The 72,089-nt window shown below is 41.2% G+C and overlaps 2 pseudogenes; both read left to right on the top strand.

Annotated features, from left to right (window-relative positions):
* The first annotated feature begins 39,392 nt into the window (after positions 1-39,392).
* LOC149262576 (elongation factor G, chloroplastic pseudogene) lies at positions 39,393-50,014 on the top strand (annotated as a pseudogene).
* A 1,868-nt stretch (positions 50,015-51,882) lies between these two features.
* Positions 51,883-54,777, top strand: LOC149262575 (elongation factor G, chloroplastic pseudogene; annotated as a pseudogene).
* The last annotated feature ends 17,312 nt before the right edge of the window (positions 54,778-72,089 follow it).

Raw genomic sequence — 72,089 nt, 5'->3', positions numbered from 1 at the left:
TTGAAGAAGATAGATTTTTAGCTAGATTCCATCAACAAGTTCAAAAGGAGCGCAAAAAGGCATGGCACGATTGGCACATAAAACTGTGCACCTTCAAGGTAAATGATTTAGTTTTATTATATGACAGGAAGTTGTATAAATTCCCAAGAAAATTTTGGATGCATTGGCTAGGACCATATGTCATCAAGGAGATTACTAATGGTGGAGCAGTTTAGTTGGTGAAGTTGAATGGAGAACCATTCCTAGGGTGAGTTAATGGCAGATGATTAAAGCCATACACTAACAATTCGGCTAGAGGACTACATGATGGAAACACAGTCTTAGCACTCCAGGTAGCTGAAAGGAGGCATGAGACTATAAACTACATTGCCTGGGTTGGGGAGCTATGCAATTGGGGAACTGCACGGAATGGAGAAATGTCACAGTGTTATTAGAAAAGTGTAGGGAGTTGCGCTATCTAAGAAGAGACCGTGCAGGGAAGACGGAAAGTGACCTTTATGGTCACTATTCATGACTTGATAGTGGGAAAATGACTAAATGGAGTGGGGTGGGGGGGGGGGGGGGGTTGGGGGGCATTTAAGTTGGAATTTAAGGGAAAAATTTGTACAAATCTGCCGCCAATCCAGCATTTATGGATGAATTTTGGGGGGAACGGTCAGATTTGAATTTGAAAATGCCTATAAATTACAGGTGGTTACCCAGCGAAAAACACTTGGCATTTTGAGAATTGAGGTGTTGAGCTCTCAGGCACGTATGAACCGTGAGTACTTTGAAGCTTTGATAGTGAGTTCAACGTTTGAGAAGTTGCCAAAGGAAACACAGGAGTTGTTGTCTAGTATCATGTCAGTGCCCACAAAAACCGTGATCACTGGAGAAGCAATGGCAGCTGAGGGAACTACCCCAGAAGTAGCAATGGAAGCTGAGGGAGTTGCCCCGGAGGTTGCGAGCATCGAAGTACTGGAAAAAGTGCCTAAATCACCGAGGTCACCCTGGCTGAGGCCTATGCTGACCAAAGAGGGTCCAAAAACAAAGAAAGATAAGAAAAAAGCACCACAGCTAGTGCATGCACCACCCTGAAAGTACCCATAGAAGGAAAAGCCCATTGTGTAGAAGAAGGGCAAGCTAATTGTCTTGGAGCCTAAAGAGGATGTTGAAGAAATCCATATGGACGAGGAAGAAATTGACATGGGGGTGGAGGACATGATGTTTAGGGGTTTGACCCTATCTCTAAGCTGCTTGAGTACATTCCTCCGCGCAGAGGCAAGACAAAGGTTCCGAAGGACATTAATGAAAGCGAGGTCATGCTGCATACACCCTCACTGCTAGACAAAATCGTCTTTGAAGGAATGTAATTGGGGCACATCCCCCATTTAAAATTGGAGGATTGGGATTTGGCTGATACGGATCGATTCCCCACATAGCGACAGATCAACTCATGCATCACATCTTTTATAAAGTCTCTGGTGTGATCATGCTGGAGCCAAGAAAGTGGGTAAAAGGAGTGGATAAGGATGGTCTGTTAAACATGCTATGGGTATCGCATTACAACTGCACACCCATAACCATGATAATGACCAAGTAGCTATTGTGCTTGGTGCTTGATGGGTTCCTATGGCTAGAGGATTCGATACCGATAACTGACATGCTGATCTGTAGGATCACTTGGCTGCCGCATGCGGGAGAAAATTTTACCATGGCATTTGGTAGAAAGACAGGTGAGCACGACCTTGACGAAGCAATGAAGGATAAATTTAAGCTCGCTAAGAAGCTACACAACTACTCTATCACTAGCATAACCAATCCCACGGTCAAGGTAGCTGCTAAGATCATGGCCAGAAAGATTATGAGGAAGTGTTGTGGTGATGAAGTGTCAGCACTAGTAGTGTCATCAGTGGCCCAATGCGTAGAGGGTGTACAGTTCAACTGGGCGTGCTACCTATGCAACCAGTTCCTCGCGAATTGCAGAGAGGCATAGGATCAAAGGAAAATGTTTCACTATGCATTGCTCCTACTATCCATAGTGTTGGTCATGTGGAGTTACCATATGATAGTTAGTTTCCCTCGGTCATGTAGGAACTACCGAAAGCGGAAAATTTTGCTTCACTCTGGGCTACAAAGGACCCCCAAAGGGTCAAGGACAAGAAGGTCTTCTGGATCTTGATGGAGATGAATGTCCACATGGCCATCAACCGCAAGCCACGGTTGTCGCTGATAGTTTATGATCTTCTGACAGAATATGTGGAGTGCAAGGCGGATTTCCACTAGGTCTCCATGTGCACACTAAAGGATCCTGAAAAAAAGTGGTATGACCTTCCATAACTAGAACCAGACGATGTGATTACATCATCCTTGACCACTGGCCAACACATTGGTGCACTACTGGGTCTAGCAAGTCTACACCGAAGCAAAAAAAGGAAGAGGCCAGGCTGATGATGGAACAATTGACCAAGAAAAGGAGGAAGGAGGCTGAGGATAAAACCAAGGTAGAGAGCACTACTGCGAAGAAAACAAGAGGAGAGGAAGAAGAGGAGGAGAGTGCCTCTGACAGGAGTCAGAAGTTGCCTTCCCTAGAGATAGAGGAGGAAGAACAGTAGTCAGAGCAAGGAGGAGTGAAACTAGAGACTACTCCATTCCGGATTAAGCACATCATGGAATAGGAGAGAGTAGGGCCATGGAAGAAGTCCAAGGCCAGCAAGACTTCCTTCGATCCAATCACCTTGACTGAAGGTGATTTGAATGAAATTGGTGATGTAGTGAGGGATGCGACATCAGAACTGTTGCAACAGTTTGAGCAGTAGCAGAAACAGGCCTTAGGTGCCATTAAGACGTGTCTGCATGAGCTGCAGATCCAAGCATCACAAGTACAGACCGGTGTGGGACGAAGTAGTGTGGTGTCAACTAGTTTGGCGCCTGGCACCTTAGAAGTAGTAGGGATGGTGTTCACACTGGATCCCCGGGGAATAGTGCTTCAGGATAGAATGCTGACTATAGAAGAAGAATTTAACAAGGCCACTATCAGTGCCCTCAAGGGGGTTGGACTCAATCTAGCTGCACTTCCAAGTGAAGCCCTTCATACTTTGTAGGATGGTGTGATCGCAAAACTTCAAGCTCGTGAAGAGCACGCACTACACATTATTGGTGAGGAGAGGGTGAACAATTCTCAAATGGTTGCACATAAGAACTTTGCTATTAATCTCTTTAAGGCCATCACAAACAAGAATGAGTTCATGACCAAGGTAGTGGCTGAGGCATGCAGGTCTATCCCATAACTAGAAATTCTCGAAGATGAGCAAGTGGATATGTGAATTCTGAAGCTCGCCACTGGAGTGTGTAACGTGAGAACAAAGTTGGAAAAGGTTCAGTTTGAACTGAACCTTAATATTGTAGAACTTGAGTTGAAGGCCCAGCCTTCAACTCTGCCAGAAGTCAGAGAGCAGCACGAGGCAACTGTTAAGGACACAGTTGCAACCATAGATAATGCAGTAAAGGATTGCACTATGCTCTTCGAGCAGCCACTCGAAGTAGTCACCAACTTACAAGAGGATCCCAACGTGTAGAGGCTATAAACAGAGGCATGGGAGCTGTAGTAGCAATATGATGAGATTAAAGTGATGACACACACTATCTCCATTACCCAAAGGCTAGCAAATCTGCAGGAAGCAAATGCGCTCAAAGAGCAGGTGGACACAACACAGCACAGGGAAGCATTATTGAAGGCTTGATTGAAGACTTGGCTAGACAAAGCATATGTTCTCATGACCACCATTGAAGGAAAATTGGATAGTCTATAGGAAACACAACATAAGGTACAGGTAGATGGTGCAGGGCCAATGACGGAGTAGCTCGTCGAGCAAAAGAAGCAGGTGGCAACGCAGTGCACCGCTGAAGTCGCAGTGGTACAAGTGGAGTTGGGAGGTCTTCACGATAATATCTCTGTACCAGAAGAGTGACTCGAGGGTGAGTCACCATATTTTTTTTGGGGGCCTTTTGGGAATGGGTCACCTGGGGTCAATTTTGGGGTTAAAATTCCAAGTTTTGGGGCTAAAGGCTGAAATTTTGTAGTAAAGAATGTAAAGTCTCTGCATTCTGTGATTACGGAGCATGAAGATGTAAGCAGTCAAAAAGGGTTTTCCGCCCTTAGTTTAGATAGTTGTGTTAGGTTGATGAGATCTGCCCTTGGTCTGTGGGTCATGGGCTTGTATAAAAAGGAAGTCTTAGAAGAGTCTAAGGAAATTCAGTTCAGGAAGTCTTATTATGTTTTTATGCATGGCTCTGTTAGAGCTAAGAGAAAAGAGTCTTAGTGTAGGAAGAGGCTCTGCAACTGAGTGTGTAGAGGCCTAGGGTAGAAGTCCGTAGCTGAGTGCACAGACCCCTGCAGTTGTGGTGCAAAGTAGTCAGAGTCTGTATTGGGAATCTGGATTATCAATAAAGAGAAGTATTTTGGAATTATCTATGTATGCATTATTTTACTTCTGTTATGAATGTTCAATTATGTTATGTTGAATATTGGGGTTATGGATTAATGCTATATTGATCCGTGAATCCATGTATTTTACTTTGTCATACGAACGCAAGTAAGAATATCTGTTTACGTGAATATAACCGTAATGCATGTTAAAGTTAATGAATACTTAAGTGAATCTAAGCAAGTATAGAAGTAAGAGTACTTATAGAGGTGCATAAGTGCAAGATCTATCTATTTAGGGTCCACGAAGGATGATCAGAGACTTTCACAGAGGCTTCAAGAACAAATAAGAGAAGTACTTTGATAAGCCCTAAAGGGCTTATCAGTCTGCGCGAAGGAAGGTTAGGGCATATAACCAACATCACAACCATCTCAAGGTGCAGAAACTTGGTTCCTGCATCCCACTATACTGCTTCGGGTGAGACTTCAGTCGCCGCTACGTGGATTGATGCCAAAAGGTCCATTGGTGTAGGAATTTTCTTGGCTACTTAACACTGAACTTGGGTCAAGGCCCATCAAGCGAACAACATGATATTGTTGGAGTAGTCTCTTCTAGCACTAGATCTTGTGTTGGTTCCAATTCTTGATCTTATTCCTCTTCAAAGCCAATATAGAATAATATATTCTTTCCACATTTATGTCCTTTACTATACTTGTTGTGATAATTGAAACATAATTTTCTTTCTCTTCTTTAATCCATATGCCGGATGCCATGGAGGCAAGAGTTCGATTTTAGCAAGACAACATCAATAATTTTAGGGACACCACAACACAGTATCAAGCTTGGCATCAATACATGACCAAGAAGCATCAAGTGGGCGTTGCGTGTTGGTATTTCCCCAAACCTCATAGTCATAGTGTTTTGTCTTGTTAGGCTATCTATAGCCTATTTTTTCTCACATGGATACATGTGGTAAATGTATTATTGTAAACATTTTGTAAGTGAAATTCCAAGTGTCACTAGTGGAATGTGAATAACCACTATGTAATATGAAGAGTCATGAGGATAGTCCAAGAGTAAAAAATGGGAATGTGAAGGGTCACCCCACCCTTTTTTATAAATAAAACCTCATAACTCATAGAACAAGTTTTTGGGAGCCAAGCTTTTGGGTAGGTGTTGCGTAGAGAAGGCTTGGAGAGTATTGTGATGAGCTTTGTCTTCTCCATAGCGTAGAGTGAGTACATCTCTTTGGAAGAGTAGGAGATTTTGATTGTAATGTTCCACTATTGGGGCTAGTGGCTATTAATAGTGTATGTATGGATGGAACCTTCACTTAATAATATCACTAAGAAAGCACATTTTCATGCATATGTTGTTATTGTAGTTCGACTATTTTGGTTACTTTAGAAATGTATGTTATTTCACATACTTTTTTTTATGAACTATTTTGTATATGATTGTATGAATCTTGTTGAAGATGTGTCATTGTATTAACCCATTACTTTGGATTGTGGCCTATTCCACTTCCAACCTGTGATGTCATTCTGCTCGTGTGTTCTTTCTAGGCTTCATACTATTACAACCTTCTAAGGGACACACTTCCTTTTCCCTTCTATGTGTTCTAACCCACATGTATGTCACTTGGCTCATTGCAAGGTCACACACTTGCTTCTGGAAAAGTTATCATACATACCTATGTGCGCTACTGCAGTCAAGGAACTATTGTACTAACAACTATTGGGACTCCTACTCCAAACGGTCTGAGGTCTAGTTGGGAATTCCTACCGACGAGCTACCTTGACATGTCGGTGATTCCAACACCATCAACAGAACTATAAAATTCACTTGAGTACAAAGTCGACAAAAACCTCAATATTAAAAATAAATTTTGGCTGAATTTATGTTAATTTATGATAAAAAATGTGTTGAAGGGTCAAATTAGGTGGCTATTAAGTTTTTCTAGGATAAATCTATCTAGGGGAAGATAATCACAAAATTTCCATGGTGGATTGGTTGAAATTTTGAAAAATGGGCATAATTGAAAATTTTGGGGAAAATTGACAATTTGATGCCCTGGATATAGATGTTGGGATCTATGAAGTGAAGTCTCCAACATTGATGTCAATGTCATAGAGAGAGAGAGAGAACAACATTGAAGTCAATTCCATAGCAAGAGAGAGAGAGAGAGAGAGAGAGAGAGAGAGAGAGAGAGAGAGAGAGAGAGAGAGAGAGAGAGAGAGAGAGAGAGAGAGAGAGAGAGAGAGAGAGAGAGAGAGAGAGAGAGAGAGAGAGAGAGAGAGAGATTGATTTATGGAGATCCCTAGACGTAGATGATACTAACATTTGAATGTTTAGTGAACACGATTGTGAAATTACACCCCGATTCTGTTTTTTAATATCCTAGACGTAGATGATACTAACATTTGAATGTTTAGTGAACACGATTGTGAAATTACACCCCGATTCTCTTTTTTAATATCACTTTAGCATGCTTCCCTTGGATACCTATAAAATCAATTTCCTTGACTTATGTGGTAAATATTATGAAGGGATATGGAAAATCAAAGGTCATGATTGCAACCATTGGACCCATAATACAACATTAGCACCAACTAGTTGTAGTAAATACTCCTCCATGTTGAGTGAAACTTTGGTGTTTGATATGAGAAACAATTGAGCAGTTTTGGTAATATGTAATTGATAAAGTTATGAGTACTTCTAGAATCAATCAACATTATTACATTTTTATTTTTTATATATCCTTCTATGTTGAGGGTTTGTGGATTATTGATACCAACCAATGCATGACATGATATTGTTGGAGTCTCTTCTAGCTCTAGATCTTGTGATGGTTCCAATTCTTGATATTATTCCTATTCAAAGCCAATGCAGAATAATATCTTATTTCCACATTTATGTCCTTTACTATACTTGTTGTGACAATTGGAAAAAAATTTCTTTCTCTTCTTCAATCCATTTACTGAGGTGCCAACCTTTTTTATTGAGCAAGGTAGGAGAGGGAGCATGTTGTTCTCTATAATTATTGGTAACCAATCTTCTAGTAGGCATATTTTTTCTTTCAACTTTCCTCGTTAGACTAAAAACATGCTCCAGGGATTTAGGTTCAAATATATGCACCTCATGTTGGAATATTTCCTTAAATTCCCATGAATAGGTCTAACACATTATTCTCTAAAATATTCTTGATACTAAGAATCAAATTTTGGATTTCTTGAATGTGCCCTATAATTGAAACTTTTTGTCAAAGGTTTAAAAATTTATTAAAGAATGTATTTCCCTTGATATCCCCATCATGTTAAATCAATTCCTCTATAAAACTGGACTAAGATATAACATAATCCATTTTCCTTTAACAAATCCATTGCTACCATACATGTTGTTCATGTTGTAAAAACATGGATGCAATATTTACTTTTTGCAAAGATGCCACTTGGTGTAGATCAATGTATAGTTCTATTTGAAATATCCATGTTATATAATCATTACCATCAAACTTCCTCATATTGATCCTCAAAATTTTGTTGTTCCTTGGTATTTAATTGAAGCCTTAATGATGTGGATAGTCAATTGAAAATTCATGATCATTGTTTTGTGATTTGATACTTTTTCTCTCCAATTGTGGTAAAATACTCCCCATATGTGATTGAGTCTCAATACTATGCTTCTCCTTATGTTCAAGATTTCCCTGGATCTCCATATCCTATTTTGGGAGATCCTTTAATATAATGGGTTGTAATTATTTTATCTGTTTTTGTATTTCTTCCTTATTTCATTCATCTTATTTTCCATTTTATCCATCATTTTTATTTTAAATTTTTCTTGAGAACATGATAAATGCACATTTTTTAGCATACAACCATTCATTTCATTAACTCTCTACTCTAATTAGAAGAACATAAATTCTAAGTCTCCACTTTCTTTGTAAGTCTAGGATGATCCCTTAAAAGGCTCAATTGTTGTAGTAGCTTTTGGATCTTTCTTTGAGTCATGTTGAGAAAATAATAACAATAATCCTCTTTATCACTTGTAAGTTACGTACCTTTAGAACCTTAATTTGGAGAATATTTGAATGTCGAACTTTCGCTTGCTATATCTACGAGATTTGAGCCCTTATGAATCTAAAAATTTGGTCTTTAATACTCTGATATGTCTTCTTTGCATTTTTGTGGGTTTGAACAAACTTTGATGTGCCAAGTGAAATTTACAATAACTTTCCCAAAACTTCTTGTTTTTGGCTTCTTCCCAAGAGAAAACTTGTATAACATACCACATGTCCAATTATTTAAATATAATTGTAAAAATTTTATATGAGGTACCTCTACATGTCTCCTATGATCTTTGAAAATTCCACATTTTGAAAACTCCCAAAAAAATGGCATAGAAAAAGTACTAAGATGACTTGTTAAGCATTGATTTTAGGACCATTCAGAGACCCTCACTTCCACAGGGCATATAGATGAAAGAATATAAAACAAAAGTCTAAAATATGACAAAAAATACCTAGAGATATCTACTTTTTCTCCTCAAAATTTTGAAACTGATTTCAGGAGCATTCGAAAATCCTAAATTCCTCATAGAATATCTCCAGAAGAATGTTGAACCAAAGTAAATTTTTTTTTTTTATCACATATACCTATTTCTAATGCCTCTATCCCCTCACAATTTCATCCCCTGAAAAATTCATGAAAGAAACATATAGTGAATATGCCAAAATTACCTATTTGAAACTTATTTTAGGAGCATTTAAGAATCCTAGCTTCCTTAGAGCATCTATCAAAAAGTACAGTGAAACAAGATTAGGAATTTTAACTAGATGTTCCTTAAAATCTCTCCTCAATATTCTCCAAAATTATCCATCTTAAGGATCATAACAACCCTTTTTGGTTGCCCCCTCTTGTAAATATTTTTATGTATAATTCTAATAACTATGAAAAATATAGAAATGATTGGATTAGAGGAGGACATAGATTCAAAGTTTGTGGAGGATAATTTTCATGGGAATTTCTTGGGGAAATAGCTAAACTCATAAGCGACATTTAATTTTCCACCCATATCCTTGTTGAATTAAAGAAAAATCTGGTATAGGCATTAAAATACATATGGGAAAGAGGAAAAAATAACTCTTTCTCTGGTGGGATGTGTTTCCTCTAGTCAATATGCAACAAGAAATCGAGAAAATAAAAAGGGGAGACACTCTTGCAAGAGTGGGGGGGGGGGGGGGGGGCAGATCTATGGGGTGGAAACATATATCACACAATGGAGAGAAAGGAAATCTAGTGCGTATGCACACTTAGAAATGCACAACATGACCCAATCATAGTGATAATACTATAACACGAAAAATTATGGATTATCAATGCACGTGAAGCATTAGAAAAATCCCAGTGTAAGCTCAAGTTTGGAAAATAGCTGAAGGATGTTAAAGAAAGGTGAAGTTACGATGTTGAGAATATAGAGCAACAATTGACTCTAAACTCCTACTTAGTAGGTGGAGACAATGTGGACTTTGGAACTTCTCTTGGTGTTTAATAGGAAGATACCAAGTTCTCTGGATTTGATTGGTGAATATCAGGTATTCCTTAAGGGTGAAGTGGTTGGAGATACTTTGGTCTCTAGATTCCTGTAGTGATTATTGGGTGTAACATTGTGTGCTCTAGATTTCATGAAGTGTGGTTTGGGTGGAGAAATTTTCCATTCTAGGCTCCTAGGTGTCAGGTGGAGGCATTGTGTACTCTGGCTTCCCATGTGTTCATAACTTAACTGGTGTGAATTTCAATTGAGCATTTCACTCCTCATGCTATTAATATGGATTGAGGTGGTTGACTGCAAGAAAGAATAATAATGTAGTTGGCCTATGGTTGGGAGGAGAGTTGAAGTCCCACACTCAGTTGGCACTCTCAATTATCTATGCATATTTGTGTAATGTCAATGATAAACAATGTTATTATATGACAATAGGTATATCAACAATGACTATGGATGAATATGTATTCTTGTGTAATTGCAATGAGATGGTTTTTGTGATTATTTTCATGGTGTGAGGGACTTACAGATCCATGTAGTTGATGATATACCTATTTATTTGCAAATTTACATGCATGATTATTGACGAGTTACAAAGAATCCAATTAAAATGCTATGGTGTGTGAAATTCCATGGTTTGAGATCCATAACTATTAAAGGGTATATGTGTTTTAGAATTAAAGAGTTTTACTATTTAAAGTGTTTTATATGGCTTGCTAATAATTATCATGGATTCTTGTTGTGCATGGTTAATTATTGCTTTCTTTAGTCATGGAGAAATAAATGAAATAATGCATCGTGTGTGTGTGTTTGTGTTATATATATATATATATATATATATATAATATATATATATATATATATATATATATATATATATATGGCTTGCTAAGAATTATCATGGATTCTTGTTGTGCATGGCTAATTATTGCTTTCTTTAGTCATGGAGAAATAAATGAAATAATGCATCGTGTGTGTGTGTGTGTGTGTGTGTAGATATATGTATGGGGATCTGGTAGAAATGCTTAGATTCATTTTACAAAAGGGTCTAGTATTGTTTTGGCTAAAATTGTAGAGCACTATTAGCCATGGAATGGATTTTTATAATGTATATTAATAGTTGGATTCATATCTCTGTGAAATATGATCCACCATTGGTTAGCACTTGAAGTAGGTTGTCCTCAACTTAAGGATGAATTCTTGTGATTATGCATGTTTTGGGTAGAGATGGGCTCCTAGGAGAACCTTAGTTAAATCCCTGAAGCACTTGAAGCAAATCCAAGAAATAATTATTAGTTGATATGGTAGAAATCACCTTTGTATTTGGGCTAGATTTGATCTATTTGGATGTATATGGGAATACAAATATCTAGGAGAAATGACAAGTGATATGTTAGATAGAATTAAAAAAGGGATGAGTTGGATATATTTTTGGTGAGGCCTAGTTTGGGTAACCCGACAAAGCCAAATGAGTGGGCCAATATGGATATATGGGTAGTCGCATATATGGTTTTGTATCGGATGGACTCGATTATAAATAAATTTGGATATTTGGGGGTGGTAGAAATAGTTAGAGAACTAGATGTATCATGTATGATATATTTGGGTAATCATTGGTGAAAGATATACATATGGGAGCCGATAAATTATGCCAAGTGAAAAATTATGGGAACACTATATTTCTTTATGATCAGATATAACATAAAGCAAACGATTTACATGAGAAGTTCAAAATTGGTGGGGTTTGTAGGATAGTTGACATGGTAGGGATGATGTGGACTTAGCCATGTCCACATGGGCATCCAAGATGATGTACAACCACTTGGGTGAGGTGGTGGAGCTATGTGGGTGCCATGTGGTAGAGATTTGGTTATGTGGCAAGGATTAAATGACTAAAATGTAAATGAGCATAAAATTTAATGTTGGTATCAGTTTGAGATAATATTTATATCACTCAAAATCTCTTGATGAGTTGAATGTGATGGTGTTACCCAAAGTTGATTTCGCTAACTTTGGGAAAGAAGGATTTTTATAACCCCATCTTCATAATGATAGCATGGAGGTCAGGTTAATTGAAAGTAACACCTCCCATTTAGCCTGTAGGACTCTAGTGGGGTGGTAGGGAGTGTTAAAGTGTGGTATTAGAGCATCCAAGTTCAACACTTAGATTGGATGGGTTTAAGAACAGATGAATTGAAAAGTGAAGTTTCTACATTTTATCTTTGGAGATAAGATTTCGAGTTCTTACACAATGTATCAGAGTCCTCAAGTTCAACACTTGGACTAGATGTGCTTATGAGGGTAAGCTTAAGACCTTTATTACAATGTGGAATACCACACTCTATTTTTTTTAAATGATTGTTTGTTGTATAATTCGATTAGTGATTATGTGTTGCATGCATACATACGTGAAATATTTTGTTGTATATATGAATAATGATCTTGCTTAAAGGATGATTTGAGTTTGGTGTAACAAGATAAACATGCAGGATGTTGACTAGATTCCCTAGAGAAGTCCAACAACATTGAAAATTTTATGGCTAAGTCATGCAATCTTAAGTATGAGGGATAATCTCTTAACTCATCTCTTATTAGTTTATACTTTTCTTTAATGTTTTGAGATGTTGTCATAAGTTGGTGGATATTAGTATAGGCATGATAAAAATGCAAGAGATGAAATAATCTAGAGATGCATTTCCATTGAATAATGATTTTCTAGATGCATACAATAATGGATTTGCATGTATAAAGACTTTGAGTATTCTACCATCATAACATAATTTTTATGACTAGTAATGGTTAATGATAAACATGTAACTAGGCATGGGTTGACAACATGATTGTGAAGCCAATGAAAGTGTTTCATGTAGCCTTGAGGAACCAAGGTTATGGAAAAAAGGTGTTGATGAGATTAGCACCAGTGACACTATGCCTATTTATATGCATGTTATGACAATGTTGTGACTACATTAATAGATGTTTTCTACTAGCTATTGGTTTTCTCTTGATAATTGTTTGTCCTCATTATACTATTTGTTATAAAAGTTAGTATATTTTAAACTTTCATATGTCATGGTTGCTAGTTTTTGTGAAATGTTGATTTCAAATCTGCTAATTGGTATGGGCATAAACATGATGATATGTCCTTTTGATATATGTGACTAACATGGGTTTTAGATATGAGAATATCAACAAAAAACCTGCTTCATATTAGCTTACTTAGCATGGGCATGAGAAGGTAACAAGTCAATTTGTTTATGATAATATAACTATGTGTGTGTGATAACACATAAGAAGACATAATTGCAATAAGAAAATAAAAGGATGGAAAATAGTATGGTAAAACACAACATAGACCAAGTTCATCATAAAAAATGAGGCAAAATTTCCCTTGATACAGCATAAACCTTTAGGAGATTGGAGTTTGAGTTGAAGAGATGCAAAGTAGAGAATGAAAGGCTCATTAGAAAAAAAAAAGAGTATGAAAAAATAAACGAAATGTTGCTACAATGCATGTGCTTCAATTTTCATCAACCTATGATGATTTAGAGAAATATCATGCTTACAAGGCCAATGAGTAACATCATAAGGTTGGAGAGAATAGAAAACTAGTTTGATGTTGGAACTATGGAGAGGCACATTTGAAGAAGGACTACCCTGGAAGAAAACAAAAGAAGAAGAAGAGTTCATGTGAATTCAATAAGTTAAGGGACTAAGATGCTGTGAGATAATGAATGACGGGATTTTTTTTTTTTTTTCACATGTATTTGTTGTTATTGTTGGATTCATATTTTGTTGTTTTATATGTTGAATTTAAGAATGACCATGCTGCTTTGTGTAGTTGCCTTGTGTTGTTGTTATATGGTATTTTCATTACTTTCATTTTCTTCTTGCTTCAGCCTTTGGTTTGGCCTTGATTTGATTGTTGGGTGTGGGAAGAAAAGGGAAGGAAACAAGTTCTAGAAGGAGAGCTACATAAAATCCAACCAAAAGTACAAGACCTTTGTTAAATCCTATGCACTAGATAAAAGGCTATTAGGGGATAGAAGAAAATGAAAATACAACTAATTTGGACTTGGTTGAGTCCACTTGAATGAAATATAAAACAATGTAATACCCATAAAAATGGAATAAAAGTAAGTTTTCCTTAACTTGAATAATGCATGGTTGATTTTATATTGTATGAATATATGAGTGATGAAAAAAAAAGATAAGGGTATGATGATGCCCTTTCATTTGAAAGGTCATTTGTTGAGAACCATCATAATAGGGAGATAAATCATTTAATATTTAAAATATTATAACTAGATAAAGGACATGAGAATAAAAATTGTTCTTTCCATGTTTTTGGTAATAATACAGTTATGTTATCCAGTGGATCCCAAGCCACATTGGATATCCATTGGGTGAGCATACAAAATGACCTATTGTTGTTAATTACCATTTTTTTGTGCTCATGATTATTCATTTGACATTCGTGGCATGCATGAATAAATAATGATAAAGGATCGAAATTGAAAGAACATGGACAACACGAATGAGGACATGTTAGGAATGCATACAAACAAATTGTTGAGTGTTGCAATAGCTGAAATGTTACCAACTAGCTGCACCGAAAAGAATAAGAAGAAGACTTCAACTGAAAGTGCTAGTGATGACAACCAAACAAGTAAGACAATACACCAAAGGAATTAGGTAAGAATTTCTTCAGTTGAATTTGAAAATTGTTGTTTGAAATTAATACATGCTTTTCATGAATACCAAGAAGTGGTATGGTGAAGGAAGGGAGCCTTTGTTATGAGATATTTCAATAACAATTGTACACCTTGATTGTTGAGAAGTGTAGCAAGAAAGTCTCAATTTGATTTTGCCTTGGTTAAATTGACAAAATTCAAATTTCCACATCAAATGACAACTTGGAGGTAATTAACTTGTGCGACATGGCTCTTGTCACTCAGTTAGCTCAGTAAATTAGAGTTAAAGGGCTTGGAGTTTAGTTAAGTATGTGTGATTGCTAAATTTTAGTAATCTAGTTCAATTTTATCCAGTTGTTTTCAATTAAACTAGTTCTAACAGATAATGGAACTAGTGGAAGGTCAGTTGTGCAATGGGACAATAGTCTAACTCAATGATCATCCATTTAACTGAACAATCATCTCAAAATAGCTAGTGTATGCAAGGAATTCAAGTTCCTCAGTTGTGGTGGATATTCCAAGCTAGTGTACCAAGAAGTTGTGAAGTAGTTTGAACGTACATGTGTTGCATGTAGTCAGATGATCAATCCTTGGATATTTCATAATCAATTGGAGGAAAATTCCTAAAAAAATATGGGCTAATTATTCAAGAATTATGCAAGGAAATAGTGGTTCAAGTTGAAGCAAAAATTGACTACATTTAAGTCAGAGCTTCTCAATTAAAAGAGAAATAGGTTATTCACTTTCAGGTTATGCTCAGAGTGGGAAATAAATTGTATTACATATCTATTCATATAATTAATGAAAAGAGGCTTGAGGGGATTTTCCCAGTTGGGTTCCCCTAGAAAATATACTGTGCATGTGTGGTTTTTCTTATTGTATGTTTGTGAATGTTGTTCTAAATTGTGAATTAAATTTCACAGATGAGTAGAGTAGAATTATGTATCTTGATTTTATGTTAAATTTCTTGAGTAGTTGCAATTCTATCAACATATTTCTACATGGTATCAAAGCATGATTCACATTAGAACGTGAATTTAGAAGTTATTTCTCAGGAGGTTCAAATTTGAGGCTTTAGTGTAGCAGGATCTCTTTAGAGTTAGGTGAATGGCCTTCAAAGGATCGAGATTAAAGTATGCATTAAAAGGAAGCTCAAATTTTAGTGCATCGAAGGATCACATGGAGGTGGTGCTTGATGACAATGGCTTGCTAGAATACATCAAGAAAGATGTTGCAAAACCAACAAAATTTGATGCCCATAACCTAGCCCAATGGAAGAAAGATGTAGCCAAGGTGAGGAGAATAATATTGGAGGGAGTACGAGACCACATAGTTTCAAAACTCCATGGGAAATAAAATCCTTTCACAATGTGGAAGGAAATGAAATAATTGTTTGAGAATAACAATGATCATAAAAAACTCGTCCTCAAAGACAAACTTGGAAACATTAAGATGTAAAAGATTGACACTATTCCGCAATATCTCACCAATTTTACACAAGTTCAAGATTAGATTGGAGGGGTTGGTGTGAATGTTGGAGAATATGACCTGGTGAGCCTAGCTCTTCTAGGCCTTCCCAAAAGCTAGCATAGCTACCAAGTCTCAATGAACGCGAGGGGGAAATTACCGAATTGGGAACAGTTATGGCCTGATTTGGTACAAGAAGAGATTGGGTGAAATACTAGTGATGGAAGTTCATCCAAGGGAGGGGATGAAGAAAATTTTTCATTGGTTGGAAAGGGAAAGAAGGAAAAAGGAAATAAATATCAAAATAAACTAGAATCTAGCCAAGGGGGTAAGAAGAAAGACTTGTCCAAAATAGAATTCTCCAATTGTCATGAATTCAGGAACTATGCTACAAAGTGTCCACACAAAAATTATAGCAAGAAGAACTCAAAAGGACTAGCAGGTGAAGCATTGGCTTAACAATTTGAGTTATACTTCACCATAATTACATGCATGGCCAACACTATGATGGGGAGTGTGTGATACCTGGTCTTAGGTGACTAATTTCACATGACAGGGTGTAGAGAGGTTTTTAGTGACTTGGAGGAGAAATATATCTCGATGCATATTGATCTTGGGGATGATGGAAGGTAAAATGTTATTGAGATGAGTATGGTAAGCTTTAATAGGGAGTCAAAATACCCTCTTCACCTCAAATATGTCATGTTTGTTCCAGGCCTAAAAAAGAATTTCATCTCTATAGCAGTTTTGGAAGACCGTTGTTATGATGTGATCTTCAGCAAAGGGAAAGCATTGCTCAGACACACAACCACTGGAAAAGTGAAGAAGGACGAGGTTCGTGTGAAGAACCTGTACAAACTTCATGTCAAAGATTGTGTTGGATTAAGAATTAAGTTAGAGAAAGTGCGAAGTTGCGATGTCGACGAGATTTGGCACAAGAGATTAGGCTATTTACATCATGACACCTGAAAAGTTATGCTACAAATAACCACTGGCCTCCCTAAAGGATCACTTGAGTAGCAGGACATCTGCGATGGTTGTACCTTGGGGAATTATCTGAAATCCACATTCCATGAAGAAGATAATAAAGCACATGCAATATTAGAAGGAGTCCGCTCATATGTTTGTGGACCTTTCTCAACAACCTCCACTGCCACACATAAATATTTTGTTATTTTTATTGATGATTTACCAATTAAGTGCTTGATATTCTTCATGTAGAAGAAGGATGAGACATTCTCAAAGCTTATAAAATTCAAGGAACTAGTTGAGAAAGATATTGACAAGAAGGTTAAGGCTCTCAGGAGTGATAATGGAGGTGATTATGTTTTGAATGACTTCAAGGATTTCTGTACGAAATAAGGCATTCGAAGAGAGATAACATTACCCCACAAACCAGAGCATAATAGAAAGAAGTAGAGCATTGTTGGAGTTGTGAGAGATATGCTACATGACCAAGGCCTACCACTGCATTTGTGGGTAGAGGCATGTAGTACAACAATCTACTTGCAAAATTGGAGTCCTCATAGAATTCTTGGTATGATTACACTAGAGGAGGCTTTCTCGGGGAGAAAGCTAGATGTGTCTCACTTCAAAATTTTTGGAGCCTTTATTTACTGCTACATCTCCAAATATTCAAGGAAGAAGCTTGAGCCCACAATAGAGTTACGAGTTTTTGTGGGTTACACCAAAACCCCACACAATTACCGTGTGTACTTACCTTCCCTCAAACATACAATTGTGTGAAGGGATGTAAAGTTTGATGAGGAGAAAGCGATGTGATGTTCTGTTGAGAGGGAGCTTCAGATCCCACTGGGAGAGGATATTTTAGCTCCAAAGGGGGGACCTCAGGAAGTTGTGGAGCAACAAAAAATGGAAGATCAAAGAGGAGGTAAATTGGAGATATCCACTTAAGCAAAAAAATCTAGAGAAGAGAGAAAAAGAATGAGGGAATATTATAGATTAGTATAGGATGCGAGGGAGAATGTGGGAGCTCCTTCAAATTTTCATAGGAAACCGAGGTCACCAAATAGGTGGACTGAATACATGGCTCTAATGACCAAGCTTGTAGATACTGAGCCATCCTCTTTTGAGGAAGGAGTAGAGAAACTTGTTTTGGTTTATAAAATGGTGGAATAATATGAATCCATCATGAAGAACAATGTTTGGGAAGTGGTCCCAGGGCTAGCAGATAAATCAGTTGTGGATTTGAGATGGATATTAAAGCTATTGATGATGTTGGACTTGCCAACATGTTAGGGGATCAACCCGGTAAGAAGTCCCAACTAGACCTCAAAATGTTTGGTGTAGGAGTCCCAGCAGTGGGTCGTACGGTATCTCGTTGACTTTGGTTGCGCATAGAGGCAAGTAATATTTCCTTGTTGGTAGCAAGGGTGTGACATGCGCAACAATCCAAGGAAGGTGCATGAATGCTTCTAACATACGGAAGGTGGAGTGAGTGCACCCCTTGGAAAATTGTGTAAACACACATCATGGAAGGGAACACACGAGCAAAGGTGCATCACAAGCTGGAAGGAAGGTGAACCAACAATCCAAAGTGATGGTTAAACCAACAACACATTTCAGTAAGATTCATACATACATATATAGAAAGAGTCTATACATACATGCATAAGAAAAAAGATACATCTATCATTAGAGTAAACAAGTTAACTGAAATACAATAAAAACATAGGCATGAAATGTGCTAGCTCTGTTATATTAAGAAGTGAAAGTTCCAATCATACAGTAAAACCATGACCAACCACTACTACCAATAACATAATGTTACAGTCACTGACGCCTGTTCCTCCAAAGAGATGTACTAGCTCTACACTACGGAGAATCCAACTCTCATTACAATACTCTCCAAGCTTTCTCTAAGATGCTCCTATCGGAAGTTTGGATGACCAAAAAGGCCTTACAATGAGTTATGAGGTACTGTACATAGAAAAGGGTGGGGTGACCCTTGACATTCACCTTTGTGACTTTTCACCTACCCTCATGACTCTTCAACTACTTTATGACTGTTACATTCCACTATCGACACTTTGACTTCCACTTTACAAGATGTTACATACAATCTTCTCATGTACCCATGTGAGACAAAATGGCTTGAGTAAGCCATGCAAGACATCATGAAGACTTGGACAACTATGGGAAGACCAACTCTTCAAGATCCTCATGATGATCGATGGTGGTGAACTGATGCGAAGCTTGGTCGTCCATGATGGTGTTTTTGCTCTCAATGGTGACATCCTACTGAAAGAGAACTCTTTCTTCTATTGCATCTGGGTACAATAATATGGATCCTTTGTCCAAATTCTCTGATAACATGTGCATGATCATCTTGAGTGCAGCTGGACTAACAACATACTGATGCATAGTGTCTATGCTGATCTCCAAGCATGTGCTGGTGACCATGCGTACCAACTTGTCAAAATACATGTTCAACTCCATTCATAATTTATTCTTGTCTTTGCCTCGGTGAGTATGCTAGTGGGTGGGATCACATGCATGCTCATAATGACATCCACGCTCCTAAACACCCCTGCACTTCTCACCCTGTCTGCTCCATGCTAGCTGCTGGGCTGGATCTATAACCTATATGGGTGCAGTTTCATCAGTCTGTGGATGTTGCGCCTCCCGATGTACCTGTTGCTGTTGTAGCTTGATCTCTCATCTGTGCAACTCCTGTTCTTCCTTGAGTTGCTGCTTCATCACCTGAAACTCCTTCTCTATTTCTCTCACTGCCTTCGCATGATCCTCTTGTCACACCTTTCATCTCATAGGCTCCGTCTCCGAAGATGCTTTCATCACAAGTGGATATGCTTGAACTTGCAACTTTGTTCCGCCTCTACACTGTCAACAACCTTCCTCTTACATTTGTCACATGCAGGTCTGCTGCCTTCTACTGTTGCCGATGGTGTTGCTTGCTATGATGCCACTTCCATTTCATCTTGATATCCTTATCTATGAAAAACTTGATGTCTTCATAGATAGGAAAGTTCATAGACACTTAATCAACTGCATCCCCAGTTGTGCTCTCAATGGTGTCTTTGACTCTGTTCTCCTGGAAGCCATTGTACTTGTGATGCTGAGAGGCAAACGAACACCCATGATACCTAGACACATAAAAATAATCATGGAAAGCAATATGTAAATTGAAAACCAAAACAAACTGAAGCATTGACATGCAACATACCTGTGTGACTGTGTGAAGATTGCACAATTTTCGTCGAGAGGCTGGGAGACTAACTGCCAAAACTGCACAAGGCATAGCTCGGGCTGTCGGGAGGCTAACTGACTGCTGGAACTGTGCAATGCATAGTAGAATAGCCTGTTGAGGACTAAAAATGTGCAATACGCAATTTCAGTCAGTAGTGACACGCAAACCAGCTAACTACATTGCGTAGTTTTTGGGGACAACAAGGCACTGCCTCCCAGAATTGCGCAAAGCAAGCTTGAAGGTCAGTGCTAGGCTAGATTTGCATAATTTATGGAGGGAAGGTAGAGCCTTCACTTCCAGAAAGGCACAATGCTAGCCGAGCAAGGAAAGGTCCGGGCCAAGGCATCCTAGACTCGGCGACAAGCGACTGAAAACATGAGAAATCTGAATGCATGGTGATACTGAGTGTTGGCCTAGTGGGGCCTGACCCAGGTTTAGAGGTGATTTATCCAAGTGAATCCTAGTACTACTGGCCCTTTTAGCAACAGTTTGCGGAGCGCGGACTGAGGTCTCACCGGAAGTAGTATGGGAGGGTGTTAGAACCAGGTTTCTGCACCCTGGGGATGTCTGATATGTGGTGATTGGTACGCAGTCTAACCTTCACACTTACTGCACTACACGCACCTGCGGGCACCCCGTGCCCTGTGATACTGTCTTCACACAGTTCTAGTCATAGCGCGACCCATGTTGTTTACCCAAATCTTCCTTAATTAGTCTCTGTTAGCTGATTACTTAGATTAAATTTACATACAAGCATTCATATGAGTATTCATCCAGTGCGCGCAGTAAATAAATAGAGTAACAACAATGTATAACATGAAAATAAGGATTCAAGAACAGATGCACAGTATAGTCTTCTTCATTAACTTTCAATTCCAAATACAAACCCAACTCCACCCTGCGCACTCAGCTACGGACTCTACTATGCCTCTGAGCACTCAGTTGCAGAGCCTCTTCCTACTACTGTGACCCAATACACTTCAACTTTCTCCCATGCTCTAACAATGCCTTCGCGTCTATCTATTACTTGCTTGCCAAAAAATTTCTTTACACTTAGAGCCTCACTCTATTTATACAATCCCATGGTCTGCAGACCATGGGTAGGCTGACACAACTTTACATTATTTTACAATTCTTAGGGTGGACAACCCTATGACTCATCCTAGACTTTCACGCTTTGTGCCCGCACTTCATGGAGTCTTACAATACAATTGACCAAAACTCGGGCTTTAATCCCCAAAACCTGCTACAGGGATCCCATGCCCAATAGGCCCCCAACACGATCATCGTGACTCATCCTGAGTCACTCTGCTGGTGTGGCGATCTTAGCATGGAGGCCCTCCAGCAGGTCTCAGTGTAGCTTGGGTGTCTACGGCACACTGTTCTGCTGTCTGCTGTATTTGCTACACGCGTATCTCTAAACCTTCATGAGAAGGGTCACATTCCTGTTTAACCACATAAAGTCCCTACATTTGTGCCAGCTTTCCTTCAATGGTAGCTGTAATTGTGAAAGATTCATCGATCCATGGCTGGATGTGCACTTTAAGCAAGGCTTCTTTTTTTCATGTGACATCTAACTGGTCCTTTAGTGCCCTTTCCTGCTGCAGTTTGGTGAGTCATTGATTAAGGACGACTGTCTGCACGGTCCCCGAGACACTGTCATACTCCTACTGTAACTCACGCGCCTCTATCTCTAGGCGCTATAGGTTTGGATCTTCTTGCAGGTATGTAAACATTGTAAGTGCTTGATCCAACATCCTGGTGCAGTCCTATACCGCTTGGCCAATTTGCTCCAAGCCCATTTACATAGTGTGGGTGCGTTGCTCTTTGAATTTGGGGGTGTGGAGGGCTATGCCTTCAACCGTAGCTCGGCGATCTGTAGGTTCAGCTCCAACTGAACTTTCATCATTTCCTCCCTGGCCTCATGGACTTCGGCTGCCAATCGGTGGACCCACTCTGCTGCTGGTAGTTCTATCGGTATGGCCAACTCTGGGATGCTCCTACACGCGTCCTCTACCACCTGCTATAGTCTGCGAGCCTGTGCAACCAGTGCATCACGCTAGAGGCTGAGCTGATCCATGTTGACTCTCTGCACGTTCAAGACTTAGATCGCACAGCCTTCCCTCTTGTGGAGCTCTGCGATGAACCAATCCTGTAACTAGTACAGGGTTTCACGTGGCAGGGCTGCGAAGTTCAAGATGACGCCTTTCATGCTGCTCATCACAGCCCGGTGAACCTTGCTTGTTGCTACCAGGGCACCTTCGGGCAACACAAAAGGGTTATCCCGAAGGACGTGCAGCATTTGTTCAGCCTCTGCAATTCTTGCTGCAACCTATGGAGCCATTGTACCTGTCTTGGGGAGCTATACCTGTAAGCCTTGTAGCTGCGTGTTGAGCACCCCCAACACAGTGTTCTACTTCATCCTCATTTCCTGGAGCATGTCCTTTGTGACCTCACGAACCATTTCACCGATGTCAAACAGATCACCTTCTGTGAGTGTGATCGGGTCAACGGACATCTTTGACGCTTGCACCTTCTTCCTGGGAGATGTCTTCTTAGGGACAGACGGCTGCCTGAGTTGGGTCGATGCTGAACCAGGGTCTGCTCACTCTTCTGTCCTATCCACTTCCTCGGTCTGCTACCCCGTGGACATCTCCTGGCCCTCCTCGGGCTCTTTTGTTGGTGCTTTTGTGGTTTCTGTCATCTGCGCCGCTGCTACTACATCGACCGTCTTCTGCTATGCGGCTACTTCTTGTTCTTGGTACCTCTTTTCAGCCAGCTGCATGATGCGCAACTTGGTATCCTTCTTCCTTTCCTGGGCTACAACCTTCTCCATTCCTGCCAAGTCTGGGGTGTGCCACTTCGGAGGCTATGACTCCATCACTCTGAAGATCGCATCATCTGTTGCGATGAACGGAAACTTCACCCATTTCTGCACTGGATCCTTGCACGCCCAGATATACAGTTTATGCATATCCACCTTGAACTCTATCGAGCTTTGCAAGCTGTTATAAACCATGGGATAGAGGCACGGCCTTCGGTTGATCCACATTCAGGTGCTCACCTCCATGAAAACCCAGAACACCTTCATCTCATGAATCCTCTTCACATCTTTTGTAGCCCTGAGCGACGTGTACCTCGTGGCTTCGAGCAGATCATGCTCAATACTGGGAAACTGGCTGTCCTTCAGCAGTTCCCTTGCAACCAACAAGATGGATAAAAGCAACCATGCGTAGTGGAAGGTCTTACCCTACTCCTCGGCCTCCTCGCAGTTCGTCAGAAAATCCTCGCAGAGGAACTGCACCCACTTGAATTGTACCCCCTCCATGCACTACTCTTCCAGCGTAATCACAGACACTGGTAATTCATCGGCGCGATATTTCCTCATCAGTTTGCTAGCCAACAGCTAGGTGGCTACGCATACCCCTTTGTCTTGAATGCTACTAATTACGTAGCCTCTCTGCTTCTTTTCCAACTTGTATTTCTTCTTCATGGCCTTTGTGAGCACCAAATCTCCATGTTTTCCAGCTATTTCTGCGAGGTCCCTTCCCATATAGGGAAGCCGAGAAATCCTATGAATAAGCTTCGTCGTGATGGGAATAGGCTCCTCTAGCCACAAGTACCCATCGTGCACCAGGCAAAGCAGTTGCCTGATGACAAAGATCGTGATCAGTGCCTAGTGAAAGTGTGGAATCCATAGTAGGTGGAGTAGCTTAGCCTCCTACACACCGTGCAACCATTTCCGTGGCTCTAGCGTTGTAACTGACCCCTCCTTGCTCTATTTCATGAGTTTTCTAGTCTCCAAATGTGGGAACTTTTCGATATCCACGAGGTCTCAATCTTCAAATTTCATCGTGGGCATGCGGCCCAGAACCAAACCTTCAAACATAATTGCATCTAGGAGGAGCAGGGTTTGGAGTGCGCTCTTAACGAAATCCAAATCCTTGTGTACTTTTGCTTTCCCTCTCCACAGAGGGACATACTTGGGCAATTTTGCTGCAGCACACACTGGCTGAATGTCTTCCTCCATTTCTTCATCTGCCTCAATCTCTTCTATGAAAGCTTGGGGATCCTCCTCCTCATCATCTGTCTCAAGATTAACAATCTTGTCCTTGTCTTCCATAGATAGTTTATCGAACCGCGGATTTCGCAAAGACGTGAAGACTGGTCCTGATGCCTGTGGATCCTTTTTGGGCCTCAGTGTCCAAGGTGATTTTGGAATTTCTGGTGCATCCCCCATTGGTAGCGTAGGGCTCTGCGTGGCTTCCTCGGTCTTTGACATCATTCTATTCAGGAAGTCCTGCATCTCCTTTGGCAATGTATCAAACACTGAACTTGCTCTCAAAGCCTCCAAATTCGTAAGGTTCATACCCACTTGATAGTGCAACAACTAAATTCTCAAAACACCAAGGGTTGTTTGCTGGATAGCCACATGTGATTTATAGGCCTTTTTGAATTCAAATTCAACAGTTCCCCCCACATTTGGCCCATTAATGTTAGATTGGTAGTAGATCGTCCCAAATCTAGTTCTGACTTTGTGTCTTAATTGCCCACCGCTAGCTCCTCGTTGTCTTATGTTGTGTGTGGAGCATTATTGTTCAAAGGTCTTTGTTTTAGCCAAATTTATACCCTAGGAAGTTTGTACACCCCTACATGCAGGTGGGTGCGGGGGGGATTTTTCCCCCCCGTGGGGGTCTGGGGGGGGCGATCCCCCTCGGCTGGGGGGTCCGGGGACCAGCGGTCCCCTGGCAGGTGCCCGGGGGCAGTGCCCCCAAAGCTAAAAATAGATGTAAAATTTAATTGTAAAAGTATAGTAATTTCTGGTCAATTTGGGCCGTTCATTAGGCGGATGATCTGACGGTAGAACTTATGTTTAGTTTAGGGTTTTTTTCCCTAGAAGGAAACCCCTCTCTTTGTATGAGGGCATTGTATTTGAGGTTGTGACATAGATGTGTATTCTCGGAGTGAGAAATAGAGTGGTGAGACTGTGAGAGAAAACAGAGGATATTACAGCAGATCTGCTTTAGGTTGTGTCTATTCATTTTGTTGGATAATAAAAAGGAAGGACTGGCTGTTCGGGGTGGGCGTAGCCCAAACTAGGTGAACCACGTATATCTGTGTCTCTCTTGTTTTATGTGTTTTCTATGTTTATATTTCTTCAATATTTTATGTGTTCCATTGCTCCGTAATATATAATTTTCTCAACAACTGGAGTCAGAGCCAGATATTGGCTTCAAAGGGATTCTTTGATTCCAGGGGTTTATAGTGCCTGATGAGATCAATGCAGCAGATCTGGGTTTGGAAAATAATGGTGGAACAATCATATGCAGAAGAACCTCGAGGAGAATGTGCGGAAGATAGTGACGTAACTACCGGGGATCGCAGTGCATTTGCGATATTTACCAGTTTGGAACATGCTGATGAATTGTTCGGGATTCATGCGGCTATTTAAAGAAGGTTGAGAGATACCTTTGGTTAGTAGAAGAAAATTGTTCATGCGGCTTCAAAAATTGTTCGTTTTCTGCTACGTGAGGCCACTGGTGCTGGAATCTATGAGGTTCTCGTCGGGCTCGCAGTTGGAGTGGTTTGATAGAAGTTTTTGAGAAAATCAAATTGAGAGAGGATGGATTAGAATTGCAGCAGCAATAAACAAAAAAAAATAATGAAGTCAAAATTATTGCATGTAAATGGGCATACTACTGTAAGACCTGGTAAGGCATGTGTACCCCTTGGTGATCACCGGTAAAGTCTGGGTTAGACCTAGGTGATAGTGGGGATGTCAGGTCAACAATACCCCAGGTAAAAGCTTTGAGGGCGGTAAGGGCTAGAGTGAGCGGGATTGTCTCACTTAACAGGTTTGGCTAGAGTTAGTCAAAGAACCCCATGTCAAGTTTAAGGGGGGAATTGTTAGGTAAACTTGACTTAGAATAGAGTCAAAATTGACCAGGTTAAATAGTGATGGTTTTGGGGCACATGGTATGTGCACCCATAGTATTATGCCCGTGGTATTATATGTAATGGAGCTTATAAAAGGCTCAAAGGACTTCATTGTAATGCAAGACCTGGAGGTGAGCGGTGAAGGCTCACTTGGTCAGGTTGGCCAGGGTTTTGGCTAAGGATAATGAAATTTCATTATGGTTGGGTTTTTCCCCGGATTTGGGGTTTTCCCGGATAAACATTTGTGTTTATGTGTTTATGGTTGTTGCTGGTTATTTTCTTATATATATTCCTCTTGGTAATTATTTATGTTATACGGTAAATTTATTAACATCTTAAATTGGACATCTTGTCATGAACAGTGACACCAATGATCACTTCCCAACCTACCCGCGTGGCACCACAGCTCCCTATGCATATGCGTGACCCCTGTGACATACTGATCCTGTGTGCAATCTCCTTATTGCATAGCTCCAATATAGACTCTTTTATAGTCCCGCGCTCTCTTTCAACTGCCTGGAGCACTGAGACTGTGATTCCTACGGATATTCATGTGGTCGTACCACCTGTGTGAGGCTTCAATTCACCTTCCAGCCTAGTTTGCAGGCACTCCTCAATTACCCTCACGATAGTCAGCACCGTGTGTTCTTCCTTATGTGGTGCGCTCCCCTGGTTACTTTGTCTGGTAAGGTGCGGTCGCAGCCATGGTAGCAAAGCCACAAATTCTCGGCGGCAATCTTCTAATGTAGTAGTATGGATACCCATATCTTGTCTTGTCATTCTTAGTTTATCAACGCGACATGCTTGCATGATTTCGTTTTCCAGTTTGTTGATCTCTGCGCCCATTAACATGCTTTTCTTCCTCATCCGTACCAGATATTCTTCGACTTCGTGAAGTTTAAGGTTCCCTAGCCAAATGGCTTCCTGTAACTACATAATTCCTTTGTCCAAGTCCTCGCGTGCTCTCCCACCTATGAGAGCTATTGCATGAGGATTCCTTTCTTCCAAAATTATGGTCTCAACTCTGCTCTTTATTTTCGAAATCATCTCCACGCTCAGGTTTTTGCACATGGTCCTATAGGCCCCTCAATCCGCTGGTACGCGCAGGTCCCAGTTAGTTCATCTTACCTCATGAACCCTATTCAAGACTCTGCATACCTTCTTGAATGCTTCTACATGGAATGTTTGTGGTGTGCATCGCCTCTCCTGTTGTTGTGTCCTGTTCCGATTTTCGATCCTGAATTTTGTGTGTGCTCGAGTGGGTTGCACAACACACATCTGTACCCATCAACACAGGTGGGTGCAAGTTGCTTCGTCCTTGCCACCTGACTCTCATTTGAGGCTGGGGGTTTCCAAATTGTAGGTGCTTCCTCCTTCTACATCCACACCAGTCTTCAAAGTTCTCTTGATGTCTACCCCACCATCATGCAGGTGTTGCGCGTGGTGCCCACTTCAATGCATCAAACCATTACTGTTCCAGTACTACGCTTTCAAATTTACTCAGGAATTCATCCACCTCTATCAATCCATCATATGTTGGTAGCTTTTTTGCATCTGTTGTCACACAATGCAGTGATCTAACCATCATGTTTCAATTCAGCGTCGTTACTTCGTGCAACCAATTCTGCCATTGCTCTACTTCCTCGTCTGCATCCAAAGTGCAGGAGCTTTTGCGCTTCCATGAGATCCTTCCATCTACAGTTAGATTCACCCAATCCTGGTCTCATGTAGTTATGTTGTAAATACAATCGAGAGCATTTTCACTATCATCGTCGTGCAATGGTTCAGTGTAGCGCGCTTCTTCAGCTGGGTCCAGTGGGAATACTATGCATAATGACTTTTTCTCAAAGATCATCTTGCACTTCTTCAGGTTGAAGACTTTGTTCATATCAATGGGCCAATCTATTCCTAACAACGCATGATAGGGATTGATGTCATCGAAAATCTCTATTACTTCGAAATCTGTCTGTGTGCTCGTGCCTTCAATATCAACTGTTACCCCTTGCAACCTTCCCATGGACAAAATCTTCTGTTGGTTCACCATTCGTAATTGAATAGGGGACCACTGTAACACGGGTCTACCCATACGTTCCCATGTTTGCTTCGGTAATACATTCACGTCCGAACCCAGATCTAGGATTACCTGATCCATTTCATATTCCCCAATTTGTGCAGTCAACCTCATTTCTCTTCTAGTGTGCAATGCATGCTTCCCCAATTTCTGGACGACGTGCGGTTCCCCTAACCTCGTGCACCTGGTGATCAATTCCTATAGTCATTTAACCACCTTGTTGTCATGCAGCAGTTTCCCGCATGTCTCCAGAAAGGTAGTAAGCATTAAAGGATCCATTCCTGGCTCTGGTTGATCCTTATTACCTGAAGTGGAGGCCTCTGTGAAGCTCTTCTTAGCTTCCATGAATGTATCCTTTGCACTTTCTAAGTCAAACTTAGGTTCCTTTGTAGGAGCCTTGCGAACCCACATACTTTCCTCTGGATGCTTTCCCTTATCCTCTCCCATGGTCGCACCACTTCTGAGCATCATGTTTACATTCAGATCCTCTTCGCACGGTTCAAACCTCATCATTTGTATATTCTGAGTTGGGGGAGGCTGGAATACCCCTTTTTCATGCATCTTTGTGATCAACATAGGATAGTCTATTATTTCATGATCAAACTGAGCACAATACGTATAGGATATCCTCATCGGGTTGGTACAATCACGGGCATAGTGCTTTGGTCCTCCACAATTGTAACAAATTAACTGTCCACGACCCCTTCCTGGTCCCATTCCTCCTCATCCTTAACCTCGCCCCTAAAATCTAGTGCATGCCATCCCTGCATCTGGGTCGAGGGCTCGCGTTTTGATCTACATCCTATAGGTTGGGGTTCAATCCATCATTAGCTCGTAATTGGGGCAAGTGTGTTCATCGTGGTCTACCGACCTGTAGAAATTACAAAACAATTGTTGGGGTGTCTGTGTATATTTCTGCAGCAAATGAAAATTGTCCATCATGTGTTTCCCTCCTATTTGATAAATTGCACATAGTAAAGCAAGTGTCGCACTCAGCCCTGCTTGCACCTTTGGTCGCAACAGCATTGGCCCACCTCCTGCCAAGTAGTTCGCGAACACTGGGCAGTGATACTTGTCATGACCATGGCCTTTGCATTTTATGAACTATACTCCCTCGCATGCCTTTGGCCGCGGTGCCCTATCCTGCTTCGAGCTTTGCATTTCCAAACACAGATTATGTAGTTGCACATGGATTTGTTTAACTCCCAGCCCAAGGTCTTGTATCGAGGTCTCATGTAATCTCATTGCCATTTCCAACTGATCCAAAATGGATCTTGGATAGACTTCTAAGTATAAAGTGTTCCTCAGAAAGGAAAATGAAAGTCCAAGGATGCTCTTAGAAATAGTCCCATTGCGTAGATCTTTTCCTTCTAAATCTACTGCAATTTTAATGGGCTAAAATGGACTTCAGATGAAGAAGTTATCACAAAAATAAGTTTTCCTTTGTCCATTGAAAAGGAGGCAACTTCTTATATAAATGGGACTTAATGGAAAATGTGTTTTTAAACATAAAATCCCTTAGATTCCATCGCATCGCAATAAACTAAGGCTAAAGGACTTAAAATAGGCACAAATGCGTTCAACGGACCTGACGGATTTATAAATCAAATAAGTGAACCTTTTGAGTTCTGAAAGGAAGGGCAGTAAGTGGTATTGGATGAGCTCCACCCGAATCCATACATTGACTGATGCGTGGCATGATGGAGGAGAGAGGAAACCGCTTTTTCGGGCGGTTAATCCCCGTGTAAGTTATGTGCCCAAAATGGACTGTTAGTGTTGGCTTGTTGGGGCCTGACCCAGGTTCAAAAGTGTTTTAGCCAAACAAATCCTGAAACTACCAACCCTTTCGACAACAGTCTGCGGAGCATAGACTGAGGTCTCACCAGAGGTAGTATGGGAGGGTTCTAGAACCAGGTTTCCGCACCCTTGGAATGTCTTGATGAGTCTTGTAAGGCTCGAGATCCTACTATACACAATGTGATACTTCCACGCAACTGTCTGTCCAGTGCAACTACCTTCGCGTGGCTTAATTGAAGAGTGTGAATGTTATTTACCCTTTACTATTCTTATCAGTATTATAGATATTGAATTAAATTAAGTGGGCCCAATACTTTCATTTACCATTCAACATAAACAGACATGTGCGCAATCATAAACTATAAACAAATGCATAAACAGGAATATAGAAATAGGTATGCAATATTCCAAATCCAACTTATCTTTATTAATGCCTTTTCCCGTTATAATCCACTTCCTACCCTGCGCACACAGCTACAGGGGTTTGTGCACACAACCATAGACTCTACCAAGCTTCCGAGCACACAGCTGTGGACTCTACCAGGCTTCCGCGCAAACAGCTGCGGAACCTCTATCTACTCTACTACCCAAGACTCAGACATACAAACTCAGAGTGAATATCACATTCAACAACCCATAACACTTACCATCCAGATTAACCAAGAACTAAATTCCATCCTTAGAACCTCACTTTATTTATACCTTCCCATGGTCTGCAGACCATGGCTAGACCGACACACTTTTCATTATCTTACATTATTTTTGGGTGGACAACCCTTTGACTTGACTCATTACACTTCGCGCTTCGTGCACTTCGCAAAGCCATTACAATACCATTACCCAAAATTGTGGGATTTAAGCCCCAAAACCATTACGCGGGGGATCTGCTACCCAACAGGCCCCCAACACAAACATCATGACTTGCCCTTGAGTCACTGCACTAGTTTGGCAATCTTCGCTTGGAGTCCATCTAGCAACTTCTGCACTTCGTGGACATCTGCCACACATTCCTCCACTATCTGTTGAATCAACTATGCACTACTCTCTGATGCATCATTGTTAGAGGCACCCTCTTACCTTTACGCATATGTGTCCTACATCTGGACCAACTTCCCCTCAATTGTGGTGGTGACCATGAATGCTTCCTCGAGCCAAGGTTGGATGTGAGCTTTAAGTCATGCTTCCTTCTGATGTGCGGCGTCCAACTGTTCTTTCAAAGCCTAGGCCTCCCTCATCTTGGCCAATTGATGAGTAAGGACAATCGTCTGCATGGTACCTCAGACATTGTCATAAGCCTGCTGCAACTCCCATGCTTTGGTCTCTAACTGTTGCAGTTTTGGGTCTTCTTGTAGTGAAGTAAGCGTCAGAAGGGACTGATCCAACAATCCCATGCAGTCCTGTAAACCGTGCTCTATCTCCTTCAACCCCGATAGAAAGGTGTGGTGGCTCTGCTCTCTGACTTCTAGGGTTGTAGAGGGTTGTGCCTTCAGTCACAACTCCGTAATCCACAAATTCATCTCCAACTAAACCTTCGCGGCCTCCTCCTCGGTTCTATGGACTCCAGCTGCCAGTTGGTGAATCTTTTCTGCGGTGGGGAGTGCCACCAACACGACCAACTCTGGGATGCTGCTACAAGCTTGCTCCATGGCCTGTTCTAATCCCTAGTTTTGTGTGACCAAGTTCTCGTGCTACAGGCTAAGCTGTTCTAAATTTACCTTCTGCTCACTCAAAACTTGGAGAGCGCAGCCTTTTCTAGTGCGAAGCTCAGCAATTACCCCATCTTGCAGCTAGTATAGTGCTTCTTTGGGAGGGGCGACCAAATTCAACGCCCAACCCCTAATGTCATCTTTGGTTTTCACTAAGACAACACCTTCCAGCAACATTAAAGCGTTCATTGTGTGTGCGCACAACATCTGCTCAGCGTTGGCTACACCTTCCGTAAGGTGCGGTGTCATCATCCCTGTGAGTCGCACCTGTAATTCCTGCAACTGCACTCTAACTTCCCGCAACACAGTGGTCTCCTCCATCATCAACTCTTCAAGAGCATCCTTAGTGACATCGCAAACTAGTTCTGCATTGTCAAGAAGGACCCCCTCAAGAGTCTTCATTGTCTTTGTCTTCTTCCATGCGGTTGGCTTCTCCTAGACTCGCGGCCTCTTGAGTTGGGTTGGTTGTGTTGTGCATTCCTCTTCCTAAAACTCCCCCTGTATGTCTTGCTCCATGGAAATTTCTTAGCCTTCCTCGGTCTCTTCAATGGGCACGGTTGTGGTTTTTTCCGTTCGTGTGGTCACTGCTGCCTTAGCCGTCTTTCGTTGTGTGGCCATTTCTTGTTCCTGGCACTTTCTTTCCACCAACTTCGCGATGGAAAGCTTGGTTTCCTTCTTCCACTGCTGTGCTGCAATTTTTTCTAGTTCTTCCAAGTCTAGAGTGCACCACTCTGGAGACCATGCCGCCATTACATCGAAGATTTCATTGTCCATTGCAATGAACAGAAGCTTCATCCATGTTCGGGATGGATCTTTTCATGCCCAGATATACAGATTATGCATATCCACCTTGAATTCAGTTGCGCTTCGTAAAATGTTACTATTGGGGACAATCACGACCTACGGTTGATCCATGTTTGGATGCACGCCTCCACGAACACCCAAAACACCTTGATCTCGTGAACCCTCATTGCATCTTTCGTCACCCAGAGCGAGGTGTACCTCATGGCTTTGGGTAGGTTCTTCTCAATGGTTGGGAAAGGGTTGTCATCCGATAGCTCCCTTGCAACCAACAGGATGGATAAGAGAAACCATGCGTAGTGGAAGGTCTTACCGTGCTCCTGGGCCTTGCTACAATTTGTTAGAATTTGACGCAGAAAAACTATGCCCAGTTGAACTCGACCCCCTCTGCACACTACTCCGCCAATGCGATGACAAATGTTGGCACTTCATCTATGCAGCATTTCCTCATGAGCTTGCCAGCGAGAAGTTGGGTGGCGATGCACACCCCTCGGTCCTTGAAGCGTGCTATGACATGCCCTTGCTTCCTCTTCTCTAGCTTATATTTGGCCTTCATAGCATCTGTGAGGCCCAAATCACTGCTCTTTCCTTCTATGGCTGCGGGATTGTTTCCTCTGATGGGCAGTTGAGAAATTCGGTGAATTAAGTCGGTTGTGATGGGAATAGGCTCCTCCAGCCAGATATACCCATCATGTACTGGACACAGTAGCCGTCGGATGACAAAAATTGTGATGGGCATGCAGTGGTAGTGGGGTATCCACCGCAGATGTAGTAACCTAGCCTTCTCCACACCACGTAACCATTTTTGCAACAATAATTGCTCCACAACCAACTGTGGGAACTTCTCACTATCCGCGAGGTTCCAATCTTTGAACTTTATATTCAGCACCCATCCCAGCAGTGGAACATCAAACCTTATTTCATCCGGAAGAAGCAGTGTCTTGAGCGCACTCTTCGTGGCCTCCAGTTCCTTTGGTATCTTGGCTATCCCTTTCCATGGGGCCATGTAGGGGGGTAACTTTATCGCCAAAGTTACTTGGGAAACATTTTCCGCCTCATTGTCCTGTGCTTGAATTTGAGTGATCAGGGCTTGTAAATCTTCCTCCTCCTCCTCGGTTTCGACGGTGACAGCTTTTCCCTTCTCTGCCATTGACAGTTTACTTAATTGGGGGGTTCTGTGTTGATACCCAGACTGGCCCTATTATCTGTTTGTCTTTCTGTGGTTGCGATGTGCATGGGGACTTTGGAACCTCTGGTGCAACTGCTGCCTCTCCAAGCTCCTCCTAGGTCACTCGGGGCTCTAGGGTTACTTCCGTGAATCGCACTCTGGTTCTTGCAGCTATCATTGTTTCTACACTGGATTTGTTCGGTCGCGTACTTATGGGTGGCAAGGTATCTTGGTGCTCAATGCTCTGTATTAGCTCAAATCTCAAACAACCAAGTGTTTCTTCAAGGCTTCCCCAAGGGATTTTATAGTAACGTTTGAATTTGAATTCGCCCATTCCCTCCACTTCTGAGTCATTAATACCTTCTTGGTGGTAGATCATCCCAAATCTAGCTCTTAATTCTTGTCTTAATGGCCCGCCGCCCACTCCTTTCTACCTTAAGTTAGACCTCTTGTCATGAACAGTGACATCAATGGTCACCTCCCAACCTACCCGTGCAACAACATAGCCCCTTATGCGCAACCGTGATCCTATGACATATTGGCCCTGTGCGAAGCCTCCTTTCCACACAGCTCTCCTGCAGACTCGTTTATAGTCCCGTGCCTTCTTTCAACTGCTTGGAGCGCTGATACTGTGCTTCCTATAGATAGTCAGGTGGTCGCATCCCTGGTGTGAGACTTCCATTTTCCTGCTAGCCCGAGCTGCAGGCACCCTTCAAATACCCTTGCGTATGGTAGTGCATCGCGTTCTTCTTCATATGGCATGCTCCCCTATTTAGTAAGGTGCAGTCGGAGCCATGATATCAAGGTCGCAACTCTTTCTAATCTAGTAGTAGGGCTGACGAGACTTGATCCCCTCATGCTTAGTTTCTCGCGGCCCGCTTGTGCGACTTCAGTATCCAGTTTGTTGATTTCTTCGTCCAATGTCGCACTTCTCTTCCTCAGCTGTGCCCACTCGTCATCAAGTTCGCAAAGTTTCATGCTCCCTCGCCGAATGGCTTCTTGCAACCGCCTACTTCCTTTACCTAGGTCCTCGCATCCTGTTCCAGCTGTGGGAGCTATGGTCTAGGGATTATTCTCTATCCTCCTGGTTTCCTCTTTTCTGATCACTATTGGGGTCATTTCCACGCTCCAGTTTTTTCTTATGGTCCTATAGGCCCATCGAACCGTTGGTATGCGCAGGTCCTTATCTATTCGTCCTGCCTGGTAAACTCTATTCATGATTCCATGTAGCTTTGTGAATGCTCCGATGTGGGGTACTTGTGGTGTGTGTTGCTTTTCCTACTGACACGTCAGGTTTTGATTTTGGATCCTTAGCCTGGGATGTGCTTACACAACACACGTCTGCACCCATCACCATAGGTGGGCGCACAAGCTACTTCACCCTAGCTTCCCGGCTCGCGTTTGATGCTAGGAACTTCCAAAATATAAGTGCATCCATCTTTTGCATTCACGCTAGCTCCTAATATTTTTCTAGTGTGTATTCCAGCATTGTGCAGGTGCTGCATGCAACGCCCATTCCATTGCACCATATTGTTGCTGTTCTGAAAATGCCCTTTCGAATTTGTCTAAGAATTGATCCACGCCTGTCTCCCCATCATATGTTGGCAGTTCCCTTGCTTTGGTCATCACACACTGTAGTGATCTAATCATCATGTTGCAATTTAGCGTCGTCACTTCGTGCAACCGATTCTGTCATCTTTCAATTTCCTCATCTGAATACAAGGTACAGGAACTATTGCGCTCCCATGAGATTCTCCCATCTTCAGTCGGGTTCACTCGATCCTAGTCTTGTGCTGTTATCTAGTAAATGTAATCCAGCTCATTTTCATTGTCATCCTCGCGCATAGGTTCAGTGTAGCGTGCTCCTTCGGTTGGATCTAGCAAAAATACTACGCATCAAGACTTTTTCTCGAAAATCATCTTCTGCTTCATGTTGATGACTCCATTCATATCTGTGACCCAGTCTATTCCTAGCAACATAAGATAAGGGTTACTATCATCCACAATCTCTATTACCTCAAAGTCCATTTGCATGCTCGCACCTTCGATATCCACTATTACCCCTTGCAATCTTCCCATGGGTAATATCTTTTGTTGGTTCGCCATCCGTAATTGAATAGGAGACCACTGTAACACTAGCCTGCCCATGCGTTCCCATGTTTGCTTTGGTAACACATTCGCATCTGAACCTAGGTCTAGGATTACCTGATCCATCTCATATTTGACATTTTGCACCGTCAACCATATTTCCCTCCCGATGTGCAATGCGTGCTTTCCCAGTTTTTGGACTACGCGCGGTTCACCCGATCCTGTGCACCTAGTGATCAGCTCTTGCAATCCTTTAGCTACTTTATTGTCACACAGCAGCTTCATGCATGTCTCTAAAAAGGTAGTAAGCATAGAAGGATCCAGTCCTGGCTCTGGTTGATCCTCACTACCTGAAGTAGAGGCCTCTGTGAAGCTCTTCTTGGCTTCCATAAATGTCTCCCTTGCACGTTCCAAGTCAAACTCAGGTTCCTTTGTAGGAGCCTTATGCACCTATGTATCGAGTTGCTTTCCCTTATCTTCCCCTGTGGTCGTGCCACTTCTGAGCACCATTGTCATGTTCGGGTCTTCTTCGCGCAGTTCAAACCTCATTATTTGGATATTCTGAGTCGGAGTAGGCTGTAGTACCCCTTTCTCGCACATCTGTGCGATCAATGTCAGACAATCTACCGCTTCATGGACAAACTGATAACAATATGGGCAACATGTTCTGGTTGGATTCGTACAGTCACACGTGTAATGCCTAGGTCCTCCATAGTTATAGCATATTAACTGTCCGCGCCCTTGTCTAGGTCCCATTCCTCCTCATCCTCGTCTGCTTCCTTGGAATCCACCATGCACTATTCCTGTGGCTAGATCCTGACCTCACGCCTCGGTCTGCATTTTGTAGGTAGGTGTTCGATCCATCAACAATTCATAACTTCGACAGTTAGACTCATCATGGCCCACTGATCTATAGAAATTGCAAAATAGCTACTGCGGAGTCTCTGTATACTTATGTAACAGGTGACAATTGTCCATCATGTACTTTCCTCCCACTTAACAAATCATGCACCAGAGCGCGGGCGCCGCACTTGGCCCTACCTATGCCTTTGGTCTCAACAGTATTGGTCCCCCTCCTGCCAAATAGTTTGCGAATACTGGATAGTGATCCTTATCATGACCCTGGCCTTTACATTTTATGCACCATACTTCTTCGTGCACTTCTAGCCAGGGTGCCCTATCCTACTTCAAACTCTGCATCTCTAAGCATAGGCTCTGTAGTTGCATGTGGATCTGTTGTAATCCCAACCTAGGATCCTGTATTGGGATTTCATGCAACCTCATTGCCATTTCCAATGCTTCTACCTGGGTTGAAAGCTTCTACAGTGACAGCGTCATCCTCAGGTGTGGTGTTAAAGACGCCACAAACCACATGCAGTACTGCGCATCCGTTAGCGTCATATTAGCCTGGCGGATCATACTCTTCAACCTCTTATCCAAATCCCAGGGGGCCTCGCTTGGAAGCATCACAATCTCTTTAAATCTGATGATCATCTGTGTCTTTGATATCGACCGGCTAAACTCTCTTTTCAGCGCATTCCGGATCTCCACTATTCTTGCATTTGGGTGATCATTCGAGTGCTTGATATACCAAGTCAACGCGTGATTCTACAATGTGCTCACCAACGTGGCCTTCTTAATGTTGTCATCCATGATTACTTGGGCTTCCCACACTGCTCTTATTATGAACAAGAACTGGTCTGAATCTTCGTTCCCTACTCCTTTGAATATGGGTAGCTTGATCGCGCTTGCCATGATAAACTACGGGTTTGGTGGAGGTGGGGTGGTTGAATATGGAGGTGAAGTAGGCAAAGTTGGTGATGGAATAAGTGGAGGTGATAACGGTGGAATGCGCTGCCTTATCAAACTGACCACACTTCTCGGGGAAGCCCAAGCGCGCTCTTCCTCGCTTGCTCGCGGTGGTGAAATTAAAGGATTGTTTCCTAACCCTTCGATCCCTTTGTAGATCTTCTTGCTTCATGTCCTTCCAATCATTAATGTATTTGTATAACCCGCTTCTCACATAACATCATCTTAATCCAGGTATTCAGGGATTTGACGTACCTACCTCATGGTCCCTTGAGAAAGTGTCGTTCTACTTCGCTATAGCTCATGGTTGTGTCTATTGTGAACTTAGCGATGAACCCTCCTATTATCCAATCGAGGCAATGGTCCACGGCCCGCGCGATCTTATCTTCTGATGCCTCTAGTCTGTGCACTAACTCTGGAGTCCACACTATCATTTGATTGATGTTGTACCTTCCCTAGTTGTCGGCTAACCTCGCGATCCAGTCATACAGCTCCGAAGAGAAGGTCGCGAAGAAGATCTCATGGATTTCCGTATATACCTAGCGATCTAGCCACCTCTTCTCGGTTATTTGTGGAGTCCCGTTCTCCTGTGTTATGAACTCGTGAAGCTTCTGATCCAACCAATCTTCAATTTCCTTCTTCGTAGGGTTCCAGTGTTTAGACATTAGACATCCCTTAGGCATATCTCGGTCCCAACAACGGAACCATTTGTTGGCTTGTTGGGGCCTGATCCAGGTTCAGAAATGTTTTAGCGAAACAAATCCTGAAATTACCGGCCCTTTCGGCAATAGTCCACAGAGCATGGACTGAGGTCTCACCCGAGGTAGTATGGGAGGGTTCTGGAACTAGGTTTTTGTACCCTTGGGATGTCTTGATGAGTCTTGGAAGGCTCGCGATCCTACTCTACGCACTGTGCTACTTCCGTGCAGCTGTCTGTTTAGTGCAACTACCTTTGCATGGCTTAATTGAAGAGCGTGAATGTTCTTTACCCTTCACTATGCTTATCAATATTATAGATCTTGAATTAAATTAAGTGGGCCCAATACTTTCATTTACCATTCAACATAAACAGACATGCGGGCAATCATAAACTGTAAACAGATGCATAAACAGGAACATAGGAGCAGATACGCAATATTCCAAACCCAAATTATCTTTATTAATGCCTTTTCCCATTCCAATCCACTTCCTACCCTACACACACAGCTACGGACTCTACCAAGCTTCCGCAGACACAGCTGCAAAACCTCTATCTACTCTACCACCCAAGACTCGAACTTACAGACTCAGAGCGAATATCACATTCAACAACCCATAACACTTACCATCCAGATTAACCAAGAACTTACTTCCATCCTTAGAACCTCGCTTTATTTATACCTTCCCATGGTCCACAGACCATGGGTAGACCGACTCACTTTTCATTATCTTACATTATTTTTGGGCAGATAGCCCTTTGACTTGACTCATTACACTTCGTGCTCTGTGCACTTCGCGGAGCCGTTACAAAACCATTACCCAAAATTGTGGGCTTTAAGCCCCAAAACCATTACGTAGGGTATCCGCTGCCCAACAGTCAACCATCAGATTGGAGGTCATAGATCAATGGTCAGGATATGATCAGTGGATTGGTGATTGACATGACGAAAGGGTAGACCCCCAAGGCCATTGCGACAATGATATGTGATATGCCGATGTTTCGATGGGCCGATCGGCGATATCGGAAATCGGTGATCGGTGAACCCCCGATACCAGGGCAAATGCACATTGCGATTGTGACTTGCAATATGCTAGTAAAAGGTGGACTCGATAAGAATTATGGACGCAATTTCATAAGTTTTGAAATCTGGATTTTCGGATTTTCTGTGTATTATCTGTGTATTGGGTTTTTTTGGCCATTATGCCATGCGATAGCAATTTGCGATAGAATGGCAAACCCGATGGGTTTATAGATGTGATTATATAAAATTTTCTATCTGGGCTGAAGGCCCATGATGTGTTTGCATGCGTTTTCCTGTGTATTTCCGTTATTTGGCTATTTCAGCTAGAGGAAGAGAAAATGATCGCGTTACCCACACCAATAGTTCCTTTCCATTGTAAATGGATTCTTGTGGCAAAACAGTTGGGTCTTCCATGATGGACAACTTTAACCAATGCCACAAAAATACGCAGAGAGCACAAATGATTAAGGTAGCTAAAGGTTGCCAAGAGTCGCTTGGGGGTCGAGCGAACTACAGAGGCACGCAGGGGTCGAGAGAAGCGAAGAGAGAGCCAAAGAGCTAGAGCTAGAGCCAAGAGCCAGAGCCAGAGCCAAGAGCTAGAGAGCCAAAGCTAGATCCAAGAGCCAGAGCCAGAGCCAGAGAGACAAAGCCAAAGCTAAGAGCTAGATCTAGAGCCAAGAGCCAAAGTCAGAGCCAGAGCCAGAGCTAGAGAGCTCACAACAGACTTCTAAGAGCCATGGAGTCGTAGTGAAGCTGCAGAATAGCAAAGGATTGAATGATCAAGTTGTTTCTAGTGTCCAGAGTGTTTTGAAGGATGAAGAAGGAATTCTAGAGACAGTTAAGAGGATTCTGAGGGAGTTGGTGCAAGCTAGAGAAATATCACTCAGAGCGCTAATTGAAGGAGCCAAGTCCAGAGAAGCCTAGATATGTCTGCAAAGTGAGGACAACAAGAGGGGTAAGATAGCATTCTAAATCCATAGGTTCAGTGTAAACCAATGGAGTTGAGCATGGAGCTTGTAAAAGAACTTATGCCACAATCCCGAAGGGCCTAGTCAAGTTGACTAGAGCTCAAGGAGACGTAGCCAAAGAGTTTTGGGTGAACTCCATATTATATTGATGTTATGTGTGATTGCTTGTTGCTGTATTGCATTACTACTTTATTTGTTGTTATATCTTTTTATATCAGTTCAAGAAAATAAACTTAAAGCACATTAATAGTTAAAAACAAACACAAGCATACACCTACTTTCAAGCAGTTTCTAATTCCACAATTGGTTAATCATAAGGTCTTGGAAATATTTAAGCTTTGGAAGTGGGAGAGGTTCTTGTAAGTAGACAAGAAGCCTTTAGTGCCCCATTTTCAGATCAGGTGGCATCAAAGCCTAAGATTGGTTAACCTCACCTTCAAGAAGGTTATATCAAAGCTGGTTATACCAGAGCAAGTGGTATCATGAAGCATAATGCGTGATTGACAGAGCAAAGATTGCTTGTCTGAAAGGTTTTTGGGCAGTCAAGGATTGATTGTCTGATTGATTGTATGCCTATTGCAGATTGACTATTGTGTGAGTTTGCAGAGGCAAAGGGAAAGCAATTGATAGCTCAGTCTAGGAAGGACAAGAAGGAAGAAGGGCTGAAGGCATTGTTCTTATCCCAAAGGACCTCAAGGCAATCCTTGAAGCACAAGATGTTTGTTGCAAAAGGTTGCTAAATAAGATATTTATTAATCGTGTTTGAAGTTCTTTTGTTCATCGACATAATGACAACTTCTACAAGTGAGCCGTCAAATTATTCTTTCTTCACAAGAGTCTTTGATGAAGACATAAAGCAAGACTTGTCGACCATGATGGATATGGTAAGAGAAATGTATGAGGATGGAAGGAAGAGCAACATACTTAGAGAGCAGTTGAATTCCGTGGAGGAAGAGAAGCAGTTGCTTTCTAACAAATTGCAGGAAATGGAGAGGCAACTTCATATTGCAAATATGAACCTTGAAAGGATGCATGAGTTGGAGACACAACTCTTTGTTGCTAAAGAAGCCTTAGTCAAGTATCAGCTTGAAGAAGAGGTAAATAGTTCTTCTTTGTGCTCAAATTCTTCTAAGAATTCTTATATTAGTTCTTTTGAAAAACATACCAGAGGCATAGGTTCCAAGCTAATGTCCAAGATGGGCTATGAAGGAAAAGGCTTGGGTAAACATGCAAAAGGCATTGTTGAACCAATAATGGTTGAGGAAAGGCCTAAGTATTTAGGTCTTGGTTATGGACAGTCTTATGGAGAGAGTTCCAAAGCTGCCATGAAGGCCATTGAAACAGTTCCAAGAAGGAGTTTCATTTTAGGTTTTTGACCTCAAGAGTGTGTAGATTGTATTCAGGAGGAATGCAATATCTTGAAACATCATTTGTAGGATGCAAGTGTTCAGAAGCACACACTTGAACTAGAGAATTGTGGAAACTCTAACAGCCTTGAAGAGATTGATGGTGTTCCAAAGGGAGCCACTTCTTCATTTGATTCACCTCCTCATGAAGGCAATAAAGGTGAAAGAGAAAGGTATAAATCTAGTTCTAACCATATTCCTTTTGATTATGTTCAGCATGGTAAATTTCCACATAGATATGGGAAAAAAATTGCATGTTCCTTTTGTGGTTCGGATAACCATAATGTTTCTAGATGTTGGAAGAGAATGGCCAGATACAAGAAAATTTTGAAGGAAAGGAAGCAAGAAGCCAAAGGTCCATTGGACAAGGCAAATCATGTTGTCAAGAGGATGCACATGTGTTGCACTTACTGCCATAAGCAAGAGCATCGTGCTAAAATATGTTGGACTCTGAATCCAACAATGCTTCCACAAACGCTAAAGAAAGTGGAAAGAGAAGATGGGAGAAATGGAAAGGAAGTTTCCATGATTGATGTGTTTCAGGATGATTCACATGTTGATGCTGATGTGCAGACAAAGGTAGGACCTTTGAAATGGATTGGTAATAAACGGTTAGAGTTCTTATACAATTAAGATTGCTTGTCTATTGATGCACCTATTTGCATTTCTTTGTTAATGGAATGCAAGTTGCATGATTTTACCAAGAAGGTGAATGGAAAAGTTGAGTAGGAGACTCACTTTATTGCTGCAACATTATGTTCATTTCAGCTTTGAAAGTAGAGTGTGCTTAAGTGAAAGTTGAAGGATGAAATGAATGCATAAGCTTGTGATGCATGAACACATGGATGTTGATGATTTCCTTGTATTTGAACATGTATGTGTAATTAACTCGAAGGGTTGATTGCTTTGGCATGCATGTAATGCAATATTGACTTGAGGAAAGTTGATTTGGTTTCCAAGATGGAGATAATGATGAAGTGTTTCATCTTTTGAAAATAATCCTTGAGATATTTTCCTACATGTTTAACTTGAAGGGTCATTTGTTTTAAAGGCATGTTTTGTGGGCTTGTTATCTAGTCCATCATTTGTATGCAGATGTAAGACATGGAGGTATTCACAAGATGTGAAAATCTATTTCTTTTGTTGAAGCAGGAGTTTAGCCCATCCATTTGTTGTCTGAATTTCTGTTGTTGTTAATAGTTGTTGTTAACAGCTTGTCAAATAGGTAACAATGTAAATTTTTGTGAATCATATGTAACTTCACATTTCTTTGAGCCACCTTGGATCAATGATCAAGGAAGAGAAGTTCAAGCTACCTTCTGTGACCATCTTAGCAGGAATTCTGCATGAAGTCAAGGAGGAAAACAGTTCTTCCCAAGACGACCAACACATCCAGGAAGGGGAGTGGTCAAAGGCTTTGGTTCAGAGGCACTATGTAAGGCAAGTGTATGGAGACTAAAAGAAGAGGGTGTTGTAACTCTCATTTACTGTTCATATCAGTATGTCAGTCTTTTGGAGACCAAAAGTTCCTTTAGTGGGAAGGTGTGATCCAAATTGGATCTTGGATAGACTTCTAAGTCTAAAGTGTTCCTCACAGAGGAAAATGAAAGTCCAAGGATGCTCTTGGAAATAGTCCCATTGCGTAGATATTTTCATTCTGAATCTACTGCAATTTGAATGGGCTAAAATGGACTTCGAATGAAGAAGTTATCGCAAAAAGAAGTTTGCCTTTGTCCTTTGAAAAGGAGGCAAATTCTTATATAAATGGGACTTAAGGGAAAATGTGTTTTTAAACATAAAATCCCTTAGAGTCCATCACATCGCATTCCTTTATCGCATTGCAATAAACCAAGGCTGAAGGACTTAAAAAAGGCGCAAAGGCCTTTAGCGGACTAGACGGATTTATAAATAAAACAAGTGAACCTTTTGAGTTTTGAAAGGAAGGGTAGTAAGCGGTATTTCAGGCGGGCTTCGAGTAGTAAGTGGTATTGGATGGGCTCTCCCCGAATCCATACAATGACTGATGCGTGGCACGACGGAGGGGAGAGGAAACCACATTTTCAGGTGGTTAATACCCGTGTAAGTTATGCGCCTTAAATGGACTATCAGCTGTCAGATTAGAGGTTATGGATCAATGATCAAGATCTGATTGGCAGATCGGTGATCGGCATGACCAAACGGAAGACCCCCAGGGTTGTTGCGATAGCGATATGCAATATGCTGATGTTCCAATGGGCTGATCAGTGATATCGGCGATCGACGATCGACGAATCCCCAATACTAGGGCCAATGCAAATTGTGATTATGATTTGCGATATGCCAATAAAAGGTGGACCTGATAAGAATTATGAACGTGATTTTATAAGTTTTGAAATCCAAATTTTCCGATTTTTTGTGTATTATCCGTGTATCAAGTTTTTTTGGACACTACGCCATGCGATAGCAATTTGTGATAGAATGGTGGGCCCGATGGGTTTATAGATGTGATTCTATAATATTTGAAGTCCAAGATAAAGGCCCTTGATGTGTTTGCCTGTGTTTTCCTATGAATTTATGTTATTTGGCTATTTTGGCCAGAGGAAGGCAAAACATTCGGGTTTCCCATGCTGATGGTTCCTTTCCATTGTAAACGGATTCTTGTGGTTAAATAGTCAGGTTTTCCATGATGGAGGACTGTAATCGACACCACACAAATACACAGAGAGCACAAATGCTAAAGGTAGTTGAAGGTTGCCGAGAGTCGCTTGGAGGTCGAGCGAACTATAGAGGCACACAGAGGCCGAGAGAAGCTTAGAGAGAGCTAGAGCCAGAGTCAGAGAGCTAGAGCTAGAGCCAAAAGCCAGAGCCAGAGCTAGAGAGCTAGAGCCAGAGCCAGAGCCAAGAGCCAGAGCCAGAGCCAGAGCCAGAGAGCTCATAACAGACTTCTAAGAGCCATGGAGCCGTAGTGAAGCTGCAGAACAACAAAGGGTCGAAATGATCAAGTTGTTGCTGGTGTTCAGAGTGTACTAAAGATAGAAGAAGGCATTTCAAAGACAGTTAAGAGGATTATGAGGGAGTTGGTGCAAGCTAGAGCAAGATCGCTCAGAGCGTCGATTAAAGGAGTCAAGTCCAGAGAAGCCTAGATCTGTTTGTAAAGTGAGGACTACCAGAGGGGTAAGATGGCATTCTAAACCCATCAGTTCAGTGTAAACCAATGGAGTTGAGCATGGATATTGTAAAAGGACTTATTCCATAATCCTAGAGAGCCTAGTCGAGTTGACTAGAGCATTGTTGCTTTATTTGTTGTTATATGTTTTTATATCAGTTCAAGCAAATAAACTTAAAGCACATTAATAGTTAAAAACAAACACAAGCATACAGATACTTTCAAGCAGTTTTTAATTCCACAATTGGTTAATCATATGTTCTTGGAAATATTTAAGCTTTGGAAGTGGGAGAGGTTCTTGTAAGCAGACAAGAAGCCTTTAGTGCCCCTTTTTCAGATCAAGTGGTATCAGAGCCTACTATTGGTTAACCCCACCTTCAAGAAGGTTATATCAAAGCTGGTTATACAAGAGCAAGTGGTATCATGAAGAAAAATTCTTGATTGACAGAGAAAATATTTCTTGTCTAAAAGGTGTTTGGGCTGTCAAGGATTGATTGTCTGATTGATTGTATGCTTGTTGCAGATTGACTATTGTGTGAGTTTGCAGAGGTGAAGGTAAAGCTATTAATAGCTCATTCCAGGAAGGACAAGAAGGAAGAAGGGCTGAAGGCATTCTTGTTGTCACATAGGACCTCAAGGCAATCCTTGAAGCACAAGAGGTTTGTTGCAAAAGGTTGTTGAATAAGCTCTTTATTAATCTTGTTTGAAGTTATTTTGTTCATTGGCATAATGACAACTTCTACAAGTGAATCCTCAAATTCTTCTTTCTTCACAAGAGTCTTTGATGAAGACATGAAGCAAGACTTGTCCACCATGATGGATATGGTGACAGAAATGTATGAGGATAGAAGGAAGAGTAGCATACTTAGAGAGCAGTTGAATTTCGTGGAGGAAGAGAAGCAGTTTCTTTCTGACAAATTGCAGGAAATGGAGAGGCAACTTCAAATTGCAAATATGAACATGGAAAGGATGCATGAGTTGGAGACACAACTCTTTGTTGCCAAAGAAGCCTTAGTAAAGTATCAACTTGAAGAATAGGTAAATAGTTCCTATTTGTCTTCAAATTATTCGAAGAATGCTTATATTGGTTCTTTTGAAAAACATATCAGAGGCATAGGTTCCAAGCTAATGTCCAAGATGGGCTATGAAGGAAAAGGCTTGGGTAAACATGCACAAGGTATTGTTGAACCAATAATGGTTGAGGAAAGTTCTAAGTATTTGGGTCTTGGTTATGGACAATCTTATGGAGAGTTCCAAAGCTGCCATGAAGGCCATTGAAACAGTGCCAAGAAGGAGTTTCATTTCAAGTATTCTATCTCAAGAGTGTGAACATTGTATTCAGGAGGAATGCAATAGCTTGAAGCATTATTTGCATGATGCAGGTGTTCAAAAGCACACACTTGAACCAGAGAGTTGTGGATACTCTAACAACCTTGAAGAGATTGATGGTGTTCCAAAGGGAGCCACTTCTTCATTTGATTCACCTCCTCATGAAGGCAATAAAGGTGAAAGAGAAAGGTATAAATCTGGTCCTAACAATATTCCTTTTGATTATGTTCAGCATGGTAAATTTCCACATAGATATGGGAAAAGAATTGCATGTTCCTTTTGTGGTTTGGATAACCATAATATTTCTAGATGTTGGAAGAGAATGGCCAGATACAGGAAAATTTTGAAGGAAAGGAAGCAAGAAGCCAAAGGTCCATTGGACAAGGTGAATCATGTTGTCAAGAGGATGCACATGTGTTGCACTTACTGCCATAAGCAAGGGCATCGTGCTAAAATATGTTGGACTCTGAATCCAACAATGCTTCCACAAACACTAAAGAAAGTGGAAAGAGATTATGGGAGAAATGGAAAGGAAGTTTCCATGATTGATGTGTTTCAGGATGATTCACATGTTGACGCTGATGTGCAGACAAAGGTAGCACCTTTGAAATGGATTGGTAAGCAATGGTTAGAGTTCTTATCCAATTAAGATTGCATGTATATTGATGCATCTATTTGCATTTCTTTGTAAATGGAATGCAATTTGCAAGATTTTACCAAGAAGGCGAATGGAAAAGTTGAGTAGGAGACTCACTTTATTGTTGCAACATTATGTTCAATTCAGCTTCAAAAGTACAGTGTGCTTAAGCGAAAATTGAAGGATGAAATGCATGCATAAGCTTGAGATGCATGAACATAGGGATGTTGATGAATTCATTGTATTTGAACATGTATGTGTAATTAACTTGAAGGGTTCATTGCTTTGGAATGCATGTAATGCAATATTGACTTGAGGAAAGTTGATTTGGTCTCCAGGATGGAGATTGTTAGACTCAGTCTTGTCAGCCCTCTGTCAAAGTCAAATTCACCAGGGTTCATTTCTCGTCATTTGCAGTCATCAAATGCCATTTTAGTCAACAAAGAGTCATTTAGCTCCTAGGTCTAGGGTTAGTTGATTTGGTCTTCAGCCGTGTCCAACAATGCCAGCAGGGAGGTTCCTAATAATTTTTCACTTCACAATTTTCATCACCAATAAAGCTGAGAATGTTTCTTCTTCAATACCCTGTTTTGAAGAAGAAATCGTTAAAATTGTTTGTTGTAATAAATATGTAATTTTTCAGTTCTATAGCCCTGCATGCGCAGCCTCAACCCTCATTTTGCAATGTGGATTACACTCTTCAGGAAGCTTCATCAAATAATGTTGGATAATCCAAGCAGGAGCATAAAATTGCAAGTCATTTCTACAATGAATTTAATTGTAAGGAAGAGTCACCCAGGCATAGAACGAGAAAAATTTGGTCAAATATTATTTTACAGAAGCTTGTTTGGAATTTTATGGAAGAAAGTTGGTGCAAATGTACAGTTGCAGGTAGTTCACATTTTGTTCCTCCTCTTAAATTGTCCAACGTTGTTTAAGATCTTCTGTGGCTGCAAAGAAGATATTCAAATGCATTTCAACAATAGCAATATCAGCATGGGAATTTCAGGGATGGAAGGCACATGTGAAATGGTTTTGCAGGCTCTAGTCACCTTGCCAAACTTCATGCTAAACATCCCTGCAAGCAGACAAAGAGGCTCATTATATATAAAAAAAAAAATGAAAAAATCGTAAAACAGAGTTTGTATCAAAGTTGTCAAAGGGCCAAGTTCTGCAATGTAAACAATGGGTTTTGAAGAAACAAAGATTAAACCATGTCTATATAAGATATTTCTTAAAGTCTTTCATTCATTTGCATCAAGAGTATTCAGAAAATCCAAGTGAAAGTCGAGTTTGAAGTATGGAGGGACAGAAATGCATTTTAGAAGGACAGTCTGGGCGACTTTGTCAGCGCGCGGTGCACACACGAGGAGGCGCGGCGCACACACGAGGAGGCACGGCGCACTCAGGGTGCACGGTGCACTGGGAGATCGGCCACAGTGAAAAAATACCACTAGCGTGACACACTCAGAGCGCGCGGCGCACTGGGCAGAGCACGCGGCGCATAAGCCTGTAACATGAATTTTCTGCCAAATCTTCTCCGAGTTGGATTTCGCTTTCTATCTATCTATTTGACAGTGTTGCTGGTGTTGAGCCACAGTCAGAGACTGTATGGAGACAAGCAGATAGGTACGGTGTTCCCAGAATTTGTTTTGTTAACAAAATGGATCGACTTGGAGCAAACTTTTTCAGGACAAGGGACATGATAGTAAAAAACCTAGGGGCAAAACCTCTTGTTCTGCAAATTCCCATTGGGGCGGAGGAACATTTTCAGGGACTTATTGATTTGGTGAAAACGAAGGCTGTGTTGTGGTCTAGAGAGGAATTGGGTGCGAAGTTTAGCTATGAGGATATTCCAGCAAACCTTCTAGATTTAGCCACAGAATATAGGAATCAAATGATTGAAACCATAGTAGAACTTGACGATGATGAGATGGAGAAATATCTCGAGGGAGAGGAACCCAAAGAGAAAACAATCAAGAGATTGATCAGAAAGGGCACCATATCTATCAGTTTTGTTCCCGTTCTTTGCGGCTCAGCATTTAAGAACAAGGGTGTGCAGCCTTTATTGGATGCTGTTGTGGATTATTTGCCTTCCCCTGTTGACTTTCCACCAATGAAGGGAACATATGTTGATGATCCAGAAGTAACCCTAGAAAGGCGTGCTAATGATGATGAACCATTTGCCAGACGTGCTTTTAAAATTATGACAGATCCCTTTGTAGGATCTCTTACATTTGTCTGAGTTTACTCTGGTGTCCTCACATCTGGATCATATGTACTTAATTCCAACAAAGGGAAGAAAGAAAGAATTGGACGTTTATTACGAATGCATGCAATTAGTCGAGATGATGTCAAGATTGTTGTGACAGGGGATATAGTAGCACTTGTTGGTTTGAAAGATACAATAATAGGAGAGACTCTTTGTGATCCTGATAAGCCAGTTGTGCTGGAGAGAATGGACTTTCCTGAACCTGTTATTAAAGTCGCAATTGAATCGAAAACAAAAGCTGATGTGGACAAGATGTCTATTGGTCTTGTCAGGCTTTCTTAGGAAGATCCTTCTTTTCACTTCTCAAGAGATGAAGGGAGCAATCAAACTATTATTGAAGGTATGGGGGAGTTGCATCTTGAAATCATTGTTGACCGTTTGAAGAGAGAATTCAAGGTCGAGGCTAATGTCGGTGCTCCTCAAAGTAAACTACAGAGAAAGCATCTCAAAGATTGCAGAGATCAAGAATGTGGCTATGTCTGAAATCGAGATCATTTTTGTCGAGATAGATGGTGTAAAGGTGTCCGAAACCATTACTTCGGTGCGAAATTATTCTGCTCAAGAGGTTCCAATCCACTCCGGTGCTACATCAAATGTTGTTTTTACTTTGATTGAGGGAAGTGAGTCTACCCTTCCTCCTATAATCAATGCTTTCGAGTATTACCAGCGACTTCAATCAGACTACCCAACATATTCTCAAGATATTGACGCTCTTAACGCTATCAAAAGTAGATTCGACATAAAAGATTGGATTTTTGCTGACCCTTGCTATTTGATACCGTGGAATGGAATTCGCTATGATAAAGCTCTGGGGAAATAAGAATTTCTGAAATAGATTTGTAGGGAAGGTATTCATGTTTTGTGTTTTCTCCTATTCGATAAGGATTCACCTATTGCCCTTGTCAACCTCTCATCGTTCTTTTCATTCCATACAATGTCAAAATTGAATGCTAAATTTATTGCCTGTCTTGCCTCCTGAGATAATCTGTGTCTCGGATTTAATTTCCCTACTCATGCTATTCTTGATCTCATGCTGCCCAGAAAACCCAGTCATTTATCAAATTACCCCTTTCCTATCCATTTACTAGCCTAAAATCAGTTCCCATTTTTAGTCATCTCGCACCCGATTACTCATTTTATCGAGATTGACTGGAGAGAGCCCTCTCCTGCCCTCGTAGGGATAGCTACGAGGCTGAGCTTGGTTTGATGTTGCCTCGAGTTTTTCCTTCTTCAACTTGAGGCAGATTTGAGTGCTAACATAGTGGCGACCATACTAGGGATGAAAATGGTTTGCTTGAATATTGTTTTGCAAGTTCAAAGCTGATTGTTGATGGTGAACAACGATTAGACATAGGAAGACAGCTGAAATCGTTCACCTAGTGACTCCTTCCACTGAAGAATCAAGCAACTGGTGCTTCATGGTGACTCCACTGTAGAAAGATCAGTAGCTTTGACATTTTCAAGATGGATCGGATTGCGAGAAGATATGCTCCCATGAGTCGAGATCACATCCTAGGTTTTCCAAATAAATTGCCCAAGGTAGATTGGTCAAAGAATTTGCCTGTGTTCAGAAATGTGGAAGGTAATGACGTTGCTCTTCATCTGGTGAAATTTCACATTCATGTGTGTAGATTAAAGATCAATTTTCCTGAAGACTGTTTGATGAAAATGTTTATGGCTACTCTGGAAGACGAAGCCCGATCTTGGTATGAAAGTTTGCTACTTGCTTCCATCTATTGTCTAAAGGATTTTCATTCAATATTCTTTGAGAAGTATAAAGAATCTTATCCATCACTAAATTTAGTTTAGGCTTGTTGCAAGCATGCTTATGGTTTTATTGAGAGCCTTGAAAAATACTATGAGGATGATAATTTTATGGACGAAGAAATCATGGAAGCATTGTATGAAAATCCGTTTCAACAGTCTACAGATCTCTTAGAGGAAACTTTGCAGCAGGATCAAAATTAGCAGGTTAAAGATTTCCACATGACTGAAAATTATGAAAAAGGAAGTCCTATTTCAGATGTGGTTGAAATAAAAGAGGATACGCAGGAAAATGATGTTCCAATCTCAAAAAATAATGATGATAAACCAGATCGAGAGACAGATTGTGATGAGGAAAAATATGTTGTTTCGGATCTCATAGAAGAGAATTGCATTATTGAGGCTGCCTCAAATGAAAAAGACAGATTTACAGGCCGAACTTCCCTCATCTCATCGGAACACAACCTTCCTACCAAGCTAACTCAGTCAGTTCATGAACAGCAAGAGGATATCTTCGTTCAAGTAGGTGAAAAAGTTCCTTTGGATGAATCTTTAGTAGATGGTAGAAATGTCATTTGTGCGCTTCAAGAATCATATGAAGTTTCTCTTCTTATGATTAATGAATGTAATAAGGAAAATGAAAACGTGGTTGTCATATCATATGAAAATGACCTACAGTACATTCACACCACAGAAGATCAAAAAATTCAGGATTTCCGCTCAGATTCTTCTTCATATGTTTCATGTGTTAAAATGTTTTTCCAAGAAGATATTTGCTCATCTACCTATTCAGAATTTTTTAAAGCTCATGAGCATACTTTCACTGAAGTACATGATGAAGGAAGATCATAATTTGAAGCAAAGGACACCTTGTTTCTTCAGTAGGAGGTGGAAATAGCAAATCTTCATGTTTTTCATGATCCAATGGCAAATCTGTTGCAGCCAGGAATGAAGGTGATTGTTGCAGTATTCGGTGAGGAAGGAGATCATCATCAATTAGCTTTTGGGATGCCCAGTTACAAGTATCTATTGTTGACCCGGAGATCTGATCAGGAGAATCAAGCAAGAAGGCATTTGGTTGATTGGTTACATTGGCATTTTGACATAGTTTGATCCCATCTTGCCTTGTAAGAAACACGGGTGGCCAGGTATTGCCACCCAGCTTTAAGTTTTAAGTTCAGGTCTTAGTGTTTTTAAGTACAGTTTGTCGAGTCAGTTTTTCAGTCATTTCAGATTTACAATTGAGTCGGTTTGAGTCCAGTTTCATTCAATAAATGAGTCAGAGTCTTGTGTGGTTTGTCAAAATAATGACTCCATTGCCCAATGGACGAAGGCACTGTCTGCTCACCCAAAGATCTGCAGTTCTTGGCACTTGCAAGGAGTTGGAGTTGCCATCCCAATTGGATCCAATGTTAGACTCAGTCTTGTCATCCATCTGTCAAAGTGAAATTCACCAAGGTTCATTTCTCATCATTTGCAGTCATCAAATGCCATTTTAGTCAACAAAGAGTCATTTAGCTCCTAGGTCTAGGGTTAGTTGATTTGGTCTTCAACCGTGTCCAACAATGCCAAAAGGGGCATTCCTAATAAGTTTTCACTTCACAAATTTCATCACCAATAAAGCTGAGAATGTTTCTTCTTCAAAACCCTGTTTTGAAGAAGAAATCATTAAAATTGTTTGTTGTAATAAATATGTAATTTTTCAGTTCTACAACTCTGCATGCACAGCCTCAACCCTCATTTTGCAATGTGGATTACACTCTTCAGAAAGCTTCATCAAATAATGTTGGATAATCCAAGCAGGAGCATAAAATTGAAAGTCATTTCTACAATGAATTTAATTGTAAGGAAGAGTTACCCAGGCATAGAACGAGAACATTTTGGTCAAATACTATTTTACAGAAGCTTTTCTGAAATTTTACGGAAGAAAGTTGGTGCAAATGTATAGTTGCAGGCAGTTCACATTTTATTCCTCCTCTTAAATTGTCCAACGTTGTTTAAGCTTTCTGTGGCAGCAAAGAAGATATTCAAATGCATTTCAACAATAGCAATATCAGCATGGGAATTTCAGGGATGGAAGGCACATGTGAAATGGTTTTGCAGGCTCTAGTCACCTTGCCAAACTTCATGCTAAACATCCCTACAAGCAGACAAAGAGTCTCATTATAAAAAAAAAAAAATCAAAAATGAAAAAATCGTAAAACAGAGTTTGTATCAAAGTTGTCAAAGGGCCAAGTTCTGCAACGTAAACAATGGGTTTTGAAGAAACAAAGATTAAACCATGTCTATATAAGATATTTCTTAAAGCCATTCATTCATTTGCATCAAGAGTATTTAGAAAATCCAAGTGAAAGTCGAGTTTGAAGTATGGAGGGACGGAAATGCGTTTTAGAAGGACAGTCTGGGCGACTTTGTCAGTGCGCAGGGCACACACAAGGAGGCGCGGCGCACTGGGAGCCCGGCCACAGTGCAAAAATACCACTGGCACGACGCACTGGGCAGAGCACACGGCGCATAAGCCTGTAACGTGAATTTTCTGCCAAATCTTCTCCGAGTTGGATTTCGCTTTCTATCTGTCTATTTGACAGTGTTGCTGGTGTTTAGCTGCAGTTAGAGACTGTATGGAGACAAGCAGATAGGTATGGTGTTCCAAGAATTTGTTTTGTTAACAAAATGGATCGACTTGGAGCAAACTTTTTCAGGACAAGGGACATGATAGTAACAAACCTAGGGGAAAAACCTCTTGTTCTGCAAATCCCCATTGGGGCTGAGGAACATTTTCAGGGACTTATTGATTTGGTGAAAACGAAGGCTGTGTTGTGGTCTGGAGAGGAATTGGGTGCGAAGTTTAGCTATGAGGATATTCCAGCAGACCTTCTGGATTTAGCCACAGAATATAGGAATCAAATGATTGAAACCATAGTAGAACTTGACGATGATGCAATGGAGAAATATCTCGAGGGAGAGGAACCCGACGAGAAAACAATCAAGAGATTGATCAGAAAGGGCACCATATCTATCAGTTTTGTTCTCGTTCTTTGTGGATCAGCATTTAAGAACAAGGGTGTGCAACCTTTATTGGATGTTGTTGTGGATTATTTTCCTTCCCCTGTTGACTTGCCACCAGTGAAGGGAACAGATGTTGATGATCCAGAAGTAACCCTAGAAATGCGTGCTAATGATGATGAACCATTTGCCGGACGTGCTTTTAAAATTATGACAGATCCCTTTGTAGGATCTCTTACATTTGTCCGAGTTTGCTCTGGCGTCCTCACAACTGGACCATATGTACTTAATTCCAACAAATGGAAGAAAGAAAGAATTGGGCATTTATTACGAATGCATGCAATTAGTCGAGATGATGTCAAGATTGCTGTGACAGGGGATATAGTGGCACTTGCTGGTTTGAAAGATACAATAATAGGAGGGACTCTTTGTGATCCTGATAAGCCAGTTGTGCTGGAGAGAATGGACTTTCCTGAACCTGTTATTAAAGTCGCAATTGAACCAAAAACAAAAGCTGATGTGGACAAGATGTCTATGGGTCTTGTCAAGCTTGCTCAGGAAGATCCTTCTTTTCACTTCTCAAGAGATGAAGGGAGCAATCAAACTGTTATTGAAGGTATGGGGGAGTTGCATCTTGAAATCATTGTTGACCATTTGAAGAGAGAATTCAAGGTCGAGGCTAATCGAGATCATTTTTGTCGAGATAGATGGTGTAAAGGTGTCCGAAACCATTACTTCGGTGTGAAATTATTCTGCTCAAGACTTTCTAATCCACTCCGGTGCTACATCAAATGTTGTTTTTACTTTGATTGAGGGAAGTGAGTTTACTTTTCCTCCTATAATCAACGCTTTCGAGTATTACAAGCGACTTCAATCAGACTACCCAGCATATTCTCAAGATATTGATGCTCTTAATGCTATCAAAGGTAGATTCGACATAAAAGATTGGATTTTTGCTGACCCTTGCTATTTGATACCGTGGAATGGAATTCGCTATGATAAAGCTCTGGGGAAATAAGAATTTATGAAATAGATTTGTAGGGAAGGTATTCATGTTTTGTGTTTTCTTCTGTTTGATAACGATTCATCTATTGCCCTTGTCAACCTCTCAGCGTTCTTTTCATTCCATACAATGTCAAAATTGAATGCTAAATTTATTACCTGTCTTGCCTCCTGAGATAATCTGTGTCTCAGATTTAATTTCCCTGCTCATGCTATTCTCGATCCCATGCTGCCCAGAAAATCCAGTAATTTATCAAATTACCCCTTCCCTATCCATTTACTAGCCTAAACTCAGTTCCCATTTTTAGTCATCTCGCACCCGATTGCTCATTTTATCGAGATTAACTAGAGGGAGCCCTCTACTGCCCTCGTAGGGCTAGCTATGAGGCTGAGCTTGGTTTGATGTTGCCTCGAGTTTTTCCTTCTTCAGCTTGAGGCAGATTCGAGTACTAACAGAGATAATGATGAAGTGTTTCATCTTTTGAAAAGAATCCTTGAGATCTTTTCCTACATGCTTAACTTGAAGGGTCATTTGTTTTAAAGGCATGACTTGTGGGCTTGTTATCTAGTCCATCATTTGTATACAGATGTAAGACATGTAGGTATTCAAAAGATGTGAAAATTTGTTTCTTTTTTTGTCGCAGGAGTTTAGGCCATCCAGTTGTTGTCTGTATTTCTGTTGTTGTTAACAGTTGTTGTTGACAGCTTGTCAAATAGGTACAAATGTGAATTTTTGTGAAGAAGATGTAACTTCACATTTGTTTGAGACACCTTGGATCAATGATCAAGGAAGAGATGTTCAAACTACCTTCTATGACCATCTCAGTAGGAATTCTGCATGAACTTAAGGAGGAAAATAGTTCTTCCCAAGAGGACCAGCACATCCAAGAAGGAGAGTTGTCAAAGGCTTTGGTTCAGAGGCATTATGCAAGGCAAGTGTATGGAGACTGAAAGAAGAGGGTGTTGTTACTCTCATTTATTATTCGGATCAGTATGTCAGTCTTTTGGATACCAAAAGTTCTTTTAGTGGGAAGGTGTGATCCAAAATGGATCTTGGATAGACTTCTAAGTCTAAAGTGTTCCTCACAGAGGAAAATTAAAGTCAAAGGATGCCCTTGGAAATAGTCCCATTGCGTAGATCTTTTCATTCTAAATCTACTGCAATTTGAATGGGGTAAAATGGACTTCGGATGAAGAAGTTATCACAAAAAGAAGTTTGCTTTTGTCCTTTGAAAATGAGGAAAATTCTTATATAAATTGGACTTAAGGGAAAATGTGTTTTTAAACATAAAATCCCTTAGAGTCCATCGCATCACAATAAACTAAGGCTGAAGGACTTAAAAAAGTCACAAAGGCCTTCAGCGGACCCGAAGAATTTATAAATCAAACAAGTGAACGTTTTGAGTTCCAAAAGGAAGGGCAATAAGTAGTATTTCAGGCGGGTTTCGAGCAGTAAGTGATATTGGATGGGCTCCGCCCAAATCCATACATTGACTGACGCATGGCATGACGAAGGAGAGAGGAAACTGTTTTTTCGGGCTTTTAATCCTCGTGTAAGTTATGCGCCCGAAATGGACTGTTAACCATCAGATTAGAGGTCACGGATAAACGGTCACGATCTGATTGGTGGATCGACGATCAACATGACCAAAGGGAAGACCCCTGGGGCCGTTGCAATAGCGATATGTGATATGATGATGTTCTGATGGGCCGATTGGTGATATCAACGATCGGAAATCAGTGAACCCCTGATACCAGGGCCAATGCACATTGCGATCTTGACTTGCGATATGCCCATAAAAGGCAGACCTGATAAGAATAATGGACACGATTTCATAAGTTTTGAAATCCAGATTTTCAGATTTGCTGTGTATTATCTGTGTATTGGGTTTTTTGGCCACTACGCCATGTGATAGCAATTTGCGATAGAATGGCGGACCCGATGGGTTGATAGATGTGATTCTATAATATTTTAAGTCTGGGATAAAGGCCCATGATGTGTTTGTGTGTGTTTTCCTGTGTATTTCCATTATTTGGCTATTTCTACCAGGGGAAGGAAAAGTGGTCGAGTTTCCCATGCCGATGGTTCGTTTCCATTGTAAACGGATTCTTGTGGTGAAACAGTCAGGTTTTCCATGATGGAGCACTGTAACCAACATCACACAAATACATAGAGAGCACAAATGCTGAAGTTAGCTGAAGGTTGCTGAAAGTCGCTTGGAGTTCGAGAAAACTATAGAGGCACGCAAAGGCTGAGAGAAGCTCAGAGCGAGCTAGAGCCAAGAGCCAGAGCTAGAGCTAGAGAGCTAGAGCCAGAGGTAAGAGCCAGAGCCAGAGCCAGAGCTAGAGATCTCACAATAGACTTCTAAGAACCATGGAGCCGTAGTGAAGCTGCAGAACCGAAAAGGGTCAAAATGATCAAGCTGCTGCTAGTGTCTAGAGTGTATTGAACATAGAAGAAGGCATTCTAGATATAGTTAAGAGGATTCTGAGGGGGTTGGTGCAAGCTAGAGCAAGACCGCTCAGAGCATTGATTGAAGGAGTAAATTCTAGAGAAGCCTACATCTGTCTGCAGAGTGAGGACTGCTAGAGGGGTAAGATGGCATTCTAAACCCATAGGTTCAGTGTAAACCAATGGATTTGAGCATGGAGATTGTAAAAGAACTTATGTCATAATTCCCGAGAGCCTAATCGAGTTGACTAGAGCTCAAGGAGACGTAGCCCAAGAGTTCTGGGTGAACTCCATATTCTATTGTTGTTATGTGTGATTTCCTGTTGCTGCATTGCATTGCTACTTTATTTGTTGTTATATGTTTTTATATCAGTTCAAGAAAATAAAATTAAAAAACATTAACAGTTAAAAACAAACACAAGCATACACATACTTTCAAGCAGTTTTTAATTCCGCAATTGGTTAATCATAAGGTCTTGGAAATATTTAAGCTTTGGAAGTGGGAGATGTTCTTGTAAGCAGACAAGAAGCCTTTAGTGCCCCATTTTTAGATCAGGTTGTATCGGAGCCTAAGATTGGCTAACCCCACCTTAAAGAGGGTGATATCAAAGCTGGTTATACCAGAGCAAGTGGTATCATGAAGCAAAATGCTTGATTCATAGAGCAAAGATTGCTTGTCTGAAAGGTGTTAGGGCAGTCAAGGATTAATTGTCTAATTGATTGCATGCTTGTTGCAGACTGAATATTGTGTGAGTTTGCAGAGGTGAAGGGAAAGCTATTGATAGCTCAGTCCAAGAAGGACAAGAAGGAAGAAGGGTTGAAGGCATTCTTATTATCCCAAAGGACCTCAAGGCAATCCTTGAAGCACAAGAGGTTTGTTGCAAAAGGTTGCTAAATAAGCTCTTTATTAATCTTGTTTGAAGTTCTTTGCATAATGAAAACTTCTACAAGTGAATCCTCAAATTATTCTTTCTTCACAAGATTCTTTAATGAAGACATGAAGCAAGACCTGCCCACCATGATGGATATGGTAAGAGAAATTTATGAGGATGGAAGGAAGAGAAGCATACTTAGAGAGCAGTTGAATTTCGTGGCGGAAGAGAAGCAATTGCTTTTTGAAAAATTGCAGGAAATGGAGAGGCAAGTTCATATTGCAAATATGAACCTGGAAAGGATGCATGAGTTGGACACACAGCTCTTTGTTTCCAAATAATCCTTAGTCAAGTATCAACTTGAAGAAGAGGTAAGTAGTTCCTGTTTGTCTTCAAATTCTTCTAAGAATGCTTATATTGGTTCTTTTGAAAAGCATACGGGAGGCATAGGTTCCAAGCTAATGTCCAAGATGGGCTATGAAGAAAAAGGCTTGCGTAAACATGCACAAGGTATTGTTGAACCAATAATGGTTGAGGAAAGGCCTAAGTATTTGGGTCTTGGTTATGGACAGTCTTATGGAGAGAGTTCCAAAGCTTCCATGAAGGCCATTGAAACAGTTCCAAGAAGGAGTTTCATTTTAGGTTTTTGACCTCAAGAGTGTGAAGATTGTATTAACGAGGAATGCAATAGCTTGAAACATCATTTGCAGGATGCAGGTGTTCAGAAGCACACACTTGAACTAGAGAGTTGCAGAAACTCTAACAACCTTGGAGAGATTGATGGTGTTCCAAAGGGAGCCACTTCTTCATTTGATTCACCTCCTCATGAAGGCAATAAAGGTGAAAGAGAAAGGTATAAATATGGTTCTAACCATATTCTTTTTATTATGTTCAGCATGGTAAATTTACACATAGATATGAGAAAATAATTACATTTTCCTTTTGTGGTTTGGATAACCATAATGTTTCTAGATGTTGGAAGAGAATGGCCACATACAAGAACCTTTTGAAGGAAAGGAAGCAAGAATCCAAAGGTCCATTGGACAAGGCAAATCATGATGTCAAGAGGATGCACATATGTTGCACTTACTACCATAAGCAAGGGAATCTTGCTGAAAGATGTTGGAATCTGAATCCAAAAATGCTTCCACAAAAGCTGAAGAAAGTGGAAAGAGAAGATGGCAGAAATGGAAAGGAAGTTTCCATGATTGGTGTGTTTTAGGATGATTCACATGTTGATGTTGATGTGCAGACAAAGGTAGCACCTTTGAAATGGATTGGTAAGAAATGGTTAGAGTTCTTATCCAATTAAGATTGCATGTCTATTGATGCATCTATTTTCATTTCTTTGTTAATGGAATGCAAGTTGCAGGATTTTACGAAGAAGGTCAATGGAAAAGTTGAGTAGGAGACTCACTTTATTGCTGCAACATTATGTTCATTTCATCTTTGAAAGTATAGTGTGCTTAAGCGAAATTTTAAGGATGAAATGCATGCATAAGCTTGAGATGCATGAACACAGGGATGTTGATGATTTCCTTGTATTTGAACATGTATGTGTAATTAACTTGAATGGTTAATTGCTTTGGAATGCATGTAATTTAATATTGACTTGAGGAAAGTTTATTTAGTCTCCAAGATGGAGATAATGATGAAGTGTTTCATCTTTCAAAAAGAATCCTTGAAATCTTTTCCTACATGCTTGACTTGAAGGGTCATTTGTTTTAACGACATGTTTTGTGGGCTTGTTATTTAGTCCATCATTTGTATGTAGATATAAGAGATGGAGATATTCACAAGATGTGAAAATCTATTTCTTTTTGTTGAAGCAGGAGTTTAGACCATCCAATTGTTGTTTGTATTTCTTTTGTTGTTAACAATTGTTGTTGACAGCTTGTTAAACAGGTACAAATGTAAATTTTTGTGAAGCAGATGTAACTTCACATTTTTTTGAGACACCTTGGATCAATGGTCAAGGAAGAGAAGTTCAAACTATCTTCTGTGACCATCTCAGCAAGAATTCTGCATGAAGTCAAGGAGGAAAACAATTCTTCCCAAGAGGACCAGCACATCCAGGAAGGACAGTGGTCAAACTCTTTTGTTCAGAGGCACTATGTAAGCAAAGTGTTTGGAGACTGAAAGAAGAGGGTGTTGTTACTCTCATTTACCGTTAAGATTAGTACGTCAGTGTTTTGGAGACCAAAATTTCTTTTAGTGGGAAGGTGTGATCCAAAATGGATCTTGGATAGACTTCTAAGTCTAAAGTTTTCCTCACAGAGGAAAATGAAAGTCCAAGGGTGCTCTTGGAAATAGTCCCATTGTGTAGATATTTTCATTCTAAATCTTCTGCAATTTGAATGGGCTAAAATGGACTTCTGATGAAGAAGTTATCGTAAGAAGAAGTTTCCCTTTGTCCTTTGAAAACTAGGCAAATTCTTATATAAATGGGACTTAAGTGAAAATGTGTTTTTAAACACAAAATCCCTTATAGTCCATCACATCACATTCCTTTATCGCATCACAATAAACCAAGGCTGAAGGACTTAAAAAAGGCGCAAAGGCCTTCAATAGACTCGACAAATTTATAAATCAAACAAGTGAACCTTTTGAGTTCCGAAAGGAAGGGTAGTAAGCGGTATTTCGGGTAGGCTTCGCGCAGTAAGTGATATTGGACAGGCTCCGCTTGAATCCATACATTGACTAATACGTGGCACAGTGGAGGAGAGAAGAAACCACTTTTTCGGGGGGTTAATCCCCGTGTAATTTATGCACCTAAAATGGATTGTCAACTGTCATATTAGAGGTCATGGATCAATGGTCAAGTTCTAATCGGCGGATCAGTGATCGGCATGACCAAAGGGAAGACCCCCAGGGCCGTTGCGATAGTGATATGCGATATGTCGATTTTCAATGGGCCGATCGGCGATATCGACGGTCGGTGATTGGCAAACCCCTGATACTAGGGCCAATGCACATTGCGATTGCGACTTGCGATATGTCGATAAAAGGCGGACCCGATAAGAATTATGGATGCGGTTTCATAAGTTTTGAAATCTAGATTTTTTGATTTTCTGTGTATTATCCGTGTATTGGGTTTTTTTGGCCACTATGCCATGCGATAGTGATTTGCGATAGAATGGCGGACCCGATGGGTTTATAGATGTGATTCTATAATATTTGAAGTCTAGGATAAAGGCCCATGGTGTGTTTTCATGTGTTTTCCTGTGTATTTAAGTTATTTGGCTATTTCAGCTAAAGGAAGGAAAAATGATCAGGTTTCCCACGCCGATGGTTCCTTTCCATTATAAACAGATTCTTGTGGTGAAATAGTTGGGTTTTCCATGATGGAGGACTTTAACTGATGCCACACAAATACACAGAGAGCACAAACAACGAAGGTAGCTGAAGGTTGCCGAGAGTCACTTGGAGGTCGAGCAAACTACAGATGCACGTAGAGGCCGAGAGAAGCTTAGAGAGAGCCAGAGCCAGAGCTAGAGCCAAGAGCTATAGCCAAAGATAGAGAGCTAGAGCAAGAGCCAAGAGCTAGATCCAGAGCCAAGAGCCAGAGCTAAGAGCCAGAGCCAGAGCCAGAGCTAGAGCCAAAGAGCTCACAACAGACTTCTAAGAGCCATGGAGTCGGAGTGAAGCTGCAGAACAACAAAGGATCAAAATGATCAAGCTATTGCTAGTGTCCAAAGTGTGTTAAAGATAGAAGAAGGAATTCCATAGATAGTTAAGAGGACTTTGAGGGAGTTGGTGCAAGCTAGGGCAAGATCGCCCAGAGTGTTGATTGAAGGAGTCAAGTCCAGAGAACCCTAGATCTGTCTGCAGAGTGAGGACTACCATAGGGGTAAGATGGCATTATAAACCCATCAGTTCAGTGTAAACCAATGGAGTTGAGCATGGAGCTTGTAAAATAACTTATGCCATAATCCCAGAAAGCCTAGTCGAGTTGACTAGAGCTCAAGGAGACGTAGCCCAAGAGTTTTGGCTGAACTCCATATTATATTGTTGTTATGTGTGATTGCTTGTTGCTGCATTTCATTGCTGCTTTATTTGTTGTTATATGTTTTTATATTAGTTCAAGCAAATAAACTTAAAGCACATTAACAGTTAAAAACAAACACAAGCATACACCTACTTTCAAGCAGTTTTTAATTCTGCATAAGGTCTTTGAAATATTTAAGCTTTGGAAGTGGGAGAGGTTCTTGTAAGTAGAAAATAAGCCTTAGTGCCACATTTTCAGATCACCAATGCTTTGGCCTGGGTAGAAAGTTTATATTTTGACAAGATTGTCCTCAAGTGTGGTGTCAAAGATGCTACAAACCATGCGTGATGTTGTGCATCCGTTAGTGTCATATTGGCCTCACGGATCGTACTCGTTAGCCTTTGGTCTAGATCCCAGGGAGTCTCCCCTAGAAGCATCACAATCTCTTTAAACCTGCTAAATTCTCTATTCAAAGAATTTTGGATCTCTGTTATCCCTGCGTTTTGGTGGTCGTTAGAGTGCTTGATGTGCCACGTTAATGCGCGATACTGCAGTGTGCCCACCAAAGTAGCCTTCTTAATATTGTCATCCATGACACCTTGTGCTTCCCATATTGCTCTTACCATGAACCAGAATTGGTCTGGATCCTCATTCCCTATTCCTCTGAACACTGGTAGTTTGATCGTGCTCTCCATACTGAACTATGGAGGTGGTGGAGGTGGTGTGGGTGGAGATGGAGGTGAGGGAGGTGAAGCGGGTGGTGGTGTGGGTGGAGGTGGTAACCGCAGAGTCTGTTGCCTTATCAAACAGACCACGCTTCTCGGAGAAACCTTCGTGAGCTCATCCTTGCTTTCCCATGAGGTTGAAATTAAGGGATTGTTTTCTACTTCTTCACTACTTCCGCTTCTGTAGATCTTTCCACTCCGCATATTCCCAAACATTAATTTATTCTCATAACCTGCTTTTCACATAACAACCTCTTAATCCAAGTGTTCAAAAATTTAATATACTTACCTCGCGGTCCCCTGAGAAAACGTCACTTTGCCTCGGTGTAACTAACGGTCATGTACACCGCAAACTCAGTAATAAATCCTCCTATTATTTGGTCGAACCAGTGGTCCACAGCTCACGCTATCTTATCCTCTGAGGCTTCTAGTCTGCACACTAGCTCAGGAGTCCACACTATTGGTTGGTTGAGCCTACACCTTCCCTAGCTATCGGCTAACCTCCCGATCCACTCATACAGCTCAGATGGAAAGGAAGCAAAGAAAATCTTGTGGATTTATGTATACACGTAGCGCTCCAACCACCTTTTCTCAGATACTTGTGGGGTTTTGTTTTCTTATGTCACAAATTCGTGAATCTTCTTATACAACCACTATTCAATTTCCTTCTTTGTTGGGTTCTAGTGGCATGACATCAAACATCCCTTATGTAGATCTCGGTCCCAGCAACGGAACCATTTGTTGGCTTAATGGGGCCTGACCCAGGTTCAGAAGTGATTTAGCCAAGCAAATCCCGGTACTACTGGCCCTTCCGGTAACAGGTCGTGCAGCGCGGACTGAGGTCTCACCTGAAGTAGTATGGGAGGGTGCTAGAACCACGTTTCCACACCCTGGGGATGTCTAATATGTGGTGGTTGGTACGTGGTCCAACCATGGCACTTACTGCACTACGTGCACCTACGGGCACCCCACACACTGTGATACTATCTTCGCGCAGTTCTAGTCGTAACGCGACGCATGTTGTTTACCCAAGTCTTCCTTAAATAGTATCCATTAGCTGATTAATTAGATTAAATTTACATACAAGCATTCGTACGAGTATTCATCCAGTGCACGCAGTAAATAAATAGAGTAACAACAAGGTATAACATCAAAATAAGGGTTCAAGAAAAGATGCATAGAATAGTCTTCTTCATTAACTTTCAGTTCCAAATACAGACCCTACTCTGCCCTGTGCACTCAGCTATAGGGGTCCACGCAATTAGCTACAGACTCTACTAGGCCTCTACACATTGAGCTGTAGAGCCTCTTCCTACTACTACGACCCAATACACTTCAACTTTCCCCATATGCTCTAACCATGCCTTCGCATCTATATATTACTTGCTTGCCAAAAACTTTCTTTACACTTAGAGCCTCACTCTATTTATATAATCCCATGGTCCACAGACCATGGGTAGGCCGAAACAACCTTACATTATTTTACAATTCTTAGGGCAGACAACCCTATGACTCATCCTAGACTTTTGTGCTCTGCGCTTGCACTTTGTGGAGTATTACAATATAATTGTCCAAAACTCGGGCTTTAAGCCCCAAAACTTGTTGTGGGGGATCCCATGCCCAACACTGAGTGTAAACAAGAGTGAATGATCATGATTGAAAATAGTAAGTGTAGGATTCAGAAAACGGGAAAGCATGCATGTGTGTGAAGCATGTCGTCGGAACAATGATCATCGGTGAAAAACAATGTTATGCATGCAACAACATGGAGATGCAAATGAAAACTGAAACGATGCGTCTACAGGCTAGCATACAATAAAACAAAAACAAGTGCTCATTGAAATCAAGCAGACAACACTTACACAAAGCAAAACACAAAAAGTGATAGAAATTCAACGCAAGACATGAGAAGCAGACTTACCCTGAAACAGCTAATTTGAAAGTCCCAAGGACTCCTAGATGCGATGTCGGATGTCAGAACTACAAGATCGATTTGAGGAATGAGCTCTATGGCATCCTATTCATAAGTCTTGATAAGATCGAGGTTATGACGTTCATGCCACAAATCGAGGAAACAACGACACTTGGTGAGAGGTTTCTAAAACGATATATGCATGTAACCTCCAACTACTAAAAATAGATCCTTCAGATCTAGGGATGCCTTCGCATGCTTTGTTTTTCTAGTTCGGGAAGAGAAACCCATGCATGCAAATCAGTTTTTCTTGGTCCTGAAGGGAACTGGTTAATCTGAAGGCACATGCATCAGTCTATGAGCCTGGGATACAAATTTTCACAGTTTCTGGGCTGAGCTGGGTTGGTTGTCCTTGAGGGACTACACAATTTCTGGGGTCATCAGGTGACTATATCCTAGAATTGTGCAATTTTTGGGCTGCGGTGCAGTGCTGGGTTAGATTGCACAGTTTTCCCAAGGAAACCTATTTGACTATTCTGTGCAATTTTGGAGCTTAGCAGGCTGCCCAGTAGATTTGCGCAATTTATAGGCTAAGAAGAGATGGCTGCCTGTTAGGCATTACACAATTTCTGGGCTAAGCAGGTCACTACCTCCTAGAATTACATAATTTATGGGCTAACACCTAGTGTCAGGTAAGATTACATAGTTTTCTGAAAGAGGACTGCCTAACTGTTATGTCCAATTTTGGAGCCCAACAAGCTGCCTAGCTTATTTTCGCAGTTTCTGGAGTGAAGGATGGTTCCCCTTTAGAATTGTGTAATTTTCTAGGGGAGTGTCTCAGCCACCAAATGGTCTAAGTACGGAATGCCGACCTACGAGAGGGAGAGAAACAAGTTGACATGCACAGGCCGACAGGCCATTGAAACTCAACTGAAGCCTATGTACTTGATAGTGCAAGACATGCTACTAAGGATGATTGGTAGGGAGGCTCCAAAATGAAGCTAAGGCAAAATTTTGGAGGGTGGTTGTAGCCGCTACAACAAAATGTTAAGCATGCAATACATGGAAGCATAGAGACACATAAGGCTAGAGTTGTGGCCAAAGGATTCTATCAAGTTGAGGGAATTGACTATGAGGAAAACTTTGCTCCTGTAGCAAGGTATTCATCCATTAGATCAATTCTTGCACTAGATGTGAAAATGGGGTGGAAGATCCACAAGATGTATGTAAATATAACATTTCTCAATGGTGTTACTGAGTGGGGAGTGTACATAGAGCAACCAAAAGGTTTTGAGGAATTTTATCGGGAGTCTCATGTGTGTAGAATTAGGCGAGCATTGCACTGTCTCAAAAAAGCCCCCCAAGCTTAATACACTCTGATTGATAGTTATCTCACTCGATTGGGCTTCACAAAAAGTAAAGGAGATGCAAACCTCTATCATAATTTGGTAGAAGGTAAATTTCTTATCATTGTTTTATATGTTGATAATTTAATATTGAGGGGTGATGAGCAACTGATTAGCTCTTCCATGGACCTTGCAAGGGAATTTGACATGAAATACATGGGTCTCATGCACTACTTCCTCGGGCTGGAAGTATGGCAAGGTGATGGGGAATTATTTGTGTCTCAAGGCAAGTATGGCACTGAGATACTGCAAATATTTTGCATGGAGAGTTGTAGGCCTATGGAGACACCTCTAGAGACCAACTAGAGGAAGGAGAATGCCACTTCACGTGAAGAGGTTGATGCAAACATTTACTTGCAGCTAGTGGGTTCACTGATGCATCTTGTGAACACACAACCATATATGTGTTACACAGTCAACTAACTGAGCTAAGATATGGTTAGGCTGACCAAATTGTATTGGAAGGAAACAAAGCATGTTTTTCGGTACCGTAGAGGCCCTTAATCAGTGTGGATTATGGTACATACGACCAGAGGGAGTGAAGTTGTTTCGCTTCATATATAAAGATTGGGTAGGGAGTCCATCTGACCGAAAGAGTACATTAGGTGGAATTTTACTTTTGGGTTCAAAGTGTTTTTCTAGAACAATAGGAAGCAGAAATTTGTGTCATGTAACTCGGTAGAAGCTTAATAAATGGTTGGAGGTCAAGCAACATGTGAGGTGATCTGGATGAGAAAGATACTTGGGGGACTGTTTGGTCAGATGATGGATCCAACTATGATCTATTGTGATAGCTATAGTTGCATTAAGCTCCTTAAGAATTTGGTATTTCACGATCAATCCAAGTATACATATATCCAATATCATAATTTATGGTACTATGTGCCAAGGTGGATAATGTTGCTACAGTACATTCTGACAGAGGAACAAGATGTTGACATCTTGCTAAACGATTTGTCAAGAGGGAAGTTTGAATTCCACATGTGTAATATAGGGGTTGTTTATAATCTCTTTCTTGCTAAAAGGGAGTGTTGAGAAGTGTAGCAAGAAAGACTCAATTTAACTTTTCCTTGGTCAAATTAAGAAAATTGGAATTTCTTAATCATCAGACAACTTGGAGGTAGTTAAATTGTGTGACATGGCTCTTGTCACTCAGTTAGCTCAGTAAGTTCAAGTTAGAGGGCTTGGAGTTTGTTGGCTTAAGGCAGCTTGACCCAATTTCAAAGTTGTTCATGCCAACCAACAAAACCCTAATTGTTGGCCCTTTCAGCAACAACTTGCATAGCGCAGGCTGTAGTCTCACCCGAAGTAGTATTAGGGGATGCTAGAACTACGTTTTTGCATCTAGAGAATGTGTGATAAGTGGTTTGAAGGCCTTTCAACTCAGATCTTCCCTCGTGTAGATCAGTATCCTTCTATGGTCTGCTACTGTAACTTTAAGAAATGTCTCCTAGACCTTTGTGAAGGTCTACAATAAGACTTTATAGGCCCTAAGGAAGCAGTCTATCTACTTTCTTGCACTAATTAATAACCTTAGATATTTCTTCGTGCAGATCTATCCAATTCATCAGAAGTCATAGAAGATTAAACATTTATCTTCATGAAAATAGATAATCACTTACTTCATCCTTAAATATTATAGATCTAATAGATTCACAAAGTCTTTATACATTATTCCATAGAAAACATATTATTGAGTGATAGAACATAACATAAACATAATTAACAATAATACTCAGATGAAAGATATTTCTTCAAAATTGGTTTTTTTCAGTTCCAGCTGTTGGGCATGGAACACCCTAACAACATGTTTTGGGGCTCAAGGCCCAAGTTTTGATCTAATATGGTTGTAAAGCTCCACGAATTGCAGGCGTAGAAGTATGTTAGAGTCATAGGGTTGTCTGCCCTAATATTGTAATATAATGTTAGCCTACCCATGGTCTGCAGACCACAGGATTGTATAAATAAAGCAAGGCCCTAAGTGGTAATGAGACATCTAAGGAAGCATGAGATACAAAAGTAGAAGTACAGATCAAGTGTAAAGTGTGTCTTGGGTCGTAGGGTAGGAGAAGGCTTTGCAGCTGAGTGTGCAGAGACCTAGTTGTCTGCAACTAAGTGCGTGGACCCCTACAGCTATGTGTGCAGGGCAGAGTTGAGTCTATAACCAAAGAAAGATAATAATAAAGAGGAGGTTTATCTTAAATCCATGTATCTATTCTTGGCTTATTGTCTATTGATATGAACTGCAATTATACTGTTTATTTACTGCGCATACTTATATGAATGAATTATATTGCTAAGTATGCTTTACACATGCAAATAAGCTAAGTTAATCAACTAACCGTGGAATACTAGTACGACATTGGGTAATAACAGTGTTCGGCCCCCAAGTAGGGCTGTGCAAAGGCAACATCTCAGGCCGTGAGGGACGGGAAGTGCCCATAGTGACGTGCGTGCAGGGTCGAACCACGAACCACTTGAAACCATCAGACATCTCTAGGGTGCAGAAACCTAGTTCTAGCACACTCCCATACTACTTCGGGTGAGACCTCAGTCCACGATGTAAACGCTGTTGCTGAAAGGGCTAGTAGTATCGGGATTTGTTTGGCTAAATCAACTCTGAACCTGAGTCAGGCCCCAATAAGTTCACGTAGCAACGTGCATGCAGGGTCGAACCACAAACCACTTGAAACCATCAGACATCTCTAGGGTGCAGAAACCTGGTTCTAGCACACTCCCATACCACTTCGGGTGAGACCTCAATCTGCGCTCCGCAGGATGTTGCCGAAAGGGCCAGTAGTACCGGGATTTGTTTGGCTAAATCAACTCTGAACTTGGGTCAGGCCCCAACAAGCCAACAAATGGTTTCGTTGCCGAGATCAGGATCTACATAAGGGATGTCTGATGTCATGTCATTGGAATCTGACAAAGAAAGAAATTGAAGGGTGGCTAGACAGAAAAATTCACGAGTTTGTTGCACAGAAAAACAGAAATCTGCGAGTATCAAAGGAACAGTGGTTAGAGTGCTACTTATATACAGAAATCCACAAAATTTTCTTTGCATCCTTCCCCTCTACGTTGTATGAGTGGATCGCGAAGCTAGCAGATAGTCAGGGAAGGTGTAGGATTGACAAACCGATTGTGTGGACTCAAGAATTGGTGCGTAGACTAGAAGCATCGAAAGATAAGATTGTGTGCATTGTGGACCATCACCTCGATCTAATTATGGGGGTCTTATCACCAAATTTTCGGTATACACAACAGTCAGATACATTGGGGTGGAACGAAGTTTCCTCACAGGACCATGAGGTAAGTACATTAAATATTTGAACACTTGGATTAAATTGCTACTGTGTGAAAAGAGGGTTATGCGAATAAATTGATGTTTGGGGCTACGCGAATTGGGAGGATCTATAGAAATGAAGGTAGCGTGGAGATAGAAACTAGCCCCTTAATTTCGCCTCGGTGAGAAAGCGAGGAAGAGCTCGTGAAAATTTCACCAAGAAGTGCGATCAGTATGATAAGGCAGCGAATTCTGCGCATAACACCTCCACCTCCACCATCACCGGTTTCACCATCTTCACCCCCATCTCCGCCCACACCACCTCCACCACCACCACAGTTCAATATGGCGAGCACGATAAAATTTTTGGTGTTCAAAGGAGTAGGGAACGAAGATCCAGACCAATTTTGGTTCATAGTAAAATCTATATGGGAAGCACAAGGAGTCATGGATGACAATATAAAGAAGGTAAAATTGGTAACCACATTGTAGGATCGTGCACTGACATGGTACATTAAGCATTCTAATGACCATCCAAATGCGGGGATCACAGATATCCGGGCTATGCTGAATAGGGAATTTAGCAGGCCAAAATTGGAGACATAGTCGATTATCGGGTTTAAAGAAATCGTGATGCTTCCAAGCCAGACCCCCTACAAGCTGGATTAGAGACTGAATAGTATGATTCGAGAAGCCAACATGACCTTTACAGATGGAAAGCACTGTGCATGGTTTGTAGCATCACTAACGCCGCATCTAAGGACCGTGTTGTCATAGAAGAAGTTATCCACCCAATCTGAAGCTTTGGAGATTGCAATGGGACTGCACGAGACCCCGATATAAGGTCTTCGCCTGGGGGTCCAACAAATCCACGCGCAACTGAAAATTTTGTGTCTGGAAATGCAGATTTTTAAACATGACAGGATAACTCACCCAGAAGTGCGCAAGGAGGTATGGTGCATAAAATGCAAAGGCCAGGGGCATGAGAAGGACCATTGTCCAGTCTTCACGAACTACCTAGTGGGAGGAGGGCCGATGCCATTGAGACCAGAGGCACAAGCAGGACCAAGCACAACACCTGCATTATGGTGCGTGATTTGTCAGATAGGAGGGAAGCATGCTACAGATAACTGTCACTTATTACAAAAGTATACAAAGACGTCGCAACAATTGTTCTGTAATTTCTACAGATCAATAGGCCATGATGAACGCACCTATAGAAGTTATGAACTGATGATGGATCAGACTCCTGCCTACAAAGTTCAAACTGAAACGCGAGCCCTCAATCAAAATGCAGGAATGGCGCTCATTGGATTTCAAGGCACAGACAAGGTTGAGGTGGAATGGGACCAGGGAGAGGTCACATACAACTGATTTGTTACCATTGCGGAGGGCCAGGGCATTATTCCCGTGATTGTACAAATCCGATGAGAGAATCATGTTTATATTGTACCCATTTTGATCATGAGATAGAGGACTGCCCTACACTGATAGCGAGGTTGTGTGATAAAGGAATACTCTAGCCTCCCCCAACTCAGAACCTACAAATGATCAGGTCTGAGTCGCATGAGGAGGACCCAAATGTAAACATCATGCTCCAAAGTAGTATCACAATAGGAGATGACAAGGGTAACCAACCAGAAGAAAGTGCCTAGGTCTGGAAGGCACCACTGAAGGAGCCAAAGTTTGATTTAGAGCGTGCGAAGGAGACATTAATGGAAGCTAAGAAGAGCTTTACGGAGGCCTCCACTTCAGGTAGTAAAGACAAACTAGAACCAGAGATGGACCCATCAATGCTTACTACCTTTCTGGAGACATGGATGAAGCTGTTGCGCGACAGCAAGGTTGTGAAGGGGTTGCAGAAACTCATCACTAGGTGCGTTGGGTCAGGAGAACCACGCGTAGTCCGAAAGCTTAGAAAGCACACAACATAAACAGGAAGGGAGATGAGATTGACTGCACAAATCGAGGAATATGAAATGGATCAAGTGATTTTGGATCCAGGATCAGATGCGAATGTTCTACCAAAGTAGACATGGGAGCGCACGAGCAAGCCCGCGTTGCGATGGTCTCCTATTCAATTGCGAATGGCCAACCAACAGAAGATTGTACCAAAGAGAAGAATGTAGGGAATAATGGTAGATATCAAAGGTGTAAGTGCACTTGTAGATTTCTAAGTGATAGAGATCATTGATGATAGCAATCCCTACCCCACGTTACTAGGAATAGATTGGGCCACTGATATGAATGGAGTGATAAATATAAAGAAGCACAAAATGATTTTTGAGAAAAAGTCACTGCACATAGTGGTACCTTTAGACCCTACAGAAGGATTTCACTACACAGGGCCAGTGTGCACCGATGAGAGCGATGACGATATAGATTGTATCTACAAGATAACTGCCTGAGAATAGGATTGGGTGAATCAATTGCAGATGGCAGGATTTTGTGGGAGCATGAAAGCTCCTGCACATTGGATTCGGAT

This window comes from Pinus tabuliformis, chromosome 6 (genome assembly GCF_031772625.1).
Source record: "Pinus tabuliformis cultivar Carrire ecotype Pingquan chromosome 6, CPIR1, whole genome shotgun sequence".
In the NCBI taxonomy this organism is placed as follows: Eukaryota; Viridiplantae; Streptophyta; class Pinopsida; order Pinales; family Pinaceae; genus Pinus; species Pinus tabuliformis.
Note: the sequence above shows the minus strand (reverse complement) of the source record. Positions and strands in the feature narration are given on the sequence as shown.